Raw genomic sequence first — 72,089 nt, 5'->3', positions numbered from 1 at the left:
TAAAATATTTTTCTGATTTGTAGAGGCTAATAGATGGCACATAAAACATCGTCATGAGTGAGAGTTGATAGAATTTGGCTGTTTGTTCAGAGGAGTTGAAGGTAAGAACTGATAAAAAACAAAACATAATTCCTATACTTTCTCAGAAATCATTTTCATTGTGAGAAAAACCAGTTCATAAGACAAAACTGTGGCTATTAAATGAAAACTCTGTATTGGATTTTTACTCAAAAGATAGTAACAGTCTTGGGCAAGTTTCAGACCATACATGTCAGAGGCCTTTGAGCAGGTTGGGTTTTGCATAATGTATTTGATAATACTATAAATTATTAACTACTGTGGTAAATTTTGGGGTTTTAAAGATTAGCAAAGAAAATCAAAGGAGTCAGCATGGAGAAAAGTGGCACAATATTAAAAGGACAATAAAAAGAAACTTGGCAGGGCTGAAAATATTTGTCTCTGGACTGGAGTTTCCACATCATGGTCAGCAGGTTATTCAGCAAGTGTACTGATCCACTTAATTGTGGGGGTCCACAGATGTGAGTTCTGTTCCACCTTGACCAAAGGTCAGAAAGTTGGAGCTTATTTTTAGTCTTTCAAAGTTGTTGACAACAGGTGTGGCTACAAACAAGATATCCTGACCTACGATGTAGTTACTTAGTATTTTGGACATTAAGATGGCCTATAGAGATAGATCTGCTCCACCCTAATCAAAGGTCAGAGAATTCAAGCCTTCATTTTAAAACAGGATGTTTGACATAAGGAGTGTCTGCCTACAGGATACTTGGTCGAAGATGTAAATTCACTGCATATCCTGCCCAAAACATCAGAATGCTTAACTTAGGAAATAGTGGCTTCATGTCTCAAGTACTGAAGCTAGTAACTGTTCTGGTTGTCTTCTGTGTCCTGTTAAAGCAGTCTTTTGCTTTCCAATCCCCTTTTTATATTGGGATATATAAGTATATGGAAAATAAATGCAGGAAAATTTAGCATTCAGCATTCACTGAGTTGCCTTCCCAGTACTATCCTATGTCTCTGTATTTCTTTTGTATATCTATCTATTCTTCCCAATATCTCTAATCCACATGCCCCTCCCCTGGAATGCAAAAACTCATCCAACAGATGTCACCCTAACATGTGGCTTACAACAGTTAATAACATTTAACTAGGAAAAATAACACTTAGTTTACTCTGAAGAATGCATGATTTTTTTTGAACTAAACAACAGAGTTGCATAGATGTGACGATATCATCTATCCCTCAAAGCCTGAGTTCTGTCCTCTGATGCCCTAGTCTCAGACTTGTAAGTCCACAGTGCCCTTTTAATAATTCTATTCACATCTGAACTTTCCTGGCTTTAAGAATATGACAGTTGCAATGCAACTTTCTTCTTGGATAAAATGATCCTCATCACTATAGCTTGTCATCTGGATTCTAGTGAAAGTTACTTGTTAACCCATTTCTATTTAGTCCCAGTGCATGGATTACCAGAATAATGTGTTAAAATATGAATTAGGATATTTCAATTTTCAACACTCCCCATTAACTCCAAGCTCTTTTAAGATGAAATTGTAATTATCTTTCATGGCGTTGAGGTCACGTTGACATCACTGACCCCATGTTCTGTGTCTGTAGACATCTTTGACCCTGTGTTCTCTGACTGTAGACATCTTTGATCCTATGTTCTATGACTTGCTGTTTGAAGCAGGCTAAACCAGTTGGTTTCCTAGAGCTTTTGTCAGTGTTTTCTATGGTTGTTTTTTTTTTAAAATAAATCATTCTGATCCTCATAGCTGGGTATTCCCTGATATTTTTATCACAGCACAGATGTAACCCATTCAGGAAAGCCATCCCCAGTTTTTGCACTGCACTCAGTAATATTCCTAGCACTTAAACCCTGTCCTTTCTACCCGCCCATATTCACTTGCCCTCCCTCATATTCCTCCTAGCCCTCCTAGATATCTGATATTATATCTTTCCTTTCCTCACCATTTTCCACAAGATAGTGAACTCTTTTCCTCAGCAGGAGCTTTGCCTCTTGAGTTCATTGTTGCGTTTTCAATGTCTAGGATGATTTCTGGAAGTTTAACTTGGGTTTATGGGTTTATTGGTTGAAAATTAATAAACCATATAAGTATTAATGTATTTCTATTTTTCCTCATCCATACTTCAAACACGAAGAATCCAAATAACATGCAATTTCTATGTGTGTAACATATAATATAGCACCTGAATTCAATTAATGACTGTCTGTTGAACAAATAATTACCTACTAAGGAAATTATTAAGAGACTACTTAAAAACTGTAAGCATGCATGTTAAAGAACTAAAGTTTTAACCTAGAAATATACAAACTATAATTAAACATAGATAATTCTTAAGAAATGACAGATATTACTTGTGTTGAGCTTTGCATATTTTGAAAGAATTTAGTTCATAATGGTGGTGACAATTTACCTTATTGGCCAATTATTTTGCTTTTCAACTATAACAAGCATCTATAGATACCTCTGTTTTGTTTGTACTGGTATTTGTACTTAGTCATCGGTAAAACCTACAACCCAGCCACCTGCAAACATAAGTCTATTTCAGACACAGTCATCAGCTTAGATGTCAGACAGTATTAAAATGAAACAAAATCTTACAACTGAAAGTCAATTTACCTCAGGGTTCCTTCTAATCTATATGCTTTTGTTAGTTTAGACTTTGCTCACAATGAATAAAGAATAGAAATCTGAGTGTCATGGCCATTTTCTTTCTAAGCTAATTTATATGGAGGAAGAAAAAGAAATCAGTCTTCATAGGTATGAAGTTATTAAAAAATCAGTCATTCAAAACCCAAGTTGTTATTAGATTACATGCTATGATTGAAGGTCAAACTTTGAGTTTGAGGTATATGTGTTGCATAGACTTCAAGGCCAAATCTGAAAACAGGGGTGGAAGGAGTTGGCCCTAAGTCTACAAGAAACTGAATGTAGACAGAAGTTTCTGTCCCACTTGGTCCAGCAGCCATTCAGTCCCAAAGAAACACACAGAGGCTTATATCAATTATAAACTGTTTTGCCTATTAACTCAGGCATATTATTAAATAGCTCTTACAACTTAAATTAACCAATAATTTTTATCTAAGTTTAGCCACATGGCTTGGTAACTTTTATTAGTGAGGCATTCTCATGTCTGTGTCTGGCTAGTGACTGTCTGTCCTTTCCTCTTCCCAGAATTCTCCTATTCTGGACACCCACCTATACTTCCTGCCTGGCTACTGGCCAATCAGCATTTTATTAAACTAACACAAGTGACAAATCTTTACAGAGTACAAGAGCATTCTCCTATCCCCCTTTTTTTTCTTTTCAAAACAAATGAACCTTAGGGAAACCCTGTCTTAGAGCTGGCCCCATGCATGTCCGTATACAATGTCATTATGCACCAGCACTTCAAGTTAGAGGGTCAGTAGATGTTTCTTTGTGATGGCAGCTGTCAGGCCCAGGCCCAGCGGGGCACAGTCTCTTTGCAGATCATGATATTCTAGCATCTGCTCTCCCATTTACAGAGACACAAAATGGAAATTGTCAGTGTGTCTGCATTTGATTAATCCCTGGGAATTTAAAAGAGACTGATACATACAAAACAGAGTGCCAATTTTGCAATTTACACTAAGAAATATAACTGCTATGCAGTTCAGACAGTTTATGTCAGCAGGAGAATACAGCCTCCTAATGACATGAGGTAAATCACAAACACAAGTTCTTTGGGTGAGCAGAGAGCTAGATAGAACAAGAGGAGGAAGCTGGCAGACCTCAATAACCAGTGTCATTGAGGCCTGACACATCCATCTTCCAGCTGATTTTTCTTGCCAAGAAAGCAAGACACGTGTATTTGCTGGCCCTAGTTGGAAATGCACGGGCAATTCTGCTCACTGTCCCTCTTTTTCCTAGATCCCTAGATATTCACACATTCTCTCTTCAAGCACATCAAAGTCATTAAATGGAATACATGTTTGTTTATTAGATGCCGCTTCATTAAAAAGTACTAATGAGCTGATATTTATTGAGAGGTAATAAGGACTAGATGAATTCTAATAGTCATTTCTATATTTGGAAAAGATACTGTTGTTAACAAAATGATTTGTATATTAGCAAGCAATTTGAACAAAATGCAAACTTAATTTTCTTGCGTGCATTTTTTCTGAGAAACACTAGACAGAAAGCTGCAGTCAACTGAAACAAACTGCTTAGAAATGCACAGAACATATCAAAGATGCTTTTCAACCACCTCCCATCTTTCTTAGTTTGTCATGTTTTGATTCATATTCAGGGTTAAAACATTTCAGACAATTTCTAAGAATGTTCCATCTCTCAATCTACCATACCTTGCACTGCCTTATCTGACTTTCAGATATACAGCTGACCCTAGGTTTGATCTGTTTTAACAGTTATGCATTTCCTAACTATTTAACACGGGTAAAACTGCAATGCCATTTTCATTAAGATCATACCCTCTTTATGAATGTCTTTCATGGATATTTTTCATACTGGGTCTAATACCCATTAATCTTGAGGCTTTTGTTTTCTTATTTTACATAATATGCTGTTGTTGCAAAAAAATGATGGCAGCTTTATAGAATTTTACTCAATTCTTACAAACATTATTATTGTGAGGAACTTGGGAATCAAGAAGCTCATTTAACCAAGAACAAACACTGTAAACTGTAAATCAAAGATTCACACTATGTACATGTTATATGACAGCATCTTGAGGTCTATCTTTTAATGTGGTTTTACTGAGAGCTCATGATCTCTCTCATACACTCCAAGGCACTAGTCAGTGGGAGTAAAGAATACACTGGAGTAAAGAATTCTGTTTCCTGAATTCAGATTCTGGCTTAGTCACTGACTTGTGCAAACTGGCAAGTTCCTAAGATAGTCTGTTACTATAAAATGACATCAAGAATTATTTTTCTCATGTATTATCCTGACCAAATACCTGGCCATAAGCATCTTAAGCAGAGAGGAGTTTGTTTTGCCTCACAGTTTTAGGGTATCGCTCCTCATGATTGGAAACACATTGAGGCAAAAGTGGCTCTTGACTGTGGAGACAGAAATCTGAGGCAGTTGGTGGTCACTTTGTGTCCACAGTCAAAAGGCAAAGAGAGGTGTAGTAAACTTCCTCCTATGTGCCCCTTTAAATCAATCTGTTCATCATATGATAGGCTCTGTCCAAATTCATGGTTTGTCTTCCTTTCTCAAGCTTCTCTGGAAAACTCTTGCAGACACACCCAGATGTGTATCTCCTAGTGATTCCAAATCTAGTCAACAATGGAGATTAACTTTCACACCTTGTACCCTCACCCTTTGAAATGGATTTTCTAAGAGACAGACACAATTAACTTAGCCTTGAAAATGATTCCCCCATCACTGGAGTCTGGAAAGCCTTCTAATGTTCTGGAGAACAAAACAAATCAGAAATGACTTTGTGTTGGTCTGAAGATTAAGTCTCTGTATCGCTTTTAATCTTCATTCACTGTCCTGGATTGCTGCCAACACCACAGGAACAAGACCAGACTAGCCTTGAAGAGAATTAGTGAAGACATCACCCAGACATCCCAATATCCTTAGAGGTAGAAACAACAGCCAGACATGGAAGAAAGATGACCATGAATTCCAAGCCTCCAGTGAGCCAACAGCTATGCATATGTACCAGGGTAGCCAACTGTATATGCTATTAGGGTAGCTAAAGCTGGTTCATACTGACAGAATTATTATATTCTATTAATAAGCTTCACGGATACTTTTTACATAGGAATAAAACTGACTGATACACTTAACATTTCTGTAAGTTAATTTTTCAATATATAGAGCTTGTAAAAATAGGTTTATAGGATTAAATAAGTTCAATGTATTAAATACTTAAAGTCATACTTAGATTTTAAACTCTTGTGATTGCTAGTTTTTATATCAACTTGATACAAGCTAGAGTCATCTAGAAAGAAGTAACTTCAACTGGAAACTACCTTCCTCAGACCAACACAAACTTATGTGTTGTTTTCTTGAATAAGAATCAATGGGTCAGGGTCCAACCCACTTTGGGTGTTGACACTCATGGGCAGGTAGTCTTGGGTTGTATAAAAAAAGCTAGGTGATAAAACATATGCATATAAGCAATACTAAAGGAATTCAGCTTATGTTTATGGAATTGTTCACCCATAATAATAATTAGCAGTAATAATTAAAGAGATCAAGTATAGTATCTGTTGTTATCAGTTTAATATTTTAATTTTTAAAAGATTCTAAATTCAAACAGCAAAATAAAAAGAAAAGAAAACATAAAAGCAAGTGAGCCATGCGGAATAAGGCAGTAAATAGCATCCTCCATGGCCTCTTCTTCAGCCCTTGCCCCCAGGTTCCTGCTTTAAGTTCCTGTCCCTTCATGATGGACTGTAAACTATAAGATGAAAGAAACCCCTTTCTCCCCAAGTTGCTTTTGATCATGGTGTTTCTCACAGCAATAAACAAGCTAGGATACCTCTTCTCTGGTTATAGCTTGCTATATATGTAAAAACAGTGGCCTATAGAACAATAATTTACCACTATTATTATCACTGTAATTATTGTAACCCAAAGTTATCAGTGCTACTTGGTTCATTGTGGTCCATTCATGGAATTCCATCCACACTTCTAGGACATTGGCCAGGGCTGGTATCCCAGTGTTATACCTGAGGTTTGAACCTTTGGAAGGACTCAATTGCCATTCAGGTCCTCTTCATTTTCACTCCTTCTTCTCTATCAGATATCCCCAAATTACTACCTTAAATTAGAGTTCTTATTTTTCTGTAGAATATTCCCAGAGTGGTTTTCCAAAGAAAGACAAGCAAAAGTTGCACAGCCTTTTTAATTTTAGGCACAAAATCTGCAGTGTCATTTTGCTCATTCTGTTTACCAAGACAGCCCTTGCTCAAGTTCAAAATGAAGGGACATACCTCCATTCTCCTTAGTACTTGACACATCATACGTGTTTTAAGACCAATATGATTTCTTTATATGCATCTCTCATGTTCATAAAAAACTGTAAGGTTAGTAACAATTTTTGACATGAAACAATTTTGCCTTAGGGAGATTAAAAAATTTTAAATTGATAATAATTTTTAGTAAATTTGACTGATCATTTCTCAGGGCCTTCACTCCACCAAGAATGCTCTGAGTCAAATACTATAGTTCTAACTGGTTTATAATGCTACTAGTTCCATAGTTCAGCCATAATATTAGAGGGCATAATAACCACTGAGTTAGGGGATAGCCAATTGTCACTCCCATGTATGGCACTCTATATGTTCATATACAAATAAATCACCATTGAAGCCATTGTTCTAAATTCACAGTCGGTTTATTTATACCCCTCTGTTGAAAAAACAATTACCTCACAGGAAAGCTGAATAAGAATTCTATGAGAAATCAAAACTGAGGATTATCTCTTCTTTACAACATAGAAGCTCATGTATCTTTTAGTTGCATAGTGTTTTTTAGACTCCTCAACCAAAGTTTATGTACCACAAATAAGATGGGGAAATGTTTAAGAGGGAAACAAAACTGTAAAATTACTATTTAACTCCAGACAAAGAGACATCAGACAGAGAAAGTGCGAACAGTTTGGAGAAAGCAAAAGAAGAGTAGAAGTAAAAAGAGGTACCCTAAGACACAAACAGTTTAGGTGTATGTGGGTAGATTTGTCTTTCTTACCCTTTTATTCTCTTTCCCCTTCTATCCATCTTCTTTACTCTTCCTCCACCTGTAGAGTCCCACTTTCATGCATCACACTGTATAAACATTGCTGTAGTTTCCAGATATGAGAGAAAATGTGATCTTCATTTTTCTAAATCTAATTCATTTTTTGTAATATGATGATACCCAGATCTATCCATTTTTTTCTACCAATGATATAACTTCATTCTTTAAAGCTGCATGAATCTCATGTGTATGTGCATGCGCATGTGTGTGTGTGCACATGCACATGAACATACACACAAGCATAAAAGCATATAAATATACATGGGGTGTCAAATTTTCTTTGTCTATTGATGGGAATCCTAGCTAGCTTCTTACCTTCACTACTACACATAGTAAACATGGATGGACAAGTACTTTGCGATCTGCTGTATAACCCTTTCTTTACAGACTCAGGGTTGGTATATGATGATATGGTAGTTCTATTTTTTTTAATAGAATCTCCATGCTGATTTCCACAGTGGGTGAAGCAGTTTGCATTCCCACCCACACAGTGCATAAGTGTTCTTCACCCACATCCTCATCAGCATGTTTTGTCATTCATTTCCTTGATGATAACCACTCTGATTGGGGTGAGGTGAATTCTAAATGTTGAAATGGCATTTCATTTTGCATTTCTTTGCTAAGAATGTTGAGCATTTTTCAGGTATAGTGAGCATTTGTGCTTCGTCACTTGAAAAATATGTTGTTTATTTGTCCACTTAATAATTACATTATTGAGGGTTTGTGTTATTTGTTTTAGTGTCTTTAATAGATTCTCCATATTTCCCCATCAGATGCATAGATGGTAAAAATTTCTTTGCATTTGTCTCTCAATGGTGATTTTTTTCTATTATGCATAAACCTTTAAGTTTTATGCAGACAATACCAAAAGAATTTTATTGTTCAAGATTTATAAATTCCAAGAGAATACAAGAAAAACAACAAAGTGTATTTTAAAAGACAATACACTACATTAGTAGTGGGCAATTAAATAAAGATAATGATTTTTTTTTTGCAAAAAGAACTAACAGAAATCTTGAAAATTAGAGATGTATAATTCTCAGTATAAAACCTCACCGTTACCTTATATCAAATTAAGAAAAACTATCAGGGCTTGTTGATAATTAGGAAATAATATTATTAATTCAATAAACTGTCAAAACTGCAACCAGAGTAGGAAATAAAGAAAATAGATTATTTAAGACAAGGAGAAAATAACAAAATATCTGAGATTATTGTATAACTTGAAATAATAACATTGAATGTAATTAACTCACCACTTAAATGTCATAGAGTGGTGCAATCTATCCATTTGGTGTTCTATTTGGCCTTGATAGGCACTTCCATGTTTAGGTGGGAAATTTTTCCTCTTATGATTTTGTTGAAAATATTTTCTCTGTCTTTGGCCTGGATTTTGTCTCCTTCCTCTGTTGCTATTATTTGAGATTTGATCTTTACATAGTGTTCCAGACTTCCTGGATTTATGTTTGTGTTATTATTATTATTATTATTCTATCATGTATTCAAAATTTGAGATTCTCTCTTTCATCTCTTAACATTCTGTTGGTGAGACTTGCCTCTGAAGTTCCTATTAGAGTTTCTAAATTTTTCCATTTCCAGATTTCCCTCAGTTTGGGGTTTCTTTATTGATTCTATTTTTACTTTCATGTCTTCAACTGTTTTCTTCACTTCAGTTCACTGTTTGCGTTTTCATAGATTTCATTAATTAATGTATTCATTACCTCTTTAGGGGCCTCTAAAATACTCACAAAACTATTTTGAAGTTCTTGTCTTGTGCTTCCACTATATTACATTGCTCAAGGCCTATTGTAGTAGTGTTGCTAGACTCTAATGGAGACAAGTTCTGACCATTATTGATTGTGTTTTTATGCTGTTGTATAGGCATCTGCGTTTTGGGATGATTATAATTCTAGGTGCTGGTCTCTGGTCTTGCCTTTGTTCAGTAGATGTCCCATTCCTTGCTCTCTGTCACACTTTTTGCTTATTAATGTGCTAACTGTAGGGAATGCTTCTGAGATCCTCTTTGGTGTGGCTACAGGGGGGGTTGGTTACATGATTTTGTTAATAATTTTATCAGATACTCAAATGAGAGTTAACCCCAATATTATTCAAATTATTTCACAAAAGAGAAACAGAAGGATCATTGCCAAATTCTTTATATGATGCCAAAATTGCTCTGATACCTAAACCACATAAAGATCCAAAAAGAAAGAGAATTACAGACCAATTTTGGATGTGAAATATCTCAACAAAACATTTGCAAATGGAATCCAAGAACATACCAAAAAGATCACTCATCATGATCAAGTGGGTTTCATCTCAGACATACTGGATGATAAACATAGATAAATAGAAATGTAATCCACCATACAAACAGAAAGATAAAAACTACATGCTCATCTCATTAAATGCAGAAAAGGTTTTGACAAAATCTGTCACCCCTTTATGACAATCCTATAGAGTTTAGGAATACAACAGACATGCCTCAATATCATAAAGGCAGTTTACACCAAGCCCATAGCCAATGTCAACTTAAATGGAGAGAAATTCAAAGCAATTCTACTAAAATCAGGAACAAGGCAAGATTACTTATTCTCTCCATATCTATTTAATATACTATTCGAAGTCTTATCTAGAGCAATACGGCAACTGAAAGAGATCAAGGGGAGACGAATTGGAAAGGAAGAAATTAAAATATCTTTATTGGTAGATAATACGATAGTATACATAAGTGACCCTGGAAATCCCACAGGGGAACTGTTACAACCAATAAACACATTCAGCAAAGTAGCTAGATACAAAATTAACTTATCAAAATCAGTAGCCCTTCTATATATAAATGGCAAACAAAGAATGAAGTCAGAGAAAAAAATACTTTCTACAATAGTCCCAAATAATAAAAATATTTTGGGGTAACTCTATTCAAATAAGTGAAAGACTTGTATGATAAAATATTTCAAGTCTTTGAAGAATGGAATTGAAGAGGATATCACAAGATAAAAAGGTACCCCTGTACTCACTGATCAGTAGGATTCACATAGTAAAACTGGACATACTACCAAAAACAATCTACAAATTAAATGCATTCCCCATCAAAATTCTAGCATGATCCTTCACAGATTGTGAAAAGTATTACCATCCCTGAATTCAAATTGTGCTGCAGAACTATAGCAATAAAACCAGCATGACATTGACATAAAAAAAAAAAGACAGGCTGATAAATGAAATTGAATTAAATATCCAGACATAAACACTGTTATGGACACTTGATTTTTGATGAAGAAACCAGAAATATACACTGGGAAAAAAAGAACATCTTCAACAAATTCTGCTAGTCAAACTGGATGTCTGCATGTCGAATAATGTAAATGCCTATCACCCCGAACAAACTCAACTCCAAACAGATCAACCACCTCAGCACAAGGTCAGATACACTGAATTTGATAGAAAAAAAAGTGGGGAATAATCTTGAACTCACTAGCAAAGGAAAGAATTTTCTGGACAGAACAATTAAATATTCAAGCAGCATCTCAGGACTCTAGACTTGGGATGGGAAGAATTTCACCCATACATTTGCCTGAAACCTCTGAAACAGATCAGATGGTCACCAATATGGAGAGAGAATATAGGGTTGTGAAATGAGAAAAAGGGAGAGAAGATGGAGAGAGGGAGAGAGAGGAGAAAGAGGGGGGCTGATGGGGAAGCTTTGTTAACCAATTATCTTTAAGAGGTGGGACCAAGTTAGGGTGTGACTTTATGGGACCCAGAGAAAAAGAGGTGTGTGACCCAGATGCTCTCTCTCTCTGTGGTTCCCTCATAACACAACTGAGCTTGGACTTCTCATTCCTGTTTCATGAGTTTTTCCCTTATAATAAATAAAAATATAATTGTTTTATCTTTTAGCTAGCCTGGTTATTTCATGAATCCAGCTAACTTCTACAGGGGGCAGAATAATTCATGTGCTGGGGAGACAGGCATACTTGAAGAGGCGAGGGTGGTGAGAAGTAGACTGAGGGAGATGTTGTGGGGAGGGTGCTTGTTGGTTCCCGGTCGCTTAGCCCCAAAATAATCACACAAACTGTATTATTTAGCACACTGCTTGGCCCATTAGCTCTAGCTTCTTATTGGCAAACTCTTATATCTTAATTTAACCCATCTCCATTAATCTATGTGTTGCCACAAAGTCATGGCATACCAGCAAAGTTTCAACACTTCTGTCTCTGGTGGTGGTTCCATGGCTTCTCCCTGATTCCACCTACCTTTCTCTAAGCACTCTGTTTAGTTTTCCCTCCATAGCTAAGTTCTGCCCTGTTATAGGTCCAAAGCAATTTCTTTATTCATTAATGGTAATCACAGTATACAGAGGGAAATCCCACATCACTTCCCCTTTTCTGTTTAAATAAGAAGGAAGGTTTTAACTTTAACATAATAAAGTTACATAAAACAGTTATCAAGCAAGAATTACAGTTGTATCTATTTTATCTTTTTTCATAACTAAGAAAAACTATAACTATAAATTCAGTCCATCAAAGACTCCAGAAGGATATAATATTACCTAAGTAAACAGGAAGTACATTGTAAGGAACTTCCAAAACTCTAGAAATGACAGAGACATCTCACTGCCTGGACAGTCACCAAAAGTTTTTCTGTATCATTAGGGCATCCATCTTCAGCCTATAGGCCATAGTATCCAGCAGACTTTTCCACAAAGCAGGAAATTTCAAAGACAGTTCCACCTATATTGGCAGTTTGTCAGTCACTTTTTTCTGAATCCTGAAGAATATCTGGCAGACTCTTTCATGAAGCAGGAACCCCAAAGGATTGTCTCCCTTTAGGCAAGTTCAGCAGTCATTTCTCTGTGGGTCCTGCTGGTCAAGTTCATCAGGCAGTCCAGGCAAGAGCAGTTTCTTGCCCAAATTGCTAATCAACTCCATAAGAAGCCTCTTCGATGCCTATCTACCTCTTAAAATAATTGGTGCTGCCAGAATCAGATACGTCTCATTGTTATAAAAAGAACCATGTCTGGGTTCATGGTCCTACCACAACATAAGTCTATGCTGTCTATGTTACCACCAAAAACCACACTAACACCCAAGTTCTAAACCCCCTCATCTGCCTGTGGTGGCATGGGTGCAGAAAAGTTGCTCTCCCCTTACCTTTTTCTGCCTGTATCAGATGAGAGAGCTAGCTGGTCAGGGCCAGGAGGTTGGAAGAAGTGGTCTTGCCCTCTACCAGCTGCCGTCCATGGGAGAGTGGGCACAAAACCTCATCTGGGCAACACATTATAGCTGACCCTATCGGTGGGGATACAGGTAAACCAGACCTGTGGGTGTAAGAGCAGGAAAGCTGCCCCACCTCTTCCCTTGGATACCATGGAATAGCGAGAATGAGAGAACATGCCCTTGCCACCTACGAAAAGAAAAGAGGGAGAGCTAACCTCGGTGGCATAAGAATGGAAGAACTGGCCCTGTCCCCCTCACACACACATACTCCACTCCCTGCTTCACCAAATGCAACAATCCAGGGAGTGGGCCCTGCATTTTTCCTGGGCCAAACAGTGAATCTGGCCCTGATGGTGTGAGTGCAGGTGAACTAAACCCAAGAGAATGACAGCAGAACTGGCCCTGCTCCTTGCTGTTTGCTACATTGGATGAGCTAGTCAAAGCAGTGCTGAAGAGCTCACTTGGGTGGCAATGATGAGGGAAAGCTGGCGGGCTAACCTACCCAGCTCCCACCTAGGCCCAGAACCAGGACTACAAAGTAGTCCACCCCACTAGCCACCTCATCTATGAACTGCTGGAGCACGTGAAGGGGATGAACCTACAAATCTAAAGCTACACAATCTCCATGGCACAAGGCAACAACAGGATATACAAGAGTAGGCCCAGTGAGGGCTCAGTATCAAGGATGTAACAAATGCCCGAGGCCTCAATGACTCGTTGCAATGAATACTTACAAATAAAGATATGTAGATTTAACAGGTATTAGGCCACTCTACAGCTTCCCTGCCAAGATTGTATTTACTTATTTTTGGTTGTTTATTTTGTTGGTTGGTTGATTTTTGGTTTTACTTTTAACTTTTGTTTTATGGGGAGGTTGCAAGGGCAGAGGTCAGAAGTGAAGAAATGGGGACATGAGTGGTATGGGGATGGATGATGTAAAACTCACAAAGAATCAATAAGAAGTTAAAAAAGAAACAAGGAAGTTTTGGGTGCTTTAAAAGGGTTATAAAATAATAATTATTTTCTTATTGTTTCAAAGTTTTTATCACTTTTTCCTGTTTTAAAATCCATCATAATATTTGATCCTGTGTTTTTTACATGTTGCTTATAAAAGTAATAAAAAGACTGTGAAAAAGGAACTATTCAACATCTTTCATTATCAGAGATATGGAAATCAAAACTACTTTGAGATTCTGCCTTACACCTGTCAGAAGGGCTAATATCAGTAGCACGAGTGACATCTCATTGCCAGGATGTGGAACATTACTCCATTGCTGGTGGAGGTGCAAACTTATATAGTCACAAAGGAAATTAGTATGGTACCTCCTCAAGAAGATGTTAATTGATTTACCTCAAGTTCCAGCTATACCACTCTTGCACGTAAACCAAAAGGACTCTTCATTTTAAGGTTAGGCAGCATGCCCAGCAGTAGACAGTCTACACAAAACAAACTCAATGGCATCTTTGGAAATTCTTCATCTCATAATCACAAATAGGCATTTTTATCTTACCTTACAGGTCCTATGTGTATATTGCTCCTGGCTTGGAATTTTTATGGGATGTCTCTATGTGCAATCATGTGTGTTTCTGCATCTTTACATGTTTCTTGTAGTGGCATTTCATTCATATTTTAATAAATAAAGCTTGCCTGAAGATCAGAAAAGTAAAACAGCCAGCCACTGGCTTTTACCTCTACCTCAATCAGAAATGGCTCTCCTGTCTCCAGAAATCTCAGGATGAGACTGAGCCTAAAAGCTGTCTCCTCACGTTTTATAATCCTCTCTAGTTTTGGGATTAAAGGCATTCACCACTGGAATTAAAGACATGTACCACCCAGTTTCTATGGCAACTAGTGACTACTAGTGACTAGTGGGACTAAAGGTGTGTGTCACCACTACATAATCTGTAAGGCTGACCAGTGGGGCTGTTTTACTCTCTAATCTTCAAGCAAGCTTTACTTATTAAAATATAAATGAAATGCTACTACAATTTCTTGTTATTTTTTTGGTTCTTTTACTTGTTTTGTCATATTCTGATTTGTTCTTGATTCGTTTTATTGTATTCTATTATTATTCATTAGATGCTTGCTTGCTTTCTAATGAAAGATCAAAAGAATCTGGATGCCTGGAGGGGGGTTTGGAGGAATAGGGAGGAGTGGGGAGAGAGGAAACCATAACCAAAATATATTGCTTAAGAAGAATCTATTTTTGACATTAAAAAAAACAAAAGATCCAGACTAATTCTTGACATTTAAAACAGAGCCTAACTTTGTGCTGCCGTAAGAAATCCATATCACCACCCAGAACACATATGGGCTGAAAATGAAAGGGTAATGGTACAAAATAATATTTTAGAGAACTAGACTGTCAAATCATGCAGTGCTCACTATACTCATATATGACAAAATAAACCTCAAAGCAAAATAAACAGAAGGCACAAAACGATCCAGTAAATGTTTTTAAAGAGAATGTACCATCAAGAACTTATGACAATTATAAGCATAAATTATATATATATGTACATACTCATAAGTACATGTATATGTTACGTATCACTCAGAAGTCAAAGAATGAAATAATATAAAATGAATTCCATTGGGCATTAAAAAAGTAGACCTAAATACAATGCATATGATTTACATCACTGTGCCACTCTCACCAATAGATAAGCTGGAAATAAAAAGATAACATAATAAAATCTACATAACAAGTACCAACACCCTAATGAATCAGGAAAATCCTGAAAATATTTGCTTTAAAATTATTACCACTTCTATTCCATATGGTACTTGAAATTTTAGCCATAACAATAAGATATGAGAATGAATAAAAAGTATACGATCAGGGAAGGGAAATGTCAAATTATTCTAGCTAACAGATGATATGATTCTATACTTAATAACACAGAAGACATTTTAATCTGGCTGAGAAGTTCATCAAAGCAACAGGATACTAAGTTAATGTATACATTCTATTAGCGTCTTCATGCATTGATCATGATCTTGCTGAGAAAGAAATAAAAATATCCACTTCATGATATCTTCCAAAAACACATCAGACTTATCGAAGAAGTTGAAAACCTCTTTGTAATGAAAATTATGATGTACAATGAGAGAAATTAAAGAAGACACTGAAAGAGCCCATGCTCATGGATAGGTAAATTAATAATGTGAAAATGGCTATTTTGTTAGATGCAACCTGGAGATTTAATATAATCCCCCACAAAATGTGAATAATATTCTTCAGGTAAATAAATAAACATACTTTAAAATTTATATGGTAGTATAAAAAAATCAATGTTGTGGGTATGACCATGCATGATATCAAAATATATTATTTCAGAGCCATAGTAATATAAACAGAAGTGGTACTGGCATAAAAACATTAGAGAAACAGAATGGAATATCCAGAAATGAACCCCCATATCTAGGCTATTTGATCCTCAGCAGAAGTGTCAAACTCTCAATTTGGAAAAAAAATATAGATTTTATGATAAGAGATACTGTGAAAGCCAAATAGCACATGTAAAAGAGTAGACTAGATCCCTATCTGTGACCCTGTTTAGGAATCAATTAAAAAGTGATCACAGATCATACTATGAAACTTGAGCTACTAAAAGAAAACAGAGGGGAAACATTTTAAGACATAGGCAAAGGCTAGAGCTTCCAGAATGAGACTCAATTAGTTCAGGAAACAATATCAAAAGCTGACAAAAGGGTTAACATCAAATTGAAGCTTCTGAATCCTGAAGGACAAAACCAGCACAGAGAGAAGATGACTGCAGAATCCAAGAAAACCATCGCCAGCTAATCATATGACAGCATCCAGAATGCACAAAGAACTCTGAACAGTTACCACTGGGAATAAAGGAAGCAATCTAGCCAATAAGTGTGCAGACGGGTGAAACAGATGTTCTCAAGATAATATGAATGATGAGTTATTGTATGAAAAATGTCTAACATCTTTAACTAGAAGAAAAATGTAAATCAAAACTATACTGACATTTCAACTCACTAACATTAGAATTGCAATCATCAGGAGAATACACAACGCAGATGTTAGCAAGGTTGGAGATTGGCTTTATACAATGATGGTAGGAATGTGAATGAGCAAAACCACTATGAAAATGAGCAAGCTGGTTGCTCAAAAAGATAAAATATAACTCAAACATTGTCCAGCTTTACCACTCTTGGATTGTTTACTTATTGGTATCAGAGTCAGGATATATAAGAAACTCTATATGTCTATGTTTATTACAGCCTTGTCCAAATATAGATAAGTAATAAAATCCACCTAGGCATCCGTCAGTCTATGAATAGGTAGAGAAAATGTGATATGCATACCCAAGAATGATTATTCAACTATTAGGAAGAATCAAATAAGATGGCTCAGTGTGTAAAAACACTTGCTGAGCAAGCTGACCACTTGAGTTCTATATTCAGATCCCTCGGTAGGAGAACTCCAACTCCTGAAACTTGTTCTCTCACTTTTATATGAAGACTGGCATGCACAAATGTCTACAGTCATTCATATATAACAGCATATATACACAGAGTAATAATAAACAAAATAAATTTATAAAACAACAAAGACTACAACTTTATGTCACTTACAAGATTATGAGTAGAACCAGAAGTATCATGTTAACTAGAATAATACAGACTCAGAAAAATGGGTATCTTAGATATTCTGTTGTATGTTGTAGTGATAAAAGAAAATACACCTCCAAAGTTGAAAGGAGAAATATTAAAAAATAGGAAGAGAAAAATAAGAAAAAGTGGGTGATAACAAAATGTGCTGAGATAGATTTGATCAAAGAATATTATATGCAAGTATTACAAATGTGACACTGAACCTCACAGAGCCTTGCTTTTTCTCTTATGACATAATTTGGAGTACTTCATGGCATTGGATTCTCAATTATTTTTTCTTCTTCTTTCACAGAGCTTCATTCAGAGAGGGAGTGGGATGAGGGAGAAATGAACAGGGTGGAAATCAAAGAAATTTGTGCTGTCTGATTCAGACTTAGCAACCTTATAGGAATTGGTTAATTGAATATAGTATTCACTTGAGTCACGAAGATCACATTTGGAGCATGTGTGGGAGTAAATTTATCCTAAAAATGAGCAATGATGTAAATAGGGATGAAGTTTTTTTAAGAGAAAAATAAGATATTATCCCATTTATCATTAGAAAAGGGAAGTCCTGGCCAAAGGATGGTAGCCCCTGATTCTGAAGTGAAATGATATTGTAGTATCTCATTGGAAAGAAATAAAACTGTCAAATTCATGGGATAGTCTTGTAAAATACTCTTTTGTATACTGTGGAGATGTGTGGCTCTCATTGGTTTAATAGTCAAGTGGCCAGTAGCTAGGCAGAAAGAGGTTAGGCAGGATTTGTGGACAGGTAGAGAGCTCTGGAATCAAGAAGGGCAGAATCACCAGGAGACACAGGGAGAGGTAAGATGAACATGCCACACTGAGGAAAGGTACTGAACCACATGGTAGAATGTAGATAAAAATATGTGTTGATTTAAGTTGTAAGAGCTAGTTAATAACAAGCTTAAGCTATTGGTTGTGTATTTATAATTAATAAGAACTCTCTGTGTGGTTATTTGGGAACTGGCTGACGGGAGAGAAAATTCTACCTACAGGATACTGTCAAGTTGGCTACTAAATCTTTCCCCTAATTTCCTAAGGTGTTTACCCAGTTACAGTTCTCTATCTGCTGCAATGCCTCCAACAGGCTCCTGCTGATTCTCAATGAAGTACAGTCATTTAAGACCCACATGAAATGCTCTTTTTCTATAAAGGTCTTTGTTTCTCCAAAGTCTCTAGTGAACTTGACTGCAACATGACTATTTGGTTTCGTGGCAAACCTCCCTTCTGGCAATCAATGGCATAAGCATAACTCTGTACGTCTGTATCTTAGAATAATGACTGGCATACAGAAGATGCTGAATAAGTGTTCTCTGGAAAAGTAAGAAATGTGCTTTTAATCAGACCTAATTTGCCACACTTGCCTGCCTTAAAAAGTGGCAGTCACAGAGGAAAAACTAGGGGTGTTCCCAGGAGTCCAAAACATGAGAGTAAATCTTCTGACCTTTGCTAATTTGTCCCATTCTAGGAGCTGCATACAGCAGCTTGCCATCACAGTGTGTGAGTACATTTCTGTGATCTGGACCTAGAGACAGAGAGGAATCCTGGAATGAAGATCATAAGTACACAACAAGGTGAGCTCGAAGGTCCATTCCAAAACTTAGGATTGTTGACCAGACCACAGCCTGGCAGTAGGTATCAATTCTGACTCAAGACCAAGAGAAGGATGGGGCCAAAGGTCAGACATAACCCAGAAACTACATAAGGCTTCCCATGGCTGCCTTCCCAAAACATCATGCTATCCTCAGTAAACCCATTTCAACTAATTCTTTATCCCATCTGTAACACCCACAGGAGCCCTAAAGTTTATTTAACACTCAATTTGCAGTTATATTTTTGGTTGTTACATTGGCCTCTAAGACTGGAAGTCCCAGCTTATACCCACCAAATTCTGGAGCTAAATATAAAATTTTAACTCAATGTGTTTTACCACACACAGTTCTAGGATGTCCTTGATTTTGCCATTCCAAGACATCCTTTTCCCTATATCTTGTGTACAGACCAGAATCACAGATTATAGAAATAATCGAATATGGATAAAATGAGGAAAGGGTTTTCAGGGAAATTCTTTTTCTTAGTCAAGCAATGACAAAATGAAATCGTATTTTATCTATCATTTCCAAGCGTAAAAGCTTATTCTGTTATATTGCACTCTGAAAATGAAATCTGGAGTCTTAGTGACTCCTGATTGTTCACTAGCACTTGGTGCACTCATTCTGATCCCATGTGAGATTTCTGCATCCCAAATGATAGCTCTTTGCAGACATTAGTCTCACCTGTAATGAAAACAAAAAGTTATCTGGTGAGATCAAGCAATAACTGCATATGCATAAAAATGCCACAAAGAGTTTAAATTATTCACTTTATCAAACTGACTACTACAATAAAGAAAATCCTTGTTTTCCTTCCAGCTTTATATTCATTGATATAAAGTATATCACCACTTTCATTTCGTACTTTTTATCACTACCAGTTCAGATATGTGCTTATTCTTGACAATAAACTATTCTGTCCTATAGAATTTCTTCACAAGGAAAAAACTAGATTCTTACAGTGATATACTTACTTATTTTTTGACTGGAATTTTATAGCAGACATTGGCTAGGGAAAGATGAATAAATTAAAGTTTTGGTATTCAAAGAACTCAAAATTCAATATGAGAATTACCACAGTTACCACAAAATATAGTTAGTAGTTTGGTAACTAATGCAAAAAAAAAATGATGTTGCCGTGGAAAAAGAAAGCTCTAACTTTGTTTGGAGAGATGGGGGTTTGGGAAGAGTTCAAATGAAATGGATATTTAGAAACATCTTAAAAAAGATAAAGTAGTGACTCCATGCTTGGGGCCACAAGGAAGGGAACAAAATGCTGGCATCCCTACCTACATTTCTGCCTGTGTCCTTTACTTGGGCCAATTGCTTACTTTTGTGGGCCCGCATACTAATCTCTCAAGGTCAGTCAGTTTGTCTAACAGAGCTCATACTCCCTCAAGTTGGAGGCACAGAGGCAAATCATTGTACTTAACTTGAAGTTATCTTGGATTCCAGGAAGAATAAAACCTCCTCAAGCAGACTTGCTCCTTTCCCAGGCCCCAAGCAAGGACAGTTATCCCTGAGGGCAATGTGCATCCTGGATCAGAAGTAATCATTAAGAAACATCTCAGCACACTTTGGACTGCTACTTAGCATCAGAATTTAAGAAGAAGATAAATGAGACTATATCTTGATTGCTACTTATTTAAGCTTCCTCTAATCACTTGCCATAATTATTAAAGTTCCTGTAAGTATTCCCAAAGCAAACATAAGGTCATTAGACCCTTTATCTGCTTATTTTTAAAGAGGATGAATAAATCAACCTTTTTCCATCTCTTTTCTCTACTTCTCACACATATAACTTGTTTCTTTGATTGCAATGTTAGAAATATGGAACCTAGATTTTTACCCCAAATCTCCAGTCACAGGCATTTCAAGAAAGATGACATGGATTGTCTACCCATAGCACACTGGGAATTTTAGAAGCACTCTCTTTTGCATTCTTCTATTCAAATAATAAGTTACTAGAAGAATTGTCCACTAAATGCAAAATCTGCATAAATCTTGGCTCTTGAGTTTATTCATTTAGCATGAATTATACCCGTAGTCTTGAAAGAACAAGGCTCAATTAATAAACTATGCCATTCACAAAAGGTAAGTTGCTTTAGATTACTTGCCCTACAGATTATCTCTTAGGACCAAAAGAACCTTAATTCAAGGTTAACTACCCTCAGAAGATGCAGACAAACAGTCCACGTTGATTTAGTATCATGGCCGTGGTGGTTTGAATAGGTATTCCCCCCGCCCCGAGATTCATGTGTTTAAATGGTTGGCCCATTAGGGAATAGCATTATTAAGAGGTGTGGCATTGTTGGAGTAGATGTGTACTTGTTAGAGGAAGTGTGTCACTGTGAAGACAGGCTTTGAGATCTCATATATGCTCAAGTCACACACGGTGTGCAGTTTCTCCTTCTGTTGCCTGTGTATCAAGATTTAGAACTCTCATCTCCTTCTCCAGAACCATGTCTGCCTGTAATACTCCATGTCTCGCCAAGATGTAACTCTGAAACTGTAAGCCAACTCCAATTAAATGTTTTCCTTTATAGGAGTTGATGTGCTGGGTGATGGTGGCACATGTCTGTAATTCCAGCACTTAGAAATCAGAGTCAGCATATCTTAACGAGTTCAAGGCCGACCTAGACTACAAACCGAGTTCTAGAACAGCCAGGGCTATTATACAGAAAAACCCTGTCTTAAAAACCAAAGAAGAGTCACTCTTCACAGCAATAGAAACCAAACTAAAACAATGACATAATCTTAAAGGGCACATTTTGTTGAGCAGTAGAGGAAAATGAGAGTTTGAAATCTGGGCACACAAATTAGAACATCAGAAACAGCAATGATTAAGAATAATATTCTGTGAGAAATTATTCAGATCTATAAAGTATCCCCTTTAGAAAATCAATATGCACAATAGAGAAGGGATGAAGGATGGACATTAAGGCTTGATTATAGATGATTAGATTCATTAGAACTAGTTCATGGTTTGCCTGATTTAAAAAGAAATTAGAAAACAAATCTATATAGAAATGGATTTATTTATAGTTAGTCAAATCAGGAGGAGAACGAAGTCTGCACACACAGACACACACACGCAAACACACACACACACATACAGTACACTTTTGCCATCTTAAAATATATAAAAATAAAGCCATGAAACAAAGAGGTTGAAACATATAAATTTAATTGCAAGATAGATTGGTTCTACTTTTCTCTGCGGAATGGGACCTGGGTTTCAAACTGTCTCTAAAACACATTTCCCATTTAAGTCCAGGGAGACAAAAATGAGGTCTTAATGATTCCCTGCTTTGAAAATTTTAATGCAATGCACAGACAACATTTCAAATGGAATAAGAGGTCACTTTTGAGCCAATTATAAGTGATCAAGCCCCACAAATATGGATTCAGGTTATACCAAATACAGTGTTACAACATGGTCATGGCTTCATGAAGTTCTAATAGCCACAAGGCAAAATGAAAGCATAAAAGGAGGTATTTTTCAAAAACATTGGTGGACACATCAGATAGGCAGGTGACCACCAAGAGATGAAGTCCTTTTACAGGTGCCAGAGAAGTGTGACGACATTCTCAGCTTTTGGTTTGGTGGAAACTAGTGGCTACTATGAACTGTTGGAGCATGTGAAGGAGATGAACGTACAGATCCAAAACACCACAGTCTCCATGACATAAGACAACAGTATATCCAAAAGGAACCCAAATAAGAGCCCATTACCAGTGGTGTAGCAGAAACAAGAGGGCTTGCAATTAAAGGTAAATAGAATAAAGTGTAAATGATGTGGTTCAATGAGCACACTATGGCTTCCAAGACAAGATTCTTCTTCTTTTGTTGCTTTTGGTTTGGTTTTTGGTTTTTCTTTTAAATTTGGTTTTGTTTGTGGGAGAGGTTGCAAGAGCAGAGGGTGGATTCAAGGGGACAAGAAGGTAAGAAGGATCAGAATGCATGATGTGAAATCCACAAAGAATTAATTTAAGTAAAAAGACCAAAAGTTCTGGATAAAAAAAAATTTTTTCTACAGAGAATAGGTTCTTTTAAATAATTTACCCCTACATGCTGCCTAATTCATACTCTACAAAAATTTGGTTCAGTGTTGGGAGGAGGCCTGCTTGTTTGTTCCTGGTTGCTCGGCAGCTCAGGCCCAAAATAACCACACAAAAACTATATTATTTAATTTAAAACACTGCTTGGCCCATTAGCTCTAGCTTCTTATTGGCTAACTCTTACATATTAATGTAACCCATTTCTAGCAATCTGTGTATCACCACATGGCTGGCATCTCTCTGGTAGGGCTACATGGCTTCTCCCTTACTCCACCTTTTTTCTCCCAGCATTCAGTTTAGTTTTCCCCCACCTACCTACATTCTGCCCTGCTATACAGCCAAAGCAGTTTCTTTATTCATTAATGGTAATCACAGCATACAGAGGGGAAATTTCACATCAGTTCAGGGAAGAAAGCCCTCAAAAAACTCTTTTCCATTGTTAATTACTTATTATTGTTTACATGTGTATGATGTGTGAGTACGGCACTCACATTCCACGATGCACATGTGGAGGTCAGGTGACAACTCTAGAGTTGGTTCTCACCTTCCAGTGTAGGTCTCAGGGTTTGAACTAATATCATCAGGTTTGTGTGCCAAGCACTTTCACCTCATGAGCCATCTCACCAGTTTGCAAAACACTCCTGTGTCTTTTATCTGGTAGTTAAGCATGGTTAAATGGGTTGAATGGCAATTTTGTTTTTTAAAAAATCAGCTAATTTGTTTATTTCTCCAGGCAAAAGCAAGTCAATTTTTCAACTAGAAAATATGACCACTGTGCCATTTGTTGTTTTTAAAAACCAGTTACAGTGGTTGCCCTCTGGTCACCTGGACTACAAGCTGCTGGACTCCTGGGTCTTTCTCTTTTTCCTTTTTCTTTCTTATTTTTGTAAAAAGGTAAAGTTATAACAGCTAACAACTTATAATTGTCTGTTAAAATAGAATTATAAAAAAGCTGCATTTTAAAGATTTTTTTAAAAATTATTTTATGTTATTACTGTGTATATGCATGTGTCTTGATATGTTTGTGTACACATGTGTACAGTTGGCCAAAGAATCCAGAAAAGGGTGTCAGATATGCTGGACCTGGAGTTATAGTAAATTGTTTTAAGAGATGATATGGATTATTTGAACTCTATTCCTATGAAAGAGAAACTTGTACTGTTAACCATGGATACATTGCTTCATCCTCAAGATATCCCCAGTTTGAAGTCTCCAGAATATGCCATTGAAGGCTACCAAGCATTTGAAAAGATCCCATTCATCAATAAGAGTAAGTCCCTATTTATATATGAATAAGAAAAGGTGTTGGAGTAGGGGTGAAAAATCTTTAAAGCCTGACTTTTCAAGTTGTATATCATTAGAGAAATGACTAAATAATTGAGGGGATTTCAATAGGTGGAAATTTTGTCAGCCTCTTTTACTGTTCCATAGCCTTTTAATTATAAACAGCTAGTTCTTGACTCCCCAGGTTCTACCAACTTGCTTTTGAGATAATTTTTCAACCTAGCTGCAACTTTTACTCCAAATAGCCCAACCCTGAATGGAGTTGCATGGGAAGACTGCACACCAATGATAACAGTCAACTCAACTTAGACTTGGTCTCCTTATGTCCCAGTCAGTGGTCATACATTTTTCTGTGGACAACTTTTCAATCCACTAATACATTTTCGGTGTTTTCTCTTTACCCCAGTATGTTCTTGTCTTATTCTGTTTAACAATGACTTAAGGTTCAATATGGTCATTGCCTGTATATATCTTTAAGCATAAATTATCATCTTAAATAAGACAAAGCATTTCACTGACTAAACAAGTATTACAATTCTAATTGGTTTACCTCTTTTGCAGATACAAAACCTAGGATTAAGGGAGACCATGGAGATAATGGTCTTAATGACTAGGGCTATACCAGTAGAGATGCTAAACACAAGCATAAAATCCAAACTGTTGAGCCCCTGCCTTTAGTCTATCACACCCACCCTTAACTACATAATATGTATGATCTTGATTTATTCTTTAGACTAAACTAAAAGTTTTTATAAATCAAGAATCAATTTTTATTTTGTCCCTTCAAAATGTTGTCACAATGCTCTGTATTGATTTATTTCAAAATGTTATGATTGCCAGACATTAAGATTTAGCAGATGAATGGATGGATGATGGTCAGACTGACAGATGATAGATAGATAGATAGATAGATAGATAGATAGATAGATAGATAGATAGAAAAATAAAATTGTTTAGAGAACAGAAAAGGATGGATAAGGGGAGATCAGCAGTGGACTATCAGCCAGAACTGAAATGAAATTTCAAATGTAATACTTCAGTTCTAATTTATTTCAGCCAAGTCAAGTAATAAGATACATCCTTACAGAAAAATGGCTAATGTCTCTCCTGATTTATACTTAAAAGGATTTATTGCTAGTCTCAACTCTGTAAAGCAATGTGAGATGAACAGGATTAGTTGTATTATATTGTGTTCTCCACAGAATTTATTGCCAGTTGGGGTTGTTAAAAATTTATAGAAACAAATAAGAAAGTCCAATATCTACTGAAGCTCTAATCCCCTCTAAATGAAGACCAACTTCTAAATTACCATTTTTTTTAAAAGTTTAAACCCAAGGAATTGCAGTTTACAAATGATGCTGAACCACGGAAGAAAGAAGGGCTGCCTAGGCAGATACAGAGGAGGAACAGAAGACACGGCCTTGCAGAGGTCTTTTCATTAAGTGTGTAAGTACACGGAGTGTTGAATACAGAAGTGACAGTGATCTGACTCTGTCTGGAGGAAGAAACATTAGAGATGAAGAAAATAAATCTGCTTTGTAACGTTGAAATCCGAAACAATCACATTAGAGTTAGTAGCACTGCCGTGGTGGTGCATGCTTTTAATCACAGCACTTGAGAGGCAGAGGCAGGAGGATTTCTGTGAGTTCTAGGCAAGACTGGTCTACAAAGCAGATGCCGGCACAGCTAGAACTGTCGCACAAAGAAAGCCTTTCTCCAACAAAATAAAACAGAAGAGAAATTGGTAGCACAGACACCTGAAGAAAGCATGGTGCCATATGCGGTATTAAAGTTTATTCAGTCTCACGTTCTTTTGTTTATCCACAAGTTTAAAAGATGACTACATCTATCAGAAAGGAAATCCTTTGGCTATAGATATTTAGATAGCCAAGATTCCCTTTGACATTCAGTACAGCTACCCAGAGAGGAAGAGCTTTGTCTCTGAGCCTCCAGCTCTCCTGGTCCTACTGGAATGTCTATCCTACCATGGAATCAGATGCACACAGCTCCTGTGACATGTGACTCCTTTCTTCCTCCTGGTCATTCCCTGTGGAGCCTGTATCTACCATTCAAGAAGGAAAAGGAAGCCATACCTACACTTTGGTAAATACTCCTTAAAATATATAACTGTGATGTTAAGGTAAAGCATTGGTCCAAATTTTGTTTTGTTGATTTTTTTTCTTACCCACTTCTACCCAAAAATCTGCCCTCACTTATCTGCATACTATGTCTGCCACAAGGGGCTGACCTGAAAGGACTACATTTCTAGTCCTCAGGGTCTTTCTCAGACCTTTGGCCCTCTATGAGGCACTTAAAGTCACACAACCTTTTAAATGAGTAAGTGGTTCTGACTGCAAAAGCAAGGCTGAGCACAGCTGTGGCCTCAGCAGGCATTAAGACAATGTTACCAAGCTGAGTTACAGGCAAGATGCTGTGTTCAGGCTAGTATGGTTGTACCCAAGTAGTATTACAGTCATTGCATTCTTTTCAATGCAAAGTCTGTAAAGAAAATCTATGTCAGCTTATGATGTCCACAATTTAGCAGAAAGACTAGCGTTAGCCCCCGAGTACCTGCCTTTTTATTGCAGGCAATACGATGTGTATCTAAAGAAAGCATTTCTGCCACATTTAAAAAATCAGATATTTACTTTCTCCCCAAAGCTCTTACTGCTATCCCTTTGAGCTGCATGCCAAACTACCTGCTTTTCTCATGGACTGGTATTTGAAAACTATGATTATGAAGAATGAGGGTTTGGCAGATCTTTCATCAAAAGCTAACATGAGTTTGTCACTTCAAGAAAAACAGCTGACGATATTTGTTTCCATTAGTATAATTTATGCTTTTAAACAAGCAATAGGATTTTTGAAAACTTTTATTAGGGATTGTGATTTTTTTTTCTTGTGGCAATTTGAATTAGGGATTGTGATTTTTGCACCGTCAAATGAGTCAATATTTGGTAGAAGTACATAATTCATTAAACTACTATTATCCAGATGACCAAACCTTGAAGACTCAAAATCATGTATGGGAGATCTGAATATACAAAAGAAATCAACGGGTGTCACCCAAAGATCATGTGCTGCAGACTTTGTATGCAGGCAATGGGTCTCTCCCTTGGACCCACAACCCAGCTTCTCTAGCTCACCAGCTTTCTCTGGACATTCTGTCTCCCTGTCCCACATAATGTGATTACAGGGGAGCCAGCATGCCCACTCAGCACTAATGTCAGTACTGGGCATCAGAACTCCAGTCCTCATACTTGCTCAGCAAGCATTTTCACCTGCTACACATCTCTCCCCTCAAATTGTAAGGGTGTAAACGAATTCTGTGATCAAATGTTTAAGGACTTATGGATTCTATCAGTGGGTTGTTTGATTCCTACTTTCTGATTGGGTTTGAGAAGAAGTGAACTCAAGTAACAGGTGAGAGTGATACTTTCTATAATTTGCACGGTTGTGTGTCTTCTCCTCTTTCAGTTAAAGGCCTTGCTTCAAAGCTCCCCTCCAGATTCTAGTAAGAGCTGCCCCATCAGTCTAGCAGGGGAAGCTTCTTTTATTGACATTCCTGAGTGGGCCTGTCCTCCTATCCATGTTTTCTTATTCCATAATTAGTTTCCTGTTTGATCTCGGCTGAATGAGACTGTGATATAAGCATTATTATCTTTATACATATAAAGGATCTTTATACACATGACAAGGACCAGTGAATAAAACGCTCACAAATGTCTTCCTGCTCAAACCTGGCTCTTTCCGATAGTTTTTCCCCTAGGTCACTGAACATTTTTCTACCTCTCATGATCACAGCACCTGGATTTCCCTAAATAGTAATCTACATTCTCTCTCATCTCTTGATGATACTTAGTATCTTAGTGGATACTAAGGTGCTGGCTCATTTTGCAGTTTTAATACTGGTATTTTGGAGTTTATGCATGTAAAGATTTAAGTGAGTTTCATTACTAGGCTCCAACCAAAAAGAATGGGAGACAGCATTGTCTAAAACCGACACCGATTCTAAAGGTTCTAAGATGTGATCGTATGTATGTCTCGATAGGATGAGCTATAGCCAGTCAATTAGATGCAAGGGACTTTCTGAAAATTGGTTCAGATCTTTCACTTCCTAATCCTCAAATCCTTCCTTTATTTATTGAAGCATCACTTCATTGTGTATGGTTGTTCTGTGAACTGGAGTATTGGACAGAAAGGTGTTACAAACCTGTCAAAGATTCTAGAGGGCTGATTGATTAATGATCAGAACCTCTATGGCAATGGAAGGTGGAAATGTTGCAGGACTTTTGTCAAATTATTTAGCAGCCATTCAATGCGTTTGGCCTATCACCCATGCCTGTGAATATTATGGAAGTCCTTTTAACATCTACAATCAGGTCACGAAGTTCCACCAACCTGAAGGCTAGGAGTGTTCTCAGGTGATGTCTGAAAGCTGTAACTGACTTCCCTGCTGTGCTGTCACCCGCCTAATACAGTGCTTCCATCAGGGTGTTTGAAAAGTGCCCTGCGTTTTCACTTTCTTTGTTCTGTTGCTATTTTTAAAATCTCACAAAAGTGTTAGTGTTACAACATAATATTTGGGATAAGTTAATTCTGTATGTCTGAGCCATGATCACTCACCTTTGAATACAGAGTAAACTATTCTCTTTGAAGTGAAAATCAGTTCTTTACATTTGTATTGTGAGGAATTTTTAAAAATAGGTGGTATTACCAATCTACAGCTCACTCACCAACCTGCACTTGAATTTTTTTTAACAAATGAGTTTTTGTTGCCTTGAGACTATAAGATCCAGCCCCTCCTAAGCTTAAGGTAAATGCGGCCCTTTCCAATAAGACTTGGTGTGAATCCCCTGTCTCAAGCATATCCCCGAGCCTCCAAATTTTTCAGCTCCCAGGTCATTTATCTACATATAGAAACTGCCTAATCTTTTCTACACCACAAACCCTAGGAGGTGCCACAAGAATATTTCCCCTTTCCATTGTTGTCTCCTATTCCTCCCTCCCACTCCCTCTTCTTCTCTCTCTGAAACAAATCTGTCAATCTGAGATAGCCAGCACAACTGGTCCTCACTGTGACATCTGTTTATCTGGAGCATTCTCTTCATAATTAGCGCTCAGTTGCTGCCTTCCAGCCTCGGCCACCTCATCTCCACATCCCTCTAAATCTAAAATGCTGATTGCTGGTTTCCAGCTTTTGTCAGTCCATCATAAAGCTGCTGCCTACAAAGCCTTTTTTGGCATTAGCCTGCCAGAATGCATTCTGGGTGTGGGGTACACGTGTAATTCAGCATAAAGCCACAAGCATTCATTAAGTGCTCACCCTCACTAGCTTTAATTATGCTGAGAACGGTGCATAATCCTTAAGAAAATGGAAAGGGGTAAAAACAGACTTAACGCATAACAAAACAGGATAGCTCAAAGAGCTGTGCAGTTCATACCAAGACTCAGAGCTGGTAGATGGAATAGCCACAGTTGAGCCTGTTTCCACCTAAAGAAAAGAAACCGTAGGTGTGATCATTCATCTCGTGAGCATTGACTGATACTTACATTGGGCACTGATAGGTAGATGTAAAAGAGAAAAGAAGCAGTCCCTCTCAAACAGCTTGATGTCCTTCAGGAAAACCAGACCAAATCTAGAGTAAATGTAGCTCTTGGTAGAAGGCAACCTGCCAGGTGAAGCCCACGCAAAGCATGGATAGAGCACAGAGGACTCCAGCTGAAAAGCAGAGGGCGTCCAGGAGGGAATGGCATTTGAACTGCGCTTGAATGATAGGTAGAATATAATGAGGATGCTGTCAAAGGAGCTGAAAGTAGGCTGAATGCCTAGGGGTCTAGGAAGAAAGAAAGGGAAGCTGGGGAAAAGGGAGCTATTTATTACCACTGTCACTGTTTGGGATTTTTGCTAGTTATATTCACAGGCAGCTCAAATCAGAACCCAGAAAGGGCAGGCCCTTCCCCAGGACTGTCTCTCAGGTCATTCTCTCAGCTACTGCTGCTCCCCAGCTACCTGCAGATACGCCTGGTGCAGGAGGCTGCCCGTGAATTCTTAAAAGGTTTCTCATCCGTGCCTGTGCTCCTCTTCAGCTTACAACTTGGACTGTCATTTCGTTCTTCATGCTCGCCCATGCTCAAAGAGGCGAACAGCGCTAAACTATGCAGCTATCTCCAGACTGTCAGTGCAACCAAAGACCTTCACAGTCACCGACCGGCACCCAAGGGTTAAAAAGCTTTTCAAAACAAGCAAAGGGGGCCAGTTAGATATCTAAGCTGGTGAGCACTTGCTGCCAAGCCTGATGACCTGATTCCCTGAGACACACATGGCCAAAGGAAAGAACTGGTTCTGGCAGATCTTCCTGACTTCTTCCTAATGCACGCGCGCGCGCGCATGCATACACACACACACACACACACACACACACACACACACGATAAACAACAAAATGCAAAAGTAAAGAAACGTGTGTGTGCTCGCGCATGTGCGCGCATGCGTGCGTATATACGTGTGCATGTGTATACACATGCGTGCGAACAAATATGAGTCACTTTCCTCAGACGGCATCAGACATTGAGGTTGCGATGTGTTTATGAGTGGGAGACAGAGGCTGTCCATCATCACAGCCCCTGTCTACCCTTTGTATTACACATGGAGCTTCACACTTTACTTCCGCAAAGAAGAATGACTTTTCGTAAAGAGGCATGATGTTTTACTTTTTTTTTTTCTGAAGTGGGTGATCAACCATTTATAATGAAAGTAAGAAAATGTATGTATGAAACTCTGGACCAAAAACTTTAGCTAGTTAATAATTAAGCTGAAAGAAACCCAACTCTCCTGTCATTCCTGTGATTTTTCTAGCTAAATCATACTTGTCTTCAACTTTGTAAATAAAATAGAAGCTTGTAAGATCAGAGAAAGCCCAGTGCAAGATTTAAATGGTTATAGATCTTATTTTAAAAGATCCTGAAATTGGTACCTTTGACTTTGTCAATTTGTCATGCTGTTAGCATTAGGCACTTGGCTTTGTTTATTGATATCTAGTTATTTTACCAATAAAACTTACAAATTACCTTTCAAAGACACATGAAAGGTAGCCACGTACCTTAGAACAAAGAAAGGGAACTCAACAGTAAGGAAGTAAAATCAAACGGGCAAGGGACTGCTAGAAAACACATTCTACCAAGTACTCTTTGTGTGCCTGGGAAAGAGACACAGCTGCCCTCCAGTTTTTCGACAGGCAGTGTCATTTCTAGTTCACCAGATAAGTCTGCTCCTCAACAATAAAATCAAACTGCTTGTCATGAAGTTCATCAAAACTTTTCACTGAGAAGCCACAGGTCCCATGTGAACCAGGCATCAGCTTCTAATGAGCTAGGCCCTCGGCACCTCCATGACTCATTTTGTATTTCATCTGGTGTTTACGCTGGGACTAACTCATGACTCCTAACCTGTGCACACAAATCCCCTAGGAAACATGAAGTTCCTGCAAAGTCTTCAGAAACAGTGCCCATCAATTTATGACCGGAAAAACTCTCCCAGTCACCAATGTTAAAACGTGTAGAAACTGTTGTGGGTAGATAGATAGATAGATAGATAGATAGATAGATAGATAGATAGATAGATAGATACATACATACATACATACATATATACATACATACATACATACATACATAGATACATAGATACATAGATAGATACATAGATAGATACATAGATAGATACATAGATAGATAGATAGATAGATAGATAGATAGATAGATAGATAGATAGATAGATAGATAGATAGATATAGTTTAGTTAATCTTGACAAATGATTTACAGGACTTTATTTTCTCATTTTGTAGTTGACAATAATACTAAAATTATTGCCGGTGGTTGAGAATGGAGCAACAGATTCCTTACGAGTATGGAAAAGAATTGCATCTTCAAAGGCAGAGTCGGTCATTGCAGCCACCATCTATTCTGACACAGCTGTTTTAAATCCTTATTTTGTAGAGTACAGTAGACACATGTGTGTCTAGAAGACTTAAAGAATGTTGATGCTTTTGACTGGATGCCCTCCTCTTGCTATATAAACGTGAAGCTGTGTAACATAACCAGCAGGTGACATAGAAGAGGAGTTGGGGCCACCTGATGACGTATGAGAACCCTGAAATGGGTGTATCTCTCACTGCTGTTCTAAAGATAGGCAGTACATAGAGATATACTTGCAATTCCTCCTATCTTCCCCCTTACATAGTAAAAAGAATTCATATTCCAAGAGCCAAACAGCATTGTCAAGATTGTCTTAACCATGAATATTTGACAGCCAATTGAATCAAAATATTTTCACCACCATTTTAAAATGCCATTCACGGAAAAGCTAATTTTCGGGTTATGTTATTTCCTCTCATTCCTTTCATTAAAAAAAAAATCAAGACCACAAAGGAGGTGTCTTGCTATGTGAAATTGTTAAATAAAACTAATTTAAAATAAATTTGAACCCTGCAAAGTTATTTCATTGGTGTCTTAGAGTTTCAATGGCTGCAATGAAAGGCCATGAAGAAAAAGCAAGTTGAGGAAGAAATGGTTTGTTTGACTTATACTTCCACATTGGTGTTCATCACCAAAGGAAGTCAGGAACATGGAGGCAGGAACTGACGCAGAGGCCATTGAGGAGTGCTGCTTACTGGCTTGCTCCACATGACTCATTCAGCTTGTTTTCTTATAAAACACAGGATGGCACCACCCACAATGGGCTACACCCACTCCCATCAATAACCAATTAAGAAAATGCCTTACAGCTGGATCTTGTGGAGACATTTGCTCAGTTAAGTTTCCCTCCTTTTAGATGACTCTAGTTTGTGTGTCAAGTTGACATAGGACTAGCCAGAACAGTTGGGTTGTACTCGATCTGTAATCTTTCCCTTCTGCAATAATTACATGACATGTCAAATTGTCTTCTGAGATTTCTCTGAGATCATTTAGATTAAATATCAACTTTATATAAAAGAACACCTAGCCCAATGTGTTATGAAATGATAAGAAACTAATTAAAATGAAGGGGAGTCAGGACACAGTCAGGCTTTATCTCAATGGAAAAACTTGGCTCTTTCAGAAAGGGTACCTCTAGTCACTCTGCATCATGGGAAATGTTAAGATTCAAGTTAATGAAGCCATGATAACTTATGCAAGGTATAAGGTAAAGTAAGGTATTTTCAAATAACTTATAGAATCTTTTGCACACAAACACAAAACTAATGAAAGATCAGTAAAATAATGGCCAGTAGTTTTCCATTATCTTGGCTAGATTTGTGCATAAATTTGCCCTATATAATAGCAGGAACTCAGCTCTCCTTTCTCCTCATCTGAAATCCTAGGTTCAGAAAGTCAGACTTCTATCCGGTTGACAAATGAATCAGCCAATATTTTGAAGGGAATGTCTTTTAAGCAGAAGATTTCAGACAGGACCTAAAATATTTAGCTTCTTTAAGATAAGATGCAGCCCATTGCATTTTCTAAAATTGATTAAGTACGCAAGGAACATGGTTCACCATTCTACATGTGTCCCAAATAACCAAGACAGTGCAGCCAATATTCCCTAGGTGATTTACTTAATCTAAGTGTTCTGACCATGTTGATTCAAAAAAGAAGAAGAAAAGAAAACAGTTAAGCTGAAGGTAAGTAACTTGTCCCTACAGTGCATCAGAACTGTGAAATAGAATTTTCATCTTCTCGACTATAGTCTGTAAGCACATTGGCATAAAAAGTGGCACTCCCCATGCTTTGCTTCTCTCTAGCAAAACTACAACAGCATGGGTAGGAGATACCACGTGATATAATTAAGATGGCTCTATTTTGCCAAGCAGAAAACATCAAAAGTTAATGGAAACAAAGAAAATAGAAATCTCATACACTGCTTTTGGAAATGTAAAATAGCACAAATACTATACAGTTTTGTGATCACTATAAGGTTAAGCATAGACTTAAATATTATCCAGAGACTTTGTTCCTGAGTATATGCCCAAAAGAAGTTGAAAGCTTGCAAAACTTATATATCCACAAACATTCAGTAACAAAAACAAAATAATGGAAGTGGCCACCCACAAATGAATGCCCAAACTAAACGCAGCACACACTTGCAGTTGACATATTCAGCCATACAAAATGAACAGCATGCTGACACCCCTTTCATTATGAATGCTCCTTGGAAACACTGTGCTACGTGGAATAAGCCAGACACCAAAGGACAAACACTGCATGAGTCTCCTCTGATGAGGTTCCTAGAAGAGGAAACTTCTTGGAGACAGAAAGTAAAATGTACCAGGAACTGAGAGAAAAAGAAAACAAGCCATTATGGTAAAGGTTCTCTGTGAAAAATGATAAAAAAAAAGGTTCTAGAAACAGAAGGTTATAACAATTTTTTAAAAATTCTGTGAATGAATGCACCAAATTGTATGCTTAAAATTGCTAGAGTAGTAAATTTTGTTATGCGTATTTCATCAGATTCTCAAAATTCAACCTTAGAAACCACTACTCCTTCTCAGTTCTTTCCACACACAAACGTACACACACTCTCACCATGATTCTATGGCCTTTTACTTCATGCATCTTTAAGCTACGGTACCCATTCCATAACCCCTGGGACTGCCTCTCTTGGGAACTCAGCCATGCCCCTCGCAGGAACTTTTGGGATGTTTTAGGAAAATGATTATGGACTTAATAGCTGTAACATGGTTTTTAACCAATGGGTTGAATTACAAATTGGTTAGAATGGTGTGGATTTAAAGAAGGTCAAATTCTAGTACAGGAGTTTTAGGATACAACAGTATATACAAGATGGAATCATTTAAATATCTAAAGCAACTGAACACTATTGTTTGAAGAACCGGGGGTTTGAAAAAGTGGGAGCAAGGGTTTCTTCTATACATTCCCTCAAATCCCCAACCCCCCATCCATAAGAAAACATGACCCTATAAGAAAAAATACATATCAATTAACAAAAGCTCCAAAACATGACTTTGACCTGAGCAAGCAGGTCATTATCATATTGGGAAGTATTGATCACTAATGCCAGGACAGAATGGAAAAGTAAACGAGTCCTTTAGTGTGGTTGTTAGAGACCCATTTCCTCCCTCAGACTGATGGCTACCTCATTACATCCTTGCCACAGGTGAAACACCTATATCCTCTTTGACTTCCTCACTTCTCCATCCCTCATCTGAGTGGGGATTCAGAAACAGTAGCAGAAAAGCACGGAGAAATACAACTGAACTACTTGCTACTGTCTCTTTCTTATCATGACAAAATAAAATGTTATCTTTCTGATAAGATCCTAAAGAAGAACATGTGTAGAACAGCCTGCCTTAGAGGAAAGTGCTTCCATCTACATGACTGCTCTCTTTCTACCACTTCCCTTAGACACGTGGAAGCAGAGCCATGAGCAACCCTGCTCCCTACTTTGTAAGTTCTGGGTTGTGTTACTTGCTAACATAGCATTTCTCAGTGCTTAGGAAGATATTTATAATCTATTCCACCACTGATCATGGAGTGCAATGACCCTGTTTAGGGATTAGAACTAGATCTACCACTAAGCATGAGGAGCGCAACTCTCTCTTCTTACAATAGGAAACCGAGGCAGTGTGGAATTGAAAAGACCTGCCTGGAGCCATTAGTGATAGGCAAGGAATTCACTCTCTGACATCTCTGTGGTTTGGGTGACTGCTTCCCAAGTTTAGAACATTCTTCAGTTGTAGTCAAGAGAAACCTTGCCCTTTAGCTAAGAAAGTGTGGTTTTAGTGAGTTGTAAGGGCTCCAAGTAGAGGGAGAATACGTTTTAAGCACTTTGAGCTATTGACTCTGAGTCATCACTCGGGATAGTGACCTCCATTTAAATGACTGATGTCTTGACAGCCATGACACATTTGAAACTCTTAAAATTTCATTGGACCTATGATGTATTGGATTTTACTGAAAACAGGGAAAATGCAAACTGTTCCAAAGTGACATTTTTCTCTCCTTTGTGGCTGGAATTTGATAGATAATGTCCCCCCAAGAAATTCCAAGAGTTATATTTTTTAAGAAAAGCTTGACTACTGGTGCAGATTTAAAACCTTGTTTCTTTTTTGGAAATCTGGTAAAAAAAAAAATATGTCTCAGTTGAATGTGTGGCCTGGACTCCACAGTTAATCTGATCTGTGATTTGTTTCTCATCCCAATGAAGAAATATTTCAAAACACACACTTAGAAGAAGTTTTTGCTAAAAAGCATTGACTCCTCTCTTGGGCCCACAAAGTAACTAAAATGTATGATAAAGCTCTGACATCCTGGCTTTCATTCAGTATCTGATACTTACTTTGGCTGAAGATACAGAGTGAAGATATGGTGCTTAACGTCCCTCTTGAGCATCTGTGGAGTCCAAGAACAGTAGCACTCTCAGGACCAGCCAACTCCAGATGAGGACAAGGATGCCCCTGGAGAAGAAGGGATAATTCTTGTAGAAAACAGATTGTTCTTCTCAAACAATCATAGCAAATATGTTTCCAAAAGTTTTCCTAACAAGTAGAGGATCTAGGTTCCTGGAGACGTAATCAAGGAATTGAAGTATCTACTACTAGCAGTTGGCAGTGACAAGTTTTATTCACAAGACAAAAGCACAGTAGCAGGCCAGGGAGTGATGAGGCCGAGTGGGAGATCGCTCAAGAATGGATACAATAAGCTAGTTCATACATCAGGGATAGAGGGGTAGATTATGGTCCGACTGCCGGGTGCCTCACAGATTACAAGCTTGACCACTCTCTCCCATATATGGAGGGCCCAGTTCGGTCCCATGGAGGTTACACAGTGTTCAGCCTAGAGTTCCTGAGTTTCCATAGGCTTGTTTCAGCTGTCACAGTTCTGGCTGTCCTATTTCTTATTTTATTTTCATAGAAATTATTATATTATTGTATTCTTATTTTTTGAGATTATAATATAATTACATTTCTCCCATCTCTGACCTCTCTCCAAACTTTCTCATATACTCTTCCCCACTCTCTTTCAAATTCATGACCTCTTTTTTTACTAGTTGTTATTGTATGTATATATGTATATGTGCACACACACACACATATGCACACCTATCCAGTCCATATATAATGTTACTTCTATGTATGTTTTCAGGGCTGATGATTTGGTACTGGACAACTAATTGGAGTGTTCTTCCCTGGGGAGGACCACCTTTTCCGCTCCAAGCTTTCCTCCATTTCCTATAGTTCTTTCTGTAAGACTGAGGCCTTATGGGCCTTTCTCCATCTGCTGTATCATGACCATGGGTGTTGTCCTTGCTCAACTCACATTTGGGCTGCCATGTTTCTGAGACTTTAGGGGTGTAGCTTGTGATAATGACATACAATGATTATATACGTGTCATGAATAATTGTTCTAGGATCGACACATAAATTTACATAATGCTTATAAAAAGTAATTTTTGTAAGAAAAGATTTCTATGGTATTAGATCGGCAACAACCAAAATAATGTTTATAAGGCATTTTATATCTAAAGCAGATAGATTTTTCAGAGAATACAGAACTGCTTTTTAGTAACATTTTCAAAATATTAGCTTTAAAAGGTCTAATGTCGGCCGGGCGGTGGTGGCGCACGCCTTTAATCCCAGCACTCGGGAGGCAGAGGCAGGCGGATCTCTGTGAGTTCGAGACCAGCCTGGTCTACAAGAGCTAGTTCCAGGACAGGCTCCAAAGCCACAGAGAAACCCTGTCTTGAAAAAGAAAAAAATAAAATAAAAGGTCTAATGTCTTAAGTTTCCTATTATTTTTGTCAGCCTTCTAACAGAATCAGGGCTCATTAAAATTTCTGTTTAGATTTAAATCTTTTAATGAGCATTTTATAGCTCTGTAAAATAGGGGTATCAATCCTGTGATACACATGAATCACTAGGTGGTAAGTATTTTAAATATTATAAAAGATGTTTGAAAATGTGAATTTATCTAAAGGATTCCCTAAGGTCACTTTTAATGTCCTCATATAAAATTACAAGCAAAAAGCTTCCTTAAAAATAGTGTTCTTAGTAATATTTACAAAATAAATTGGCTTACAGAACAAGCTTTTATGTTTTGCTAAGATAATTGCTTATGATTCTGCTTTGGACTACTTAAAAAACTGAGTCTTAGGGAAGTTCCACCCATGAAATCACAACAATATGACTGAAATCTGAACAAGGACACCAGCTGATGAGGAAATTAAAAGTAATTTTGTAATTATTTGTAATTATAAAAGAGGGAGAATTATCCTTTCACAGAGATCAAACACCTAAATAGCTTTCTAATCCTGTGACAAGCACATGTGTGTGCGTGTGTGTGTACATACATATATACATATGCAGCCCTAAACAAACTCAGGAGATTGCATTTATATATTCTCTCTCTCTGTCTCTGTCTGTCTGTCTGTCTGTCCCCCCCCCTCTCTGTCACACACACACACACACACACACACACCACATGCATACACACATAACAATAATAAAGGATAAGTGTCCACGAATTTGAAAAGGAGTGGGGAGGGAGAGAGACTTTTGTGTAGCTGTGGTATTGATTGCTGCAGACCCCTTAATTTATTAATTGTATTTATGTTCCCCAAGTATGAAAACCTTCTAAAATGTAGGGCTTATAATGTAACTTCACCAAGACAGTGTCCTCCAGAGCAATTTTCCAGGTTTTCACGTTCTTAATTGTACCATGACTGTTTGCTCTAAGCAAAGATGTGTCTAAACACTATGCGCTCCAAAAGTACCTCCTAATAATAGAAAATATGAACATTGGTCACCTAAGGAGAACATGCAATCATGTACACGCTGTGATTACTTAGAGAATTTTTCTCCCGTTTGTACTTCAAAGATAAAATTAAGTGAAGATGCATGCATAAATATAACCAATTATTGACAAACATTGCTATTTTAAAAATTTAAACCAAAATTCAAATGTATCTGTGAGAAAACACTAGTATGTCTCAATAGACCTGAAACGATGTTGACATGATGTTATTAATCTAATTATTATGCTGCACCCAACTAAAATAACTTGGTGTAGTGATGGCAGCGGCGGGGTGCATTCCTGCCCAGCTCCCGGCCGCCTGGCTAGCTTATGCCCCAAAATAACAACACACACACTGTATTTTTTTAAACACTGCCTGGCCCGTTATCTGTAGCCTCTTATTAGCTAATTCTCACATCTTGCTTTAACCCATATTTAGTAATGTGTGTAGTACCACAAGGTGGTGTCTTACCGGGAAAGATTCAGCATGTCTGACCTGGTGGCTAGCTCCATGGCGTCTGTCTCAGAGAGGAGAGGCATGGCGGCTGTCTAACTTCCCTTCTTCCCAGCCTTGTGTTCTGTCTACTCCACCCACCTAAGGGCTGGCCTATCAAATGGGCTAAGGCAGTTTCCTTATTAACCAATGAAATCAACACAAACAGAAGACCCTCCCACATCAACTTGGACTGCTCTCAATTGTCACATTTTTGCAGAATTCTTACAATGCTTCTTCTAAGACATTATCACACTTTTGATCATCTCTAAACAAAGGTAAACAAATTCACAGAAAAGGATCATAGCAAGTACCTTTGAGCAGACTGGTGTTAAAATATTTGCTCTTATCAGTTGTGTTTTTGCATTGTCCTTATAAAACTTTGCTACTGTTGTCTGTTGCTATGCTGCAAGATAGCCTAAGCAGTAGAGTAGCATTTTTGATATGCTGGGGCATTATTCAGAGAACAGAGAGAAATAAGTTAGGCTAAGCTCTCCCAGAGTCTGTTATATTTAATTTTTAGATTTAATTTAAAAGTTTTGACTGGGCATACATAAGTGTCTTTAGGGGTAGATATGTACACATGAGTGCAGGTGTCTATGGGGACCAGGAAATGGAATCAATCAGATTACGGAGCTGGAGCTACAGGCAGTTATGAGGCTCCCGACATGGGCACTGGTTAACTTGACTGGGGTCCTCTGGAAGAGCAGTAAGCCCTCTTCATTGGTGAGCTATCTCTCCAGCCACTAGACTCCATTCTTTTACCCAGGTTTTCAAATCCCAGAATTCTGACTGTGTGTTTTCTTTATTACCTCTATTGCAGTTTTCAAGTCTTGGATTGTTTGCATTGTTTGCACCACCTGTTTTATTATTTTGTCTTAGGTTTCCTTAAGAGATTTATTGATTTCTTCCAACTTTTCATTTGTCACTTTCTCCATTTCTTTTTTTCTTTTTTTTTTAGTTATATATGTTTATTTTTTTCCAGTTTATTTATTTTTTATTAAAAATTGCCATCTCCTCCCCTCCTCCTCCCCCTTCCCTTCCCTCCCCTCCCCTCCACCCACACCCCCACTCCCTCACTCTTGAGGCCAAACAGCCATCAGGGTTCTCTACCCTATGTTGAGTCCAAGGTCCTCCCAACTCCCCCCAGGTCCAGGAAGGTGAGAAGGAACTTTTGTCACTTCTTCTTCACAAAGTTATATTGAAGGTCATCTTCTGCTTCTTCTGGGTTAGGATGTTTAGGTCTTCCTGTTGTAGGACCACCAGGTTTTGGTGGTGCCATATTGGTTTTTATGTTGCTGGATGTGTTCTTACATTGCTGTCTGCCTATTTTTTCCTTCAGTGGGTGCAGGTGGGGTCTGGGCTTCAGGAGATTCCTCTTCCTCCAATCTGTGAAGGTGGGGCCTGTGGCTTAGATGGCTGCTCTTCCTCTGGGTGCAGGCTGGTCTGTGCCTCTAGTGGATGCTGATAAGGCTCTGAAGCTCCTCTCCAGGGGCAGCCTGGACCATGGCTCCAGTGGTCAAAGATGCAGTGGAGGATGGTCACAGGTGTGTGGAGGCTGCTTGGGCTCTCTGGGGCCTGATGAATGGGAGTAGAGAAACGGGGTGTTCCTCTCTGGACAAGGGCCTAGAGAGCTGAGCCCTCTAAGCTGGGACCCAGACACTTACCTCTTCAGGGGCAGTCCAGGCCAAGGCGTACGTGGTTACAGATGTGGTGGGGGATGGTAGCAGGTGTATGGAGGCTGCTTGTGGATTCTGGGCCTTGGTGGGTAGGAGTCTAGACTCCTTTCTTAAAAGTCACTCCTAGTCCTCAGTTACTTGGATCTGGTAGAAAGAGGGTTTTATTAGCATCGATTGCTAGTCATCTGTCACTTTCTCCCTGACATGGGATCAGATTAGACCAAAAAGAAGAGAGATCTTCTTGGCAGTGAGGGACAAAACAAATGAAACCAAACCACAAGATGGTTAATTAGGAATGTCTTTAGTAGAAAGTTGTTCAGACCCAGGGAAGTTGTCAGAATCAAATAAAGTCATTCTTGAAGTGCTGGTTGCTACATGCTTGTAATCCTAGCACTTGAAAGCCAAAGCAGGAGGATTGACAGTTTGAGTTAGCAAGATGCTGTCCCAGAGCTAATAACAAAAACTTTGTTACATGTACCTTCTCCTCAAAAAATAACTAATACCAAGGGGTTATAGATTTCCTTTTCTTTGAGTGTATGTGTGTGTGTATGTGTGTGTATAGTGTGCATGTGTATATATATATATGATTGTATGCATATAGGCATGTGTGTGGGTATGTGTACATGCATATGGAAGTCCAAGAAATTATTTATTTGAGTCAGGATCTCATGTTCAAACCCAGCACTCTCTGATATGTCTAGTCTTATTCGCCAGATTTTGTTGACAAAATTCCCTATCTTCATCTTCTTTGACCACAATTATAGGTAGGTCAGAATACCTACCTGGTATTTATGTGAGTTCTGGTGACCTGAACTGCAGTCTTGACACTTGCTGTCAGGCTCTTCAACCACCAAACCTTCCCCAAGCAATATTTCTTATGCAAAGTTACCTGACACTAACTGAATAGCTTCTGGCCTGTCAATTCTATTCTGTTTATAATATTGATTCCAGTAATTTTTATACATGTCCAGAAAATCACCCCAAATCCCTCAAAATTGATGTCTAGAAATGAGCCGGAGGAAACTTTCACAATCCCAACAAGAGAGGAGATGTTCTAGAGACCCACGGGCACTTCCCTTTCACTATAAACCTAGTGAAACAATAGACTCTAAAAAGTTAAAATTTCCTCAATAATCTCATGATGGAGGAAGAGAAAGCCTGAATACTGGTACTGGCCATGGGATGGGAGGTAAGGCTTGCCTTTCAGAAAAGGATTTCACATAGTCCTGAGAGTTTAATTCAACACATGTGCACTACTTAGCCCTTGTTCCATTTTTTTATAAAGTGTAGCACTGTTGTCTAGAGGGAGAAAAACTAGACTTCATCTTCCTCCTACAATGGCAAAATCATAAATAAAGCCAGTTCTTTAAAATTATCCTAATTTTAAAATACAGGCAGATTATTCAGTTAGGTTAGTGAATCTAAGTGCTCTGACAACAATGTCTGTCTAAAACTGAGACTGGGGGATGAAATTGAAGGAGGGAAAGGGAGAAAATTGTGACATCAGCCAGTAAAGTGAAAAACTACTTGGAGAATTAACACAGGTACGTAACTACAGACTTCCTCCCAAGAATCCTTTCCCTTTGCCATTTCTTGGTCTTTATACTCATGTGAGTCCATAAGTCGGCATTTATTCAGAGGCTCTTGTTATATGCAGAATCCTTTCCCAGCTTAGGAAAATTAAAACACAAAACCTCTGACCAGGTAGAGCCTACATTTTAGTACAGTGTAGGATGAGAGAAGCAAATAAGCAATAAAAACATAAAGTTAGACATAAAAAGTTAATTTCAGAGATCAATAGATGCTATCAATCAATAATATACAATTATGGTCAATGGCAAGAAGGGAACAAAATAGGATGAAGGGCTCAGCGCAGGAGTTTTGATGTGGTAAGATGACAACTTTCTCAGTTGAACATGATAAAAATCCAAGTCACACTAAAGAGATCAGAGAATTTATCTGCCCAAGAAGGTAAATACAATACTGGGATATGACTGGGATTAAATGAGTAATTTAGGATCCAGCTTTGTGGGACCTTACAAATGGCAAATTGGATCCAGAAAAAGCTACATTCTACCTTGCCTAGCATCTAATATGAGCTGACTTAGACTCATTTTCCTTGCTGTCTTTTCCCCAGAAACCTGCCAACTTACCAAAAACAATCCTAGCAAGTTCTAACAAGTCATTCCTGGAGCAGCAAGGCATCTGTGGGGAGTAGTGAATGGGTGGGAGGAAAGAGCATGGCGCAAACAGAAGAGAATAGTTAAGCTCTATAACAACACGTGGCTTCTACAGCCCAGCCTTGGCTTCCCAGCTGACTGAAAGTACCCTACACCGACACCAAATTGTAGCTATGCATGTATTAAGTACTAGGACCTTTACACAAGAAGAAACACACACACTTTTTCCAAACAGACTGATTGAAACATATGATTTTTTTTATGTTTAATTCCAAGTTTTATAGTACCTTGTCAAGTAATAAGTTTAATCATCCCACTATGACGAACATAAAATTATCGGAGAGTACATAATATCTGCACTAAAACTCCCATTTGGAAAGAACAGGAGACATAGACCAGCTACCTCTGGTGCTCATTATATTAAATGTATTGCTGAGCTAACAGGTCAAGACCTTGCCGCCCTGGTCCACATAAGGTCCTTAGACAAGTTGATCTTCCTGACTCTTGATGCGTGAGCATAGACATTGATAACAAAGTTGGGGGCCATAGCTTATATCCCAAACTAGGTTCGGTCACTCATATTCAATAAGACAATTAAAAGATCCATCTTAACAGTGGAAAGCTAAAAATAAAATAGATGTATTCAATGTGATCACATTAGGAAGGGGAACAGAAAATCTAGTGTCTCCCCTAAGTCTGAAGTAAGATTAAAGTTTAAGTAAAGGACCAGTGATAGGTACACATTAATAAGCACAGTCAGGGTACTGTCCTGCCCACCACTGACCCATCACTGCCTGGGATCCAATCTCATCCATTAAGTTGAGCTATGAAGTTGTTATAATTTAGGGATAAAAGTTTCCCCTCTGACTGGCACCTTTTTCCTCTGCTGGGATGAGATTTCTGGAGAAAGCTCTATTTCTTTGGAGTCCATTGTTTTCATAGTCTGATAGATTGAAAAGCATAAGATATTCTAAACTATCTCCATTCTACTATGCTAATTACATGCCCCTGGACTCTCTAGATAAACCTAAGGCAGATTTAGACTCTTCTTAGTGTAACAATGCTGTATCCACTTATTGTTTGTATAATTTCCTTACTGTTCTGTGGTATTTTTGTACTATTACTTAACCACCATCTGATTTTGCCACATCAGAAATGTTGGCAAAATGTGTCTCTCAGAGTTGACCCAGTAACAAATTCTATTTATTGGGACTCTCTGAGTTTTAGGAATTATACTGAAAACTGAGGACATGCTCTCTTCCCAGACTGTAGGTGATCTCCCTAAAAAAAAAAAAGAATAAATAAATACCCTTAAATTACTAACTTAGCCAGATCTAATTCAGTAGCAGGCAGCTGGGGGTGGGGAGTATTCTGATATCATTGTGACAGCTTAATTGGACTGAACCTCATGGAATGAAAGCAAAACAGATATCAGAGTAGGAATCCTGCAACTCTGACTTTTTACTAGCTCAGAATGGCTTTACCAGTCCAAAATTCTAAATCCCCCACTAAATAACCTTATGAAAAAGTAGAATGTTTTAGGAAACAGCTATGATAGACTAGCCATTTAAAAAAAACTATTCACAACACTTTAGTAGATATCGGTGAAGTGGAATGGGGAATCAGAGTGAGTCAGCATGAGAAAGACCAAGACAAAGTTCTTCAACAATTACTCTAGCCACCGTGGCTAACATGACACTACTCTGCACTGGAAAGGATACTGTTATATTCTACAGATAATGAGAGCTGTATATTAGTGAAATAGGATGAGTCCGATCCTATTTTCAGTGAGATACTGAGGACCAAAGTAAAGCCTGACCTCCCATTACAACTTATTATTCATTCGCTAAATTTCTCAAAAATAGTTTTTGTGTGGCTACCGTTTCCCAAGCATGGAGTTGGGTATAGATTATAAATCAATGTGAAGAACAGCTATGGTCTTCACCCTCATAGACAGGGAGTTGAGATTTAAAAGAAGAATCCCACAAAGTCAAACAAGTCACATAGTAAGTAATGTAGCTGATTCTATTAAAAAAAAAAAAAAACCGAATCCAGATAAGTAATTATTTTAGAGATATTCGGTGAAGACATGTGCAAAGAAACATGTGACTTAATAACTACAATATTGGTTCAGAGTGAAATCTAGTCAGAATTTTCAAACTCTCAGAAAAAGAGCAGTGTACATGAAGACAAATGGAAAACTCTGAGGTTGTGACCTTCCCACATCTGATTAATAGTATCATTTCCACTAAACAATTCAGAGAAGAGCAAAACACACAAGAATATCTCTTTCCATTTGCCTCTGTGGCATATTTTTTTCCTTACAGGCATATTTTTATTATCCCTAAAGTCAGAAGAGGACAAATAGAAAAATCCTACAGTTTAGGGGTCCGAGGAAATAAACTTCCTCTTAAGCAAGTTTCTTTTCTTACCTCCAAATTATCATTTCCAGCAATGTCCTATCTGCCTTTCCATGCCATGATACCTTCACCCCATGAAATGGCCTCCAAGTCTGAAAACAGCTGATAGGGACTGACAGCTGGCGCATTCCCTAGAAATAGCTGGCCTTACCTCAAATGTGACTTTCCATGAAGTAGCTTGTTGCCCCTCAGAGCAGCTGACCTGCTGTAGAATTGTGTCCTCTCCCATGTCTCCCGGGTGGATGTGAAATTAACTGTTACTGAATTTGTTGAAGTCCCTAGGGCCATGCACAAAAAATAAATAGTTGTGCATGACTAAAATGAATAATCTATTATCAGTTACATTTACATAATTAAGCTTGCTCCAGAAAATTGGCAGATCACAGACTGGCAAAGTGACATTGCATAATATCGACCATGAAGCCCTGGAATGTGATTCCAGCAGAACACAATGAAGTCAGAACTCTGTGTGGACAGATGAGATAATGCATTAGCTCTGTGGCTGAAGACAAGCTACATGCATAGAATTTGTTAAATGTTTCTTCTTTTTGAACAGAATAATAAGACTTCAGACCAGGATAGAGGCAGTGTATACTGACAGCAAGATGCCATGCTGACTATCAGAAAATATTTCATTTCTGATGTTTATCAGCCTGTGGCTAAAGACACAACTGTGCTTTGTATTATTTTTTCACTGTTTAAATAATACAAAAGTGGTTCCCTTACCTGCCTAATGGATTATAAAATGCACAAAAGAGGAAAACATCCTACTGTGAGGATATAAGAGGCCATCAGATACCCACTTCATGACTGTGGAATCAGTGGTAGCCATGGGGTTGCTGTATGCTCTATGGGGTTCATCCAGAGGTAGAGAAGTTGTTCTCTGAGTTTTCCCTGTGTTGTGTCACAGAGAAACATCAAAGCAGCACAGAAACCTGGGGCTCCTGTTCATTGCTTCTTGTAGAAGAATTTCCAAGAGTGCGAGATGCCCGACAAGTGCTATGGGACTCTTCATCAGTATGTGCCTGGCTAAGCAGGCTTGGTAGTTTAAATCTAATTTGGATCTCATAATTTCATAGATTAGATCTCATAATTTCATAGATAGTAGTACTTGTAGTGATGTGAGCGGTGGGCTGCATTCCGGCCCGGCTCCCGGCTGCTTGTCTAGCTTATGCCCCGAAATAACAACACACAAATTGTATACTTTTAAACACTGCCTGGCCCATTATCTCTAGCCTCTTACTGACTAACTTTCACATCCTGATTAACCCATTTCTAATAATCTGTGTAGCACCATGTGGTGGTGGCTTACCGGGAATGATTCAGCATGTCTGACCTGGTGTGTGGCTTCATGGCGACTGTCTCCGAGAGGAGAGGCATGGCAATTGCCCGAGGCATCTGCCTCACTCCCAGCATCCTGTTCTGTCTAATCCACCCACCTATGGGCTGGCCTATCAAATGGGCCAAGGCAGTTTCTTTATTAACCAATGATATCAACTCAAACAGAAGACCCTCCCACATTAGGTACTATTAGGAGGTGTGGCTTTGTTGGAGTGGGAATAGCCTTGTTGGAAGAAGTGTGTCACTGTGGGGGCAGGGTTTGAAATTTTCTATGCTCAGGATAACACCCAATGTGTCAACCAACTTTCCGTTGTCTGCAAGATGTAGGACTCTCAGCTACTTCCAGTACCAAGTCTCCCTGCACACTGTCATGCTCCCTATCAGGGAGATAATGGGTTGAACCTCTGAAATTATAAGCAAGCAACCCCAATTAAGGGTTTTCTTGATAAGTGTTTCTGTGGTCATGATATCTCTTCACAGCAATAAAAACACTAAGACAGAAGTTGGTACCAGGAGTGGGGGCATTGTTGTGATAGGTCTGAACATGCTTTTGTTTGGAGTAATGTGGACTTTGGTACTTTGGGTTAGGAAAGCACTGGAATGCTTTAAGCACTGCTTAATGGGTCATACTAGTTTAGAACATGAAAGACAGAAGTTCTAAGAGTTACTTGAACTCTTGGGGGCTCACTCAAGAGGTTTCAGAGGAAGAAAATTTTAGTATGTTTTCTAGAGATTTTTCTTGCCATAGTTTGATGAAGAAAGTGGCTGCCTTTTGCTCTTGTCCAAAAAGTTTTCTTCTTAAGAGTTTCCATGGTCATAGTGTCTCTCCACAGCAATGAAAATCCTCATGAAGACAATAGGAAAGTCAGAATTGCCTATCTCAGTACCTGCACAAAAAAAAAAAAAAAACCCACGATTTCTATATTTTCTTTTCAATTGTAGTCTTTTTATAGCTGTCACGGGAGAAAGAAGCTGAGGTTGTAGGCCAGGTTTTCTATTACCAGTGTTCGTGTTTGATTGCATGAGGAGACTTTCTACTCAGATGTTAGTGTGCTCTATGTGCGGCTTCTGTCGCCTACCAGTTATGTGGAAAACTAGAGCTAGTAAATTTCATTTACTTTTCCTCTCTCATGCTTCCCATTGAAGCTGCCCTCTAGGTCAAAAAGGATAACTTTCTCAGGTGAGAATCTTCAGTTCTATACAGAAGCACTAATTTAAATAACGTCAGTCACCAATGTTATGTGGTGTTCACTTATTACTTATTTAAATGGTGCCATTTTATTCATGATGGTTCACTAAGCAAGCTTCAAACAGGTAAAAATAAACAATAAATAAATAAATAATAATAAAAGAAATAAAGAAAAGAAAAATGAGAAAGGAAGTGTGGCTTCATGCATTACATGGAAAGGATAATTCCTCAGCTATGATTAAACTCAATATACCAAATGAAATGAGAAACGGGGGGGGGGGGGGGCGATGACAGCACAGGTTCTGCCCAAGCCTTGGAAAGGCAGCGTGGGGAAGGGAACCTTAGTGTTACCCCACACCTGTCCAGTCTCTCTGAAGAAGTCTGCGCCTCACTGAGAGGGGAACTGTATCTGAAAGGGATCTTCCTTGGCTCCCAACCACTAACAGGAACTTAAAAATCTGACCAGCACAAAGGAGCTAAACTGGGGAAAGTGACTTAGAGGACAAATACAGCTGAACATGAGGGTGACAGAATAAAAGTGACAAACATAGCAGACGTCTCTGCTATGACGCTTCCACCAGCTGTGGGTCAAAGAGAAGAGGAAAGAAAGGAAACTTCCAGCAGAGGGAGATAGGTCAGGATAATATAAAGACTGTTGTGGTAAACCAAAGGGAGGCACCATCCTCTGCAGGGGGGTATCTGTTAGGAATGCTGGTTATTGATTCCACTTGGGAAGACTCAGGTGCAAATGCTACAAGGCAAAGCCCTTGAACTATGCCTTTCATCAGAAGTCCCAAAACATCTGAAATATTGAGTTATGTCGTAAGCATAAAAATAAAAAGAGTGAGCCAATAAGAGATTACACTTCAAAAGATAAGGTTGCAAACAGGTTTTCCTCTCTGGACGGCAGACACTGGTCACAGCAAGCATCATGACCATTTTAACAGCCATTGCGGTAGACTGGCAGCCTGGGTAAAAGGGCTGACAGGATTACATCTGAACTTGAAAACCTTAAGGAAATCATAGAAGATACTCATTCACTAGGTGTGTTTCCCAGACTTAAAGCTAATACTTGTGAGAGTAAATAAACGGCAGAGATGGGGCCTGAAGAAAATCTGAAAAACGTATAGACAAAATGAAACATTCTGATCCTAAAATTGGTTCAGAAAAACTCAGTACAAGGGATGAGAATCAGCTACTGAAGGTCATGAGACAAAGAGAATAAAAATGAATCAGAGCAATACAAGACTGGAAAAGGTGAGGAACTTACAGTCCAGAGGATGTCATGGGTAAGGGAACTACGAGATGTAAGAGTGAGCACACCACAGAGCTAACAGGAATGCCCCTGAGCTTTTCTAAATCTATTATTGTGTCAGACATCAGTTAAGAAATAGGCCTGGCATCAGGAGCCAAAACAAAATGCTTTATTGCTGATGTTAATAATAACGTGCTTATATCATAAGGTTTGGGTCACTGATGGGCAAAATACTAATTATAAACAAGATGTTAAATGTATAGAAACCTTGGTTCTCTATGAAATACTTAAGACTATATAAAACTGGTTCCTCCTTTGACATTAATAAATTTGACTGTGGCTTTTCCTGTAGGTGACCCATTGACATCCTAGTTTCTTTATAATGTTCACTGAAGATGTTGGTTTGTGGTCTTTATATTCACCTCAAGCCTATTACCGTGCCCTTAAATTAGACCAAATACCTATAACTTAGACAAATTCTCCTTCTCAGTTGTAGTGACTTTCAGCTCCTTATGTTTTTTCATACAGATACACATCCACACCATAGCTTTTACTATTACTGGAAACTTCTGCCTATGAAAGTTCAATTATCCATATATTCATTCATTTTGCAAGAACCTGTCAAATACCTACTTCACACAAATCATTGTATTATTCACTGCAAAAGTAGTTAGAGTTAAAAACAGACATCCTGTCCCCATGGTGCTTATAAACTATTGAAGGTGATAAATATACTGCCACACAATTAGAAAAGACCATTATAAATGCTTTGCTGGCATTTTCTGGGAGGCCCCAAGGAGAGCATCAATATTGGACGATGTCTGTCATGCAATGCTTCCTGGCACAGGTAATGTTGACAATGAAGATTTAAAAATGAGTATGAGTTAGTCAGACTTGCATGAGAGACCCGTGAGAGAGGAGCCATGCTCCAGACAAAAGAAACAATTGCTTAAAGGTAAAAAGAAGCATGAAATAGTTAGGGATCTAAAAGTAACTTGAAATGGTGTAATCAATAACTGTCTTATATTCTCATTGGGGAATACAAAGACGATGCACAGATTTTTGGCTTCAACAACTAAGAAACTGTCATTGTTATCCACTGTGCATTGGAGAAAAAGCAAAACGAAGAGAAACACAAGAGTTTAATTTGGTAAGCATTGAATTCTGATACATAGAGACAGCTCTGTGAAAATATTAAATCTTTGTCACCATTGATCACCTCCACCAGAGAATTTACAAGTACATGGAAATTCTGTCTTGGATGTCCCATCCTCTGAGACTCATCTTAAGTGGCATCCATTTCTATAAGGCACACTGCCCATCCATGCTAATCCTGGCATCCTAACTTCATTTTTATTGTACCCCTCTCCTTTAGATACAGATCATTTATGTATTTAAACAGTGACCTCAACAAATGTGTGGTTTAATTTATCAAGCAACATTTTAGTTTACTTTTTAGCTTTTATAGTACCTAGAATGTCTAAAGTGCTGAGCCCGTGGATTCATTTCTCATTCGAAACCTTTTTTTGCTAATACAATTTTTTTTAAAAAAAAAAAAAAGCTAAATCACAGCACAGCATCACTTTAAGTACTGCTATAATGTATCCTTCAATGAGGGAGGAGGGGAATCTCTACATTTAACAAATTTTATGTAGCTACTCTTTTAAGTTGAATGAATGAATGAATGAATGAATGAATGAATGAATGAATGAAAATGCTGCATGGATAAGAAAAGCAGAATGAAGAATTACCATTTTAATAGCCTTATAGGAATGAGCCATCTTTGTGAGTGAATCTATAAGCTCACAATTTGAAAGGCTGTGCTGTAATAAAGAATTAGTCAGTTTGAACAAAGTGCTACACACTTGTAAATCCTGGTAGTTGGGGATTGAGGCAAGAGGATTGAAAGTTCAAGATGAGCCTGGGACATATAATGATATCAAGGCTAAATGGTGAGATTTTTTTTGCTTCCATTGAAAACAAAACAAAACAAAAACAAGAACAAAAGAAATAGCTAAAATGATATCTGTACTAAATAAACAAGAATCTGGGTCTTTAGTGTAGAAGAGAAAGAGGATGACCATGAAAAAATGCGCAAATGAGTAAGTAAATGTACCTTTGGGAATATAGCTGTGTGCTGTAGCTTTTACCCGATTCAGCAAGCATCTTGGTTTGCCTGACTCCTGAGTAGCTTTGCTCAAATACAAGACTATTCCTGTGCAAATTCACCTGTCTGGATCAAACAAAAAAAAAAAAAAAAAAGGAATGTGTGAGGAAAGTAAGAAGCGTGCTGGGAACAGAAACTCATATCCTTAAGAGGTCAAGGGTTGGTGAGCCCTGAGGATGTGGTAGCCATAAGCTATGATGAGCACGTAAAGTCATTTCATTTAACTACCTGTCGTGGCTAATTTTATAGAGCCACAAATAACCAGACATTTGATTAAACATCAACTGGATGTATCTGTGATGATGATTCTCTATGACACTAATATTTGAATCAGTAGGCTGTAAAGAATTTGCAATCCCTGGTATTAATGATCTCATGAAAAATTTTTAAGGCTTGAATCAAGAGGCCTTATCTGCTATCAGGACAGTGGTCCTCTGCTGTCTTTAGACTCTGGCTTGCATTGAGATATATGTCGTTGGGGCTACTATGTCCCTGCCTTGCTGGCTGAAGCTATGGGACATCCCAGGCTTCTTCATCATGACCTAATTTCTCAGTGCCTACATATCTATATATCACCTATATATCATCTATCTATATCATTTATATATGTATATATCACATATCTCTACATACTTTTGTTTATTCTCTTCTCCTACCCATAACAATATTATATATGATAGGTATAATTACATTACAACATGTTACACATTATATCATGTTATATTAATAGTTTTATATCACTCTAACACAGACAATTCATGAGATATATTTTTCAAGTTTTCAGAGAGTTTTAATTTATCAGGGTGAGGAACATAAGAAATAGCAGTTTGTTCATGGTGACAGGAATATAAATTATATGTTTTTCACATTATAATAGACCAGGGAACAGAAAAAGCAAGAGAGAAACCCAAGGCTGGGTATGACTTTAAATGCCCCTTCTTACTGACCTACTTCTAGCAGGTAGGTCATACCTTCTAAGGTTCCACAACTTCCTCATATGACACTGCCAACTGGGGAATATGTGTTCAAATATTAGCCAACTAGTGATATTTCCAGCTCAAACAATTATATATATGTATATATATATGTCTTATATATAATATGATATATAAATCTATCATATGTGCATATTATATATATAGTTTATATTACATGCCATTCTATACATTTAGGTGAATTAGTCATTTGTCAAACATCCTAGGAAAAACTTACACAGACCAAATGACAAATCATATACCTGTTGTGTGATTCTGTTTCCGGGTTGACACAAACATTTACTCACCCCAGGTAGGGAATTGATGTCAATCCAAAGTAAGGATACCACAAAAGTCACACTTGGTAAACCAATGAGTTTTATCAGGGTTATTTAAAAAATATGGGTGATGGGATAAATATGTATGGAGGAAGAAGTTTAATGAATCTGGTCAGCTTCAGGAACTTCCTAAAGATTTTAGCTGTTTACTTCCTGAGATTAATGTGCTTTAGACTTATACATATGTATAGATATAAAAATAATATGAAAATATATAAAGCTAATAATAAAAGATATAGGTGAATACAGATACAGACATAGGAGAATTTAAACTAAAATGCTGTCCTTCTTCTTGTTTCTGTGCCTGTAAGTTCATACTCATAAATTCCTCCAAAGGTCATGCAGTGTAAAAGGGGTCTAGCCGGAGCACCTGATCTGCTATTGCACTCTCTTTGCACAAAGGTAATCAAGAAAGATAGATGGACTGGTAAGAAGAGAGAAGCATAAGGCTTCAGGAATACGTAGAAAACTAAAAAGAAGAAATTGTGGAGCCGGGCGGCGGTGGCGCACGCCTTTAATCCCAACACTTGGGAGGCAGAGGCAGACGGATCTCTGTGAGTTCGAGGCCAGCCTGGTCTACAAGAGCTAGTTCCAGGACAGGCTCTAAAAAAGCTGCAGAGAAACCCTGTCTCGAAAAACCAAAAAAAAAAAAAAAAAAAAGGGAAGAAGAAATTGTGGGTATGAAGTCAGGGAAGAAACATAGAAGAAGCTAGGAAGAAACTATCCTGGGCACAGGAAAGGAAGCTGTTCTCACAGAACCAAGTAGACGAAGATGCTTGCGTCATTGGTGTAACTCCAGCACACTCCAGGGAGGAAGAATGGAAGATCAGGCACAGAATGTAGAGAGGTCCATGTAAAGTAAAGGCAATGCCCATGAGAAAAGCCGGCAGGACTCCAAAAGAAGAATATTGGAGAAGTGATTGACACTGTGATCACTGTGATCAATCACCTGAACTTGTAACAAAGTAATTCAAGGTAGGAACATGGAACACAAATGGTCCAAGAAACCAAGTGACAGGATATGTTGCTTACGATGATCTGCAAGAAGAAAATTTTCATGTAATTTTGTGTATAACAAGGTGAAACATGAAGAGGGGGACTTATTGCTCACAAAGGATTCCATTGCAAGCTCTTTTATTGTTATAGCATGGCTTAGACTGAGTTCTCATAATGGCAGCAAGCAATTCAAGCTGGCTTAAGAAAGAGAAAATCTATTACGAGACTATCAAGCAACTCACTGGACTCATGGATAACCAGACTCGGAGGGTAGTTGAAACAGCAAATAGTTACCAAGAAGTCCAGCCATGCTTTTTCTCCATCCTGATATCTCTGAATATTTGCTTGCACAGAGATGGATGGAATATGGCAGCTCTATAGCTCCTCCAGTGGATATCATCTCATTAAGATTCCCCCACAGTCTGGTTCACAGGGAGTAGACATGATCAGATGTCACCATCAGGAACTTTTGACAAAGGAGAAGAATCACACGTAATACAATCATCTTCAAAGATTTTTTCCATGGATGATAATAAATCTTAGAAAAATTAAGCTATATAGAATTAATCATTACCCTAAAAAATCACTATTACATTGGATCAATGAAGAAGATACGAAATATTTTAAAGCATTCAAAGAGATGCTTGCATCTAAAATGCAAGGAATAGTAAATGATGAGAATGTGGTGAAAAAGAAATCTAAAGAATAGAGGCACAATGGCTACTTTGTGTTTCTGATGCCAAGTTATAGTTCATCTACAAAATACTAAGCTTGGTGAAAAATATCTTATTATTACAAAACAAAACAATCACACACACACACCCAAAAATAGGCTAAGTATTTTCTTCTGCCAACTCATTCTCAGTGTGACCCAAGCTTCAAACACACTGGTGGTGGAACAAACACCATCAATAGCATCCGTCTCAGAATCCAGACAACACAGCACACTGTGGAGCTCTTGCTTGATGATTTTAAATGTTTGAGAAAGGGACTATACAAAATAGCTCACCTTTATAAAACTTTATTCCTGTAGTGATTGTCTTGAAAGAGGTTATCTCAACTGGTCTATGAACCACAGATTTTCCAGACTATCTATAATTAGCCTAGATCTTACTATCATAGAAGGTATAAGTAAAAGTCTCTGATGTCTGTATTTTTCAAGATACTTTTAATAACAAGGTACCAAAGCCCAACTACGCTAACCTCAAACAGACAACTTATCAGTGCACTGGGACTACAGCAAGGGTGGGGCTACCTGCTGGCAAACAGATCTGAGAGTACACATACTATCAAGAGAGCCTCTTTCTTCATCTGCTTCTTGTAGCTGCATTTCTTCCAATGGTGACTCAATATTTTCTTATTGTGTTCTTCAAGTGATGAAGTCACAAACAGATACTAGCAATAGTCATAAATAAGCCCAGAAGAGGACTCAACTGCCTGGCTTGGATCATGTTTCCAACTCCGTCTTATTTGCTTGTATTTGCTCCCTGTTATTGTTCACCCTCCTTTCTCCACCATCTTCCATTCCTCTCTGCTAAATGCTCCTCTCTTCTATTCTCTTGTAGCAGTACTATTTGTTTTAGTGCACTCCTTTGATCTTTGAGAATTTTATACATTTTGATCATATTATTTCCCTTCTCCAAACATCTCCCAGATTCTCCCCAACTCTGTACTCAACCAAGTTAAAGTGCCCTCTCTCTTAAAATTATATATATATATATATATATATATATATATATATATATTAGGGTTTCATGGTCTGAGGTGATGAGGACAAACTGACCAGGTCTCTTCCTCTTTGTGTGGTAACCTTTAGCCGACTAGCTGTACCTCTTTCCACTCACATACTAAATTGCCCAGGTTTCCAGAGGACCCAGCTGGTCATTTCCAGTCTCACCATAAAGGAGGCAGCTACCAGGAGAGGTGTGTGTGTGTGTTTGTGTGTGTGTGTGTGTATGTATGTGTGTGTATGTGTGTGTGTGTATGTGTGTGTGTGTGTGTGTGTGTGTGTAGCCTTTACAACTCTAAAACCTGTACAATGAAATGCCCCACAGAACAGCGGCTATGTGTGTTTGAGATGGCGTGTCTCAGGAAGAGTATAGGCATCACACAAAGAGATAGGCTGCACAATGATGACATTAAGAAAGATCTCCATCTACAGAAAGATGTAAACTACGGTTACAGAAATGGCATTTGAGATACTTCAGTCATGTCGTGAGAATGAATGATGGCAGTTACGTCGAGATAGCACTGCTTGGAGGGGTGCACGGGATAAGGCAAAGAAGAAGGCCCAAAGAACACTGGATAGACAGCATAAATGAAGACTGTGGAATTGGGTGTAACAATAACACAAGCATCTGGGACTATGCAGAATAGGAACAACTGGAGAACTACCATAACCGGGCTGCCCATGCATGCTTAAGCATTGCTGGAGCATAAATGATGATGAATGATTATATATAATTTGCTATAAAAAGTGTTGTCTGTTACTCACCTTACATTTGACAAACATTCACTGTGTGTCAGAATTAGAGTTATATCATAAAGATGCTAAGATGAACAGTTCAAAAACAAGTAGTCTCATAAAGTTTACATTCCATTACAACAGGCAAAAGTTAAGAACATTCAACGTCATCCTGGCAAATTCTAAAGAGTGATGCTAGAGGAAGAAGCGTTAATCATAAAGGGTAGAAGAGTAACGTACTTTGTTAGCTTAGTGAAGGCCTCTCTTTGGAAGACACATTTAAGCTAAGGGGGAAAGACACAAAGAAGGGACTAACAGAGAAGAGTTTAGAACATATGTGAGACTGAAAGAAATGAGACAGCCGGGTGGTGGTGGTGCACGCCTTTAATCCCAGCACTCAGGAGACAGGCAGGCGGATCTCTGTAAGTTCAAGGCCAGCCTGGTCTACAAGAGTTAGCTCCAGGACAGGCTCCAAAGCTACAGAGAAACCCTGTAGAAACCCTGTCTCAAAAAAAAAAAAAAAAACCAAAAAAACAAAAAAGACTTAATAAAGACTTAATTGCCTTTAATCCTTTAATCCCAGCAATTGATAGTCAGAGGCAGGCAGATCTCTTTGGGTTCAAGGCCAGCTTGGTCTTCAAGAACTAGTTCCAGGACAGGCTCCAATGCCGCAAAGAAACCCTGTCTCGAGAAAAAGAAAGGAAGAAAGAAAGAAAGAAAGAAAGAAAGAAAGGAAGGAAGGAAGGAAGGAAGGAAGGAAGGAAGGAAGGAAGGAAGGAAGGAAGGAAGGAAGGAAGGAAGGAAGGAAGGAAGGAAGGAAGGAAGGGAAAGGAAGGAAGAAAGGAAGGAAGGAAGGAAGGAAGGAAGGAAGGAAGGAAGGAAGGAAGGAAGGAAGGAAGGAAGAAAGAAAGAAATGAGAAGCCATGGGAACCAAGGGACCCTGGGATGGGATAACTCTGAGGAGAAACTCTTTGTCCAGCAGAGATCCTGGGACAGCTGTCACATCACTCGTTTTCAAAAGCACGCCATTAAAGAACATTAGAACTAATCAGAATTATTTTGAAGCTAAATGGTGTGCACAATTTTTAATTAAAACTTTTGTCATATAACTGTATCTCCCACTATGTGAGGTTTCAAAATATATCTATTCTATTAGAGAAAGGGGGCATACCATTAACTTGTGAGAATCTGTTCTGGCTAGTTTTATGTCATCTGGAATAATGCTAAGTCATCTGAGAGCAGGGAACCTCCCTTAGGAAAATACCTCCATAATATACAGCTGTGGACAGTAGGACATTTTTCATAGTTAGTGATGGCTGAGAGAGGGCCAAGCCCATTGAGGGTGGTGTCATCCCTGGGCTAATGGTCCTGGGTTCTGTAAGAAAGCAGACTGAGCAAACCATGGGGAACAAGCCAATAACCAGTACTCCTCCATGACCTATGCATCAGCTCCTGCCTCCAAGTTCCTGTTCTTAATTATTTTAATGAGGAATAGCAGTGTATAAGTATAATCCCAATAAATCTTTTTCCCACAACTTCCTTTTTGGTCGTGGTATTTCATCGCCACATGGGAACCCTAACTAAGATATAATCCATGTTTATATTGTGTACCTTTTTACAATACAGAACAAACTTAAAGTATACTATAAAATAATATCTTGGTTTTTAGTCCTTTATTAATCTTCAGTGGTCAGGTAGGACAGAAATAAGAACACAAATGTCTCTGCAACTCTCCATCCATATGAACTACAACTATTTTCTTTGGCCTGGGAGAATACAGCTCATTCTATCCAATGCCAGATAGTGTGTATAAAATTCTGAAATCAGGACCCCTAGGCTTGTTAAGTATCATGTTAAAATGCTTTCTGATCTGTGCAAACAACTTCTTGGTATCTGGTATTCTCTCTGTCTTTTTCCCCCTTAGGAAAAAAAAAGGGAAGTGGGAGATGAAATGATCAGGTTAATAAACTATATGAAAAGAACTCATCTATCCATCAAGATCAAAAAGGCTAATTAAGTGAGAGACACTGGAAGACAATGAAATTGATCTTTTCCTTTATGCTGCTAAAAAATTAGCATAAAATTTTAAGTGCTGTGCCAAAGAGAATTCTGAATTGTTAGGAAAGGAAACGAGACACAGGTCTAAGTCTTCTGCAGAACATTTTATTGCTGCTTTATGGAAAGCATAATCTTCCATTGGCTATGAAAAAATGCAGCAGAAGCCTCCTGGAGTAAACTGCATAGGGAAGATGAGAAACTGGCCACTGGCACCAGTAAACTGAAAATTCTCGAATGGAATAGGAATTGTTTTATGGAATAATACTAAAATCCTGCAGAGCTCTGAGAAAGCCCACTACATGTGATAGGCAAGCATTTTCAAATCTTCCTTTCCCCCTGCTCTTTGGTAAAAGTTCAAAAGGCGGTTTCTGTCATGTTCTTCTTGTGGCTCTAAATTAAACTTTTAAGTTAACTTTAATGTCAGTTTTCTGATTAAAACCAGCTATGCTGATTTATTGTATCTGTTGATGGACTCGCAAATCGAAGAACCCAAGGATGTGCCAAGATGTCTGCCTAAGATGGTATCTGCACTCCCCTCATCTATTTTGAGCATGTAGATTGCCATGCTCAGAACTACCAACAGGCATATGGTATTGAAAGGGATGATGAGAATGGTATAATATGATGGTCTGGAAGTGGGGTTTGCCCTATGCGTCTGCATAGTAGAAAATCCAGCCAATGAAATATTCTAGCAGTCTTTCATTTCTTTTACTACAGGACCTTAAATGTCCACAAATACTGAAACAGCGGTGTTGCGAGTCCTCTTAAAGAAACCGTATTTCCACAGCTTAATTTTTCCCTTGAGTATCTTTGGAGCACACATCTTCGATTACTTTGGATTAACCTGTTGGGGCTCTTAGCATGTGGATACTAGCTCCCATATTTCATTTTTCAACACTGACATATGCTGTGGGGCAAGGGTCTGTACCCTGTCACTTGTATTTTAAATAAATGCTGATTGGCCAGTAACCAGGCAGGAAGTAAAGGCAGGGCAATGAGAATTCTGGGAAGAGGGAAGCTTCAGTCTACAGTAGTCACCCAGACAGAGGAGGAAGCCAGACACAGAGCAAGCAAGATGTGACTGCCTCACTGAAAAAGGTTCCAAGCCATGTGGTTAACACAGACAAGAATTATGGGCTAATATAAGTTAATAAGAAACCTGGGATACTAGACCAATCAGTTTATAATTAATGCAGACCTTTGTGTGATTTCTTTGGGACTTAACAACTGTAGGACCAGGCGGGACAGAAATCCCTGTCAAAAGACGTATTTTAAGAGGTGCTGCCACAAGACCTAGACTTCAGAGGGAGTCGTGAGAAAGAAACTAAAAACCTGGACTTAGCCTTTCTGTCTGTCTCCTTCTCCGCAATCACACGAGAACACTTAAGTCTGGAGGGTTCTAATTTCTCTATTGTTCCTGAGCACGTATCATTCTATTAATGCCTTAATTAATGAAACCCCCAGCTTTGAAAAATAGGTCATATAGAGAATACAGCATAGTTTTAGATGATATATAGACAAGAGCCACTGCATTTCTGGAAATAGCAGACCTAAAAAAAAAAAAAGCAGGAGTTCATACTTAAATGACAGCTTTGAAACTGAAATCTAAAAGATTAGTAAAATAGATCATCACTGTCTCTGTGGCCATTCACCTTTCAGAATGTTTAATAATGTTTGTTTTATACCTGAAGGGGTGTGTGTGTGCATGTGTGTGTATGTGCTGGGTGTGTGTGTAGACCAGATTGTCCTTGAACTCATGGAGAATTGCCATCCTCTGCCTTCCAAGTTGTTAAGTCCTGAACCTAAAATAATTCTAACTTGGTAGAGAGAGAGAGAGAGAGAGAGAGAGAGAGAGAGAGAGAGAGAGAGAGAAGAGACACAGATCTGAGTCTTTTGCAGAACATTTATTGTTCCTTCATGAAGAATGTTGTTCCATTTGCAATGAAAGTTGTTTGCAAAAGCCTCCCAAGGTACACAGCACAGGTGGTGAACGTACTTTATTTCAAAGGGCAAACTAAGTTATAAACTTTAACTCACCTGACTCAAGTTCCCAGTGTGAAAAGGGTGGAGAAGAGAAGATGTGAAGATGGACAGATTCACCAAATCTCCCCTCTCTTTAGGACCCAGATAAGCCAACTGAAAACTGGAGAATTGTAGATGGCATTTCTCATGTTTGGTCTCTCTGAAGCTCATGTTTATTGCTCAGAGCTACTGTGAGACATTCCCAGCCAAATATGCAGACAGAGTTTAGCCTGATATTTGTTAAATAAGTTTTTCCTACTAGCCTGCAGCCAAATGTAAATAAATGCAATGGGATGTACTTATTTATAAAATGGAACCATGCCAAAGAAACTAGTGTGACGATAACTTCCAGGGACTTAGACTAATTTGCAACTGCTCATCCTATGTTTGCTCTGCATTAAGCATGTCTGTATCTGATCTAAATCTAAAAATATCTAAAAAATTATATTATACTATTTGATATATTATCCTCCTGAAATCTCATGAGCAAATTCTATTACTTTTATAACTACTACAAGTAAACAATCAATGAGTATTAATTTTTCCTAACTATCTTACGCAATACTCTAAGATCTCATAATTGAATGGTATTATTAGATTTTGACACCAATGCACAATAATAAATTAAAATGCACCATGGAACAAAATGCTTGTTAGTTTCCCTTGACAAAGTATAGAGAATGGCATTAATTCTAGCATAATAACTTGGTATTTAAGTTGATTTCATTGCTGTTTTTATTGAAACAGTATCCTGCTATCACCAATTGGCATTGAAAGCTTATATTAATAGGTATACATAGTTTAAATTCTGCAGCCAGCACTATTGAGAAAAAGGCAAAGATAGCAAGTAAATCATCTTATAATCACATCCTACTAGTTCTTAAAATGCCTGTGGACTGAAGAAATTTAATAAACAATTTTACAATTCACTATAGTGTGTAAGAAATGCCTTGCCAACACTCAGGTTCAATTGGCTTTCTCTTTTAGACATTATCTGATTAAGAGACAATATTCTCTGAGTCTATATATACAACCATGAGTCCAGCTGAGGACATAATGAAAATGTCACTGGAGTTTCAGTAAGAAGAGAACTACTGGGCCAGAGAGATGGGCCAGCAATTAAAAGCACTGAATGCTCTTACAAAGGAACCAGATTTGGTTTTCAGCACTATATAGAATCTCATAACCAGCTGTAAGACCAGTTCCAAGGGATCTGATACCCTCTTCTATGTCAGGAGGCACCATATGCATGTGGCTTACATTCATGAAGGCAAAACAGTTATACACATAAATAAAAATAAGTAAATAATTTTAAAAAGAAGTATAGAATTACATTATGGTACCCTGCTCATTCATTATTTGGGAAATATTTATCTTCAGTTATACCAGTTCTATTTGCTAAATATTCAAACACCAATTTGTGTGAAATCTGAAGCCTAAAACTGACCAATTCCTGCAGTCTACCAGTCTTATGGGAAAGGGTTGGGAAGAATCTCAAAACCTTGTGTTAAACTTGGAGGTAGAAATCTAATAGCATATAAAAATGTCATGGAAGACATTTCAGAAAAATGCTAGAGCCAGGGGATGGAGAATAGTGCTGTGACGTGCTGTTGTCTAGAAGTGGCAGAGACTGTGGTTACCTACACAAGACCCATGCAAAATCAAGCCAGCCAACACGACAACCTAGGTGGGGTAGATGATTTCCAGACCCCAGTCCTAACTAAGGAGATATTGGTAATGAATAGTTGCTGTGGAGGGTCCAGTGATTCTTTTTCAGAGGATGTGGTCTTGAGTAAGTTTCCCACGATCCAGAAGAGGACTCAAATCCATGCACATATGGACAGCACTAACTAGACTTAGTGGGTTAGAAGAAGGAAGAAGAGGAAGACAGAGGAAGAGGCAGAAGCAGGAGAAGGAAAAGAAAGGAAAGAACAGAAAGAGAAAATTAGAAGGCCCATATAGCAGGGAATGGAGAGGAGTTGAAGAGGGAAATGTTCATAAATGATCACACACATTACTGAACAAAAATTTCAAAAATAAATAAAAAAATATAAGGTGTGGTAAGATGTATGGCTGTTGAATGAGATCACCTGGGGTCAAAGCATTTTGTTCTGAAAGCAGCTGAGCAGCCTGTGGAGACTTAGGGAAACCCTTCTCATTCCTGTGATAATGACATCACCTGTCTCACACTGCTTGAACATGAAAATGGCAACACAGACTCCAAATTTTTTCAGCTACTTAGAACCAATGTAGCTGCCCTGAATCTCAGAAGCCATTGTGTGTGTGTCTGTCTGTCTGTCTGTCTGTCTGTGTCTCTGTGTGTATGTCTATGCATGTTTGTGTAAATGGAAGTTTCTGTCCTGCCAGTCCCTCAGCTGTTCAGTCCCAACAAAACACACAGAAGCTTATATTAATTACGAACTGGTTGGCCTATTCAGGTTTATTATTAACGAGCTCCTACAACTTAAATTAACCCATAATTCTTGTCTATGTTAGCCATGTGGCTTGGTACCTCTTGTCAGTGAGGCATTCTCATTTTGCTTCCTCTGCATCTGGCTGGTGACTGACTCCACCTTTTCTCTTCCCAGAAATCTCTTAGTCTGGTTGCCCTGTGTATTCTTTCTGCCTGACTACTGACCAATCAGTGTTTATTAAGATGAGTGGCAAACATTTACATTGTACAAGAGCATTTCCCACAGTATGTTTGTGTCTGTGTGTATGTCTGTCCATTTTTCTATGTGTCTGTATATGTTTGTGTGTGTTAGTCTGTCTGTCTTTCTATCTCTCTATGTATGTGTGTGTGCATTTTGTGTGTGTTTTATCTGTTTGTCTGTGTCTGTGTGTGTGCCTGTGTGTGTGTTTGTGTGTGTGTGTGTAGACAGTTCAGAATGATGCAAAAATACGGCCATTATCTCCTTCCTTCGATTCTTTAGACCCCTCTGGCTCATTAGTGAATATGCTGAAGCCAAGCCATTAACCTCAGTAATTATATGACAGCAGGAAGAGCTTGAACTGATGGGTGAGTGTGGAAATGGAAAGGCACACTATTATCTTCGCCCCTGAGCAATCTTCTGCCAACTCTTTCCATTTTTAATTTCCCAAGCTTTCTGGTTTATGAAGGTGTTAAGTCAGTTTACGCACGTACTATAACAAAATAATAAAGCTTCATGAAATCAGTAACATATAATTATATTTATCTCATTTTCCACAAAGGTAACATAGCACTACCTTAACAAAGTAGTTTTCATAAAAGTTTGAAATCGTTTCCAAAAAAAAATAAGAGAAACTAAAATGGACTAGATTATGCCTGGGAGGCATTGTAGATAATGGTAGCTTCAAGATCTGTCTGTTTGATTACCTGATTCTTTACATCCAAAATAATGTGGAATTCTGCTGAAGATGACACGAATGATTGACACAATCCATTCTAAGCTGATGCACAGAGCACGCCTTGCTTCAATGCAGGCTATTGCAAGGGAGAAAAGAAAGTTAGGCATCAGAAAGAGGACAAAGGACAAATTCATGCAGCTCTGAAAGACAAAGCACAGCTGCATTGCTCCAGCTCATGCCTCACATTCAAAGACCACCAAACTAGCCATCAGTGCACAAAGTAGAGAGGAGGAAACGTGACCCTGCGAAACTTTCTGCAATATACTTTTTCTCTTTTATAAATCAGAGAGCTAGATTTTTTGAAAAAAATAAATATAGAGCCTTTTGAATTACTGTGATGTTAATTTGGATTTCTTTTATCTGTTCATACAATTCTCTAATGTTTGTCTTCATTAAAAAATGCTGTTAGTTTATTTGCATGCAAAAATTGCTACATTATTTCACACAGAGACAAAAGGTGAAGATTTAACAATCATCTAGCTTATTTTATTCAATAAATTCCTCTTAAATTACTGTCTATTACCCTCTGAGTTGATTTAGACTAACACATAAAGCCATGTCCTTCCTCAAGGAGATTACATCGCACTGAGACATGGAGGATATATGCAAATACAGGGTTCAGGTAATGCAGTTTGTGAAAATACTCCATATAATACTCCATATAAGTTAAATAGCTAGAAATACATAAAGTTCAGATAAGATGAGTGGGAAAGGAAGAAGAATGACAGAACTTTCCACACAGCATTATAAATTTTGTCTTAGGGTTTCTACTGCTGTGACACAACACCATGACCAAAGAGTAATTTGGGAAAGGAAGGTTTATTTGCCTTACCCTTCCACATCATACTGCATCATTGGAGGATGCCATAACAAGAACTCAAGCAGGGCTGGAATCTGGATGCAAGAGCTGATTCTGTGGCCATGGAGGGGTGTTGCTTGTTGGCTTGCTTCCCCTGCCTTGCTCAGTTGCTTTCCTATAGAACCCAGGACTACCAGCCCAGTGATGGTACCAACCACCATGGGATGGGCCCTCCCCTACTCAAAATATTGAAAAAATGCTTTACAGCTTGATCTCATGTAGGCATTTTCACAACTGAGGCGCCTTCCTCTCTGATGACTCTAGCTTGTATTAAGTTGACACAGAAAACCAGCCAATACAACTTCTAGATATTTGTAAAAATAGTTATTCATTCATAATATTTTATCAACCAAGATGAAGCCGGCAATTTTAAGAGCTATGTGTGACTCAAGGCTTACAGAAGTCTCAGTCATCTTTCAAGACCCAACACCATTGTAAGCTGTGGAAATTTTCTGATTCCCTCAATGTTAATTATAATTGATTTATTCCATTTTATAGTCTATTTATTATGATAAAAAGTCACCTGCTCATTTTATACCCTAACATTTTGTATGTCTCAAGCTCCTAAAAAGAAACGTTTTTCCACATTCATCTTCACCATAACCACTCACTTGGCACTAGCAATTTGCTTAAATATTAAATGAGCCCAAGATCAATCTTCAAGGACGGGGGAATGCTCTAAATGTAATCCATTCCTTCTCCCTTTATACTGTGATATTGTTTGTTATAAAAGACTGAATTGGAGCCAAAAGTGAGAGGAGCTTAGAGCGTAGGTTTATTTATTCTTGAACTTTCTATCAGAAAGTGAAACTTCTAAGCTCAGAACTGACACAATCGATTAAATAGTCTAAAGTAGCTGATCTTGAATTATTTTTAAGGCTCTCAGCTCCATTTACACAAAAAAAGGAGAAAAACCAGGTAGAAACTAAATATGTTAAGTCAATATCAAGAATCAATGTCAACCCATTTCTTTGCCATCAGTGGCGGATTATTTTCATTTCCCCCTGAATTGCTCAAGTGAAAAGATAAAGTTTGTAGCTCACTTTCCCTGTGGATGTGCAGACTAGGAGTCAGAGAGAAATCCTTACTGAATTCACACATACCTCCACAGAAATCCGAGTTCCAAAATACTAGGTAACTATAGACGAAGATGTATTGTTTCTATAATGTGTTGTTCAGTGAAAAGAGCAACTAGACACCAGGAAGTAGGAGTTTCCACTTCCTCGTTGCTACCTGGTACAAGCTGTGGAGCCTAGGACAGGTCATTTGTTTATTTCCTTGCTCAGTTGACCCACTTACACAATCTATTTCCTTCCCAGTGCTGTTACTTTATGACTCTAAAGGTGAGATCTCTCCTTAACAGCTATTGAAATAAGAGCCAGGGAGCTGGGCTGACAATATTATGGTCTGACTCGGTTTTCCTATCCCCGTTTTTAATTTCTCCCACATGAGGCTTTATGTTAGAACTGCAGCATGCTTCACTATCCAGCTTTTTTCTTCTGAATGGCTTTGCAAACAAATCAGTGGCTTGTATTTTTCTCACTGTTTGTAACTCCTTAGGAGCTGAGTGAATAAAACAGGAAATTTTATGCATTAAACAGGAGAGACAGCTTCGTATGGACCTCAGTTGAATTATTAAATGAGCCAAATTAGCTTCACCTGGGTTTGCCTTTTCCCATCCACTGTGCATTTTTGCAGATTCAGCCCTCGAGATATTATTTTGCCTAGTCTGCATTGCTCTTCATGTGAATCCATTAGAGGAACAGCAGTCTGCAGCTCCACTGTCTGCCTGAGCCTAACATAATTGGGCTGCGTAAAATTCAAGAAAAGGGGCCAGTGGAGTGAAGTGCAGGTTAAACACAATACCTAGATTCAAACTGATTTCAATGAAAGTAACTTTTAAAATGCCAACCAAGGAATATAAAGACCTTCTCCTACAGCCTCCCTTCCTCACCCCGTCCTTCAGTCTCAATAGCCAACAGTGGAGGCATTTTCTCCCTGTAAATGCACTGGTAATGGCCAGGAAATCAGGTAGGAAACCTACACTCTCCTTCCAGTCCACAAATTCCAATTCTCCAGTTTCATTGCCAGCCTTGTATCAAACTACCTGCAAGGATCTACCTTCTCTCTCTTCCCCCATTCTCTGTGGCCTCCCAGCTTTCCTCTCTCCTGTGGACTCTCTCAGACTACTCCTCTGCCCTTCTACAACATCCCCATTACTGTGTAGCATTTCCTAAAACCAAGAAACAAATTCTACTGGGAACCAAGGACCCACATCAGGTAGAGACTCAGAAGCCCTCTCTACCAGGCAACACACAGCCACCACAATTTCCTAAGAACCAGAAAGGGCAACGGAAACCAGGAAATTAAAAACCCTCCCAACAAAGGCAAAACCAGATGTCAGCACCTAGAATTACAACCATCCAAACCCAGAGGCCTAGACATTAGCATAAAAACACAAATAAATAGCAACCAGGACATTTTGCCTCCACTAGAGCCTAGTAACTCTACCACTGTAAGCCCTAAGAAATGCAATATAGCTGAAGCACAAGACAAGGACTTCAGAATAACTTTTATGAGTATGTTAGAAGTCCCTAAAGATGATATGAATGAATCTATTAGCAAAATATATGAAAATGTAAACAGTGGAATGAAATAAAACAAACAGTTCAAGATGTGAATGTGGAAATAGAATCAATAAAGACAACCCAAACAGGCAAAACTGGAATTTAAAAATTTATGAACTCAAACAGGAACCTCAACAACAAAATATAAGAGCTGGAAGAGGCCGGGCGGTGGTGGCGCACGCCTTTAATCCCAGCACTTGGGAGGCAGAGGCAGGCGGATCTCTGTGAGATCGAGACCAGCCTGGTCTACAAGAGCTAGCTCCAGGACAGGCTCTAAAGCTGCAGAAAAACCCTGTCTCGAAAAACCAAAAAAAAAAAAAAAAAAAGAGCTGGAAGAGAGAATCACAGGTTTCTGTCGACCTGATCCAGCAATAAGCACACAGAAACTATATTATTTGCAATACTCTTTGTCCAATAGCTTAAGCGTATTGCTAGCTAGCTTTTATATCAAGAATTAACCCGTTTCCATTATTTTATAATTTACCATGAGGCTCGTGGCCTACCAGCAAGGTTCCAGCTAGCAGCTTGCGTCTTTCTCCTCTAGCGGCTCCATAGCATCTCTTGACTCTGCCTTCTTTCTCCCAGCATTCAGTTTAGTTTTCCCCACCTAGCTCTACTCTTTTGCCCTATCACAAGCCAAGACAGTTTCTTTATTAAGCAATGGTATTCACAGCATACAGAGAGGAATCCCACATCAGGCATTGAAGATAAAATAGAAAGGGATACCTCTATCAAAGAAAATGTTAAATCTAAAACAAGAAAAAAATCCAGGAACAAAACATCTAGAAAATACGGGACGCTATGAAAAGGCCAAATCTAGAATAACAAGAATAAAGGAAGACGAAACCCAGGTCAAAGAGTTTCAAATGGAAAATGTTTTCAACAAAATAATGGAAGAAAATTTCCCTAACCTAAAGAAAGAAGGTTCCCATTGAAGTATAAAAAGTATACAGAAATGAGAATAGACCATACAGAAAAGAAATTCCCCATGACACACAATAACAAAACCACTAAATTATGTACAGGACAAAGAAAGAATATTAAAAAGCTTCAAGGGAAAAAACAAGGTAACATATAAAGGCAGACCTAAGGAGCTTCAAAGGCCAGAGAACATGGTATTCTGAGTCCAGAATATGGAAAAGGTATACATGCTCCAGTAATAAAAGAGAAAATAAATCTTTAACCTTCCACTTGTTCTATCTGGGCCTTCAGCTAGCTGAACTGTGCCTGTCTATACAGGGTGGGTGAAGACAGATATGCTTACTAATTTAAAAGTCAATGCCAATGTCTTCTGTCACAAAGACAAGCAAAAATGATGATTTACTAAATTTCAGTGTTCTTTAATACACTTAGTTGATACTTAAAACCATTCATCATATCCTTTGCTTTATATCTATTATCCACTTACAAGTAAACACATGCCATGTTTGTCTTTCTGGGTCTGTGTTACCTCACTCAGGATGGTTTTTTTTCTAGTGCCATCCATTTGCCTGAAAATTTCAAGATGTTTTATACCACTGAGTAGTACTCAACTGTGTAAACGTACTACACTTTCTTTATCCATTCTTCTGCTGAGGGGCATCTAGGTTGTTCCCAGGTTCTGGCTATTACAAATAATGCTGCTATGAACATAGTTGAGCAAATTTTCTTATTGTACACATCTGCATTCTTTGTGTAAAGGCTCAAGAATTGTATCACTGAGTCTTGAGGTAGATTGATTCCCAATTTTCTGAGAAACTGCCATACTGATTTCCAAAGTGGCTGTACAAGTTTGCACTTCCACAAGCATTGGAGGAGTGTTCCCCTTATTCTGCATCCTTTCCAGCATAAGCTTTCATTGGTGTTTTTGATCTTAGCCATTCTGACTGGTATAAGATGGCATCTCAGAGTCATTTGGATTTGCATTTCCCTGATGGCTAAGGATATTGAGCCTATAATCCACAACCCCAGAGAAGCTAGGTAACAAAAGAGAACCCTAAAAGAGACATACATGGACAACCCTGGGAAGGGGAAATAGACAATAACTCCTGAGAAAACTGGGGGTGGGGAGGAGTAGAAAGGAGGGTAGAAGGGGAGGGAGAGGGTAGGAGGGAAGAGGGAGGAGAATGTTAGGGAACGAGATGGCCAAGATGGAGGAAGGACAGAGATGGAGAGCAAGAAAAGAGGTATCTTGATTGAGGGGGTCATTATGGGGCTAGCAAGAAACCAGGCACCAGGGAAATTCCCAGGAATCCACAGGATAACCCCAGCTGATGAGACCCTAAGCAATAGTGGAGAGGGTATCTGAACAGGTCTTCCCCTGTAATCAGACTACTAACTACTTTAATTGTCACCATAGAAACTTCATCCAGCAGCTGATGGAAGCAGATGCAGAGATCCACAGCTAGCACTGGGCCAAGCTCCCAGAGTCCAGTCGAAGAGAGGGAGAAACAGTGTATGAGCAAAAGGGTCAAGACCATGATGGGGACACCTGCAGAAAGAGCCGACCTGAGCTAGTGAGAGCTCACTGACTGGACTGAGAGCAGGGGAACCTGTACAGGCCCAGACTAGGCCCTCTGAGTATCGGTAACAACTGTATGACTGGCGCAGACTGTGGGACCACTAGCAATGGGACCAGGATTTATCCCTACTGTTTGTACTGGCTTTTTGGAGCCCATTCCCTTTGGAGTAATACCTTGCTCAGCTTAGATATAGAGGGGAGAGCCCTGGCCCTGCCTCAAAGTGATGTGCCAGATTTTGTTGACTCCCCATGGGAAGCCTTACCTTCTCTGAGGAGTAGATGCATGTGGGTGAGGTTCTTGGAAGGTGAAGGGCGCTGGAGGAGGGGAGGGAGGAGGAATTGGGATTGGTATGTAAAATGAGAAAAGATTGTTTTAAAAAAAGAAAAACTTCCCACAGGGCAGGTTTCCCTGCCCCCTCTTGAGGAGGGAGGGGGAGGGAGGAGGGTGAGTGGGGGAATGGGAGGAAGGGAGGAAGCATAAAATTAATTAATTTAAAATTAATTTTAAAAATAAAAAAATAAAATAAAAAAATAAAAGTCCAGTAGCTAAAACAGGGATTTAAAAATAAAAAAGAAAAGAAAAACATTATTTATCATAAATAAAATGTTTAATTTACCAATTTATCCGAAAAGCTCATTGGAAGTACTTTTAGTCTTATGAAGTGAGATTGTAAAGAGTTATAGAAAAGCATTATTGGCTTTTTCCCTAACAAAGCTGCAGGCTGCAGAATGAATGGGGAGTGATTTTCATCACTTTCCGGACAGCACCAAATAACTGACATCTAAAAATAAAAATTAATATTACTCATTAACTTCTTGCAAAAGTGAACAGAATGTTTTATATGATCTAAATATCAGATGAGATTGAAAACTATTATTGTTTGTCAAATATAGCTATGTATAAAACATGATTTAAGGAGATATATATGTATATATCATATATATATAGGAGTGAAGTATCATAACACATATGTCAAAAGAATTAAATAAAAACAATTCAGCTGAGAAAAGGAAAATGTGAATAAAATATTAATACCTATTATGATGATTAATTTTCTGTGTCATCTTGACCGAGCTGGAAGATGTACACATATATAGTTTATAATATATAATTTCTTAGTGTGCTTGTAAAGACATTTCTAGATTCAGTAGACTTGGTGAAGAACATTGCCACTCACCAGTAAGAATATGTGTCATCCAGCTGGCTGAAAGATACTCATTTCTCTCCCTTATCCTGATCTCTAGTACTGACGATCCTGATTCTTGAATTCTCAAACTCTGGGATTTATATCAATGCCCCTCAATCCACCCTCAGCCCACCAAATTCTCAATCTTTGAGCCTCAGATTGACAGTTATAACATGGGAACACCCTGGCTCCCAGGTCTTTAGATTAAGATGGAAACAGTTCATTTGAATACATGGTTTTCTAGTTTATTATTAGCAATAGTGAAGTTTCTTAACTTTCACAATCACATAAATTGATTACATTGTGAATGTGTGAGTGAGTGTGTGTGTATATGTGTGTGTGTGTGTGTGTGTGTGTGTGTGTGTGTGTGAATGTTGTTGTTGTTGCATCTGGGTCTTTTTTAACAACAAGAGGGCCTTATTCATGTACTAGCACCAGGTCTATAACCAGGACTCAGGATTCCTGAACACAGCACCCAGCTGCCTTAGCCAGAGGTTTACAAAGGCAAAGAGCACAAAGTTACATTCTGTTTAGGTACAAACAGAAGGTCCTCTCATGCAA

At 38.3% G+C, this 72,089-nt stretch overlaps 1 long non-coding RNA gene across 2 annotated transcripts; it reads right to left on the bottom strand.

Moving 5' to 3' along the window:
* Positions 1-15,174: 15,174 nt before the first annotated feature.
* Positions 15,175-46,440, bottom strand: LOC119823219. Of its 2 annotated transcripts, none has more exons than XR_005286916.1 (4): positions 46,313-46,440; positions 41,550-41,705; positions 36,937-37,054; positions 15,175-19,936 (listed from the first exon to the last, which is right to left on the bottom strand). It is a non-coding gene; the product is annotated as an uncharacterized LOC119823219 (long non-coding RNA). The 2 variants fall into 2 exon arrangements; XR_005286919.1 differs by lacking the exon at positions 46,313-46,440 and adding an exon at positions 46,174-46,252.
* Between the last annotated feature and the right edge of the window lie 25,649 nt (positions 46,441-72,089).

The sequence above is a fragment of the Arvicola amphibius genome, chromosome 1 (genome assembly GCF_903992535.2).
Source record: "Arvicola amphibius chromosome 1, mArvAmp1.2, whole genome shotgun sequence".
Lineage (NCBI taxonomy): Eukaryota > Metazoa > Chordata > Mammalia > Rodentia > Cricetidae > Arvicola > Arvicola amphibius.
The sequence above is the reverse complement of the archived record's forward strand: the minus strand, read 5'-3'. Positions and strand labels throughout refer to the sequence as shown.